Source organism: Hibiscus syriacus, unplaced genomic scaffold, assembly GCF_006381635.1.
Source record: "Hibiscus syriacus cultivar Baekdansim isolate YM2019G1 unplaced genomic scaffold, ASM638163v2 tig00111069_pilon, whole genome shotgun sequence".
NCBI classification, from domain to species: Eukaryota; Viridiplantae; Streptophyta; class Magnoliopsida; order Malvales; family Malvaceae; genus Hibiscus; species Hibiscus syriacus.
The window spans coordinates 784,160-856,248 of record NW_024062970.1 but is presented as its reverse complement, the minus strand read 5'-3'; the positions used below and the strand labels follow the sequence as shown (position 1 = coordinate 856,248).

Genomic DNA, 72,089 nt, shown 5'->3' with positions numbered 1-72,089 from the left:
GATTTTCCACTCAAAGGCCAAAAAAGCTCGAGTTGAATCATTCGCTGCGAATTGTTTCAGGTCGGCGATAAGTCAAGGACACAACGACTGGAGGAAAGGGTAACACTTTCGGGTAACGAACTTCAAAGGCGGTAAGATCCGGCGATCAGCAAGCCTTAGAATTTCCAGTCCATAACCCCTAAAATACAGATTAGGCGGAAGGTGCTTGAAGCTTAGACCTGTTCTAAATTGGGCTTCAATTTGTGCTTCATCTGTTCGCTTAATGATTGGATTTTGGGCACCTCTAAAATCCCAATCCAAATAAAATAAGTGGATTTAACAACCATTAACACTTAATTTTTCTTTTAGGAACTTTTAACAATAATTAGAATTTAATCATTTATTAGTCTTTTTTGGAGTGAACAAAAATATTGTGTAAATTTATTTTGTAAAATTTAGTTAATAAATGAACATACATAGAGTAAACAAATCACTTTAATTTTGTGTTTAAGGCCCCATTGCTTCTTTGCTCCCCAAATTATCTCTAAAATATATTTTTGAAATATTTTATATCTTTAATTATAAATCGTTATCCTATTTACCCTAAATTGTTAACACCGATTAAAAAATTTCGAACCAATCAAAACACGTTACATTACCATTTTAAAAAAATTAAAAAAAATATTTTTTAATAATAAAAAATATGTGAACCGAAACTATAAACCGGTTTACTTTCCAATTATCCGGGAAATGTTTATGTGTGGCAGCCTTAATATACGGCTAAAAAAATACTATCGATTTTATTATTATTTTAAATAATAAAACTGGTAAAAAATGACCGAAAATATTATTATTCTACCGATTTTAATTTTATTATTAATTACCGATATAGTTAAGCGCACTACTAAGTTCACCTAATTAGAACCGGTAGAAATAATAATATTTTTTATTATTTTTTAACGTTATATACAACTTCCCCAATTATCCCCGTTATTTCCCCTTTGTTATCCTACCCAAATCCAAGATAATAAAGGCCAAATCTCTTATGAGTGGCGACGCCGGCCGATTGCCTAAAACCCTACCGGCTCTTCAAGTGCTCTGACGCTCAACTTTGAGTCCTGAACAAGGTTCAAGAGTCGGCAGGCAAAACATTACATAAAAACCCTAATAAACGTTTCTCCTCTACATTGTTTATCGGTAACTAAAAATCTAAGCAACAATGGCAGAGCAAGAAGAAAAGGAATTTTCAATATGGGATTTGCAGATGTTCCAATGGGTTAATTACCACCGCACCTTGAACTTCAACGAACTTGCAACAAGGATGCCCCAGTTCATGTATTTCTCTCTTCCCCTTTCCTTTGTTAAGCTGCTGTTATTTCTTTTACTATCAAGTTCATACCTTCTGATTTGTTTTATAAATACCATCTATTCATATGGCGGGTTGAAATTTAAAACAACTGATGCCCGGTGGTTGTTTAATTTGGGTACCAAAAAGAAAACTGGAGCTTTTTCTTTATCTGGGATCGTCTCCATTAAGTTTGATGAAGTATAAGAATCTGAAATTTGTTGGTGTCTTTGTGTGCTGAAACTAAGTCTTTTACCTTGGGGGTTTTTGTTTGCAGACAGAGAGTATTTCAGTATTCTGGTGCCTATGCATCCATGGTGGTAGATAATATTTTACGACCTGATCATTTCTACAACAACTTTAGAGTTGAAGCGATTCGACTCAATGAAGAATGGGGAAGAATCTAGGGTTTGTGTTCAAAGGATAATAAAGGGGAAGAACGGGGATAAATGGGAAGTAAACCGGTTCATAGTTTCGGTTCACCCATTTTTTATTATTAAAAAAACTTTTATTTTCTTTTATTTTATGTTTTTTTGAAAAAAAAAACTCTGAAAAATGGCGATGTGGCGTGTTTTGATTGGTATGAGAATTTATTTTTAACGGTGTTAACGATTTAGGACAATAAGAATAACGGTTTATATTTAAGAGAATAAAATATCTCGAATAATACTTTAAGAACAACTCGATACGAATGATATAGTCAAGTGTATGGTACATTTAATCCTTGATTTTGTTTAAAACTTATGTAAAAGCATAAAAGGATAATAATAATATTATTATAATAATATTTAGGGTAAAGTATAAAAATGGTCCCTCGATTATAGTATCACGTTTTATTAAGTCTTTTAATTATTAAAAGTTACAAAATGATCTATTGATTATAGGGAGTTACTTTGTTGAGTCCATTGATTATTAGAAATTACAAAATTGTCACTCAATTTTTCATTATGTTTTAAATTTATCATTTTTCATTAAAAATTTAACAATCGCCTGAGTTAGACGTTAACATATTATTTGAGATATGATAGTCATTTGAGATTATAATATCAGATTTTATTATATCTTAGTCAGTAGGTTATTTTACAGCTCAAATTATTGTCAAAATTTTAACGAAAAATAGCGAGTTTTGAACGTAATTAATAATCGAGTGATCATTTTGGAACTTTTAATAGTTAAGGGACTCAACAAAGTAACTTCTTATAATCGGAGACTATTTTATAACTTTTAATAGTTAAGATAAATTAAGGAACCATTTGTGTGCTTTATTATAATATTTATTATTGTATAAAATTATAATCATAAAAAGTAATTCATAGTCAACACATTAGTATAAATCCTTTAAAATACATATCTTTTCGTTAAAAAATTACATTTGATATATTAATATAATTTTATATATTATCAGATACAAATATTTATATCTTCTACCATAATATGCTCTAATTTCGTCCAAATGAAACCATTTTGTAAAGAAAAAGAAGACAAGCAAAGCCGAAAAGAAAGCTAAAGGGAACATGTTGTGGGTCAACTTCATCTTCCTCGGTGAAAGGGAAAGGGAAAGGGAAAACAAGAACGAGCAATTATAGAACGAACCCACCATTAAAGTTTCGACTTTTCAATGTTTGGTTCAACTCCAGTTACAGTTACATAAAGCTTTAACCAACATAAACAACATTAGTACTGTAGTGATTCAGAACGAAGGTCGAGACATGCTTCATTCATACTGAGTCGATGTCTGACTGCAACTCGTACTCACTGCCATTCTCTACGTATGTCAAAACTGTAGTTGATCTCCAAGTAGCACTTGCTGTCATCGTCGGTGAACTGCAAACGTGGGGATTAAATTCAAGAAATCCGAAGAGTATAGGGACTGAATGCATAATTGGGCCTAATTGTTAAGTTGGCGTTGGTTTAATTACTACCTTACTCCTGGCAGAGTAGTTACCTCTAGCGAACATGCCACTGGGAGTTGTTTCTTCACATATTTCATGGGTGTAAGGCTCTGCCTTGGGACTGAAGGTACCCATCATCTCTTTCGAGCTATCGACTGTTACGAGAATTCGTCGATTGTGAAGAACGTAATCTTTCAAATGAGCAAGAGAGAGAGTGTGTTTCGGATTAACGGATTACCTTTGACACCGGTTTTCCACACGGTGTTAGTGTACTTGAGCCCGGATACGAGGTTGTTGCTCACTAGGAATGTGAATTGCAGGCTGTACTTGCTACCTTCTTTTAAGGTGAACCATGAGCCTTTGGGGCTTTCCTTCTCCGGAATCGAAAGTAGTATATCAGGTCGACCGGGCGATTTGATCGCAAGGCTCAGGATCTTAACATCAGGTTCCAGATTTTCTGTACCATTACGAGACAATAGAAGATAATGTCAGGGTACACAAATTGATCCTGCATTCTGTTCTTAGCTATGTTGGGCCTAGAAACAAGGCAGACTGAAACCAGAGGATCTCGTTCGAGGAACGACAAAACATGACGACGACCCGACGCGCACCGATGAACCCCTAGATCCTCAGTTCGATCGCGTCGGGATCAATGTCGGATCAGGGAAAGAAATGAAAGACAAGACAGAAGCTGTATAAGAGAACTCAAACCTCCAATGGACATGAAATCCAGAGTCCCAAGAAGTTGTTCTTTCCACCTCATCAAGCTTTCATCTTCCTGAAAATCCTCGAATTCCACCAGAAACGAGACAACATCAGACATTAGAATGTTTAGAAGAAAAGAGACGACAAACTAAACAAACCTTATCCTTTTCGAGTTGTTCTTTAAGGGTGCGTCGAGGGCCTAACTCGAGCTTCCTCCCTTCACCACCACCGTCATCATCATCATCAACTTCAGTTAGACAGAAAGAACTCTCGGTTCCATTTGTATAGATTTTAGGGTGATGTTCTTCGAGGTAATTACCTTCATTCGAAGCCGTTTTCGACTCGGAAACTTCCCTATCATCTCTCTCTTCCTCGTTAAACCCCATTTTTCCAGGAACCTAAATCATCAACAAACACCAAAGACAAGAAGAAAAGATCAAAGAAAATGGGATTGAAAGATGTTATCGTGGGGTCAAAAGAAATCCCAGAAAAGTAAAAGAGAAACCAGATATCAAGAAAGGTCTTCAAACAAGAAAAGACACCAAGAATCGGGGGTGATGATTGATGCCTTGTTCACCCTCTTATCATCGTTGTAATGATTGAAGATAAGGCAAAAAGAAAAGGGAAAAGACGCTTAGAAGTGGAAGCAATACGCTCTACGAGCAAGCCCTTTGTTTTAAGACTGTTGGATACGCTGACTCTACTGGTGGTTCTTTGAACTGTACTTCGTACTTTGGATTTGCGCACTTGAGGGTTTGCTTTTAGAAGGTGACCCTTAGGAAGGAGACAAGGCTTTCGAGGATAATATGTGAAGATACTAAATTTTTTTACTCATATTATTATTATTATTATTATTATTATTATAAATATTTTTATTATTATTATTATTATTATAAATATTATTATTATTATTATTATTATTAAATATATATATATATATATATAAATAATAAAAAAAAATTATTATTAATTACAAACCAAATTTCCGGCCCAAACCAAACTGAAACCCAAAACATTTAGGGTTTCAGTTAGGGTTTTCTAACCCTAGCCCCATGCACAGCCGCCTCTGCCTCCAGCAGCCTCTGCCTCCAGCCGCCTCAGCCAACGGTCCAGCTTCTAGCCACCTCTGCTGCCAGTGCCACGCCTCCATCGAAGCCTCCAGAAGACCCAAATGGTCACCCACGTTGCTACTCTAGCAGTGAGTCACCACATAGATCGGTGACTCACCGAAGAGCCCTTTTGGGACCGGTCCGATGGCCACACCGGTGATGGCTATAAAGCCATCACCCCATCTGCAAGAAAATAAGATACCAGAGAGAAACAGAGACCAAGAGAACCACGGAGAGAGACAGAAAATAGAGAGAAACAAACCACAACCAACAGCCAAATCGAAACAGAAAAGAAAGAAAAATGAAGAAGAGAAACTTACCGAGGAAGCCCGACCGTCGGATCTCACCAAAACCTTCGAAAAACCGAAGGTATATTTCTTAGATTTGCTCCGATCGGGAGCTGTTTAAAAGAAAAGATCATCGGAACCGCCATTAGGGCGGTCCGATCTACGTTTCAATAAAAAAAAAAAATTCCGGCCACCGAAGACGGTGGCCGGCGGCGGCCGGCCGGAGAGCTTCTCTCTTTTCTAGAGAGAAGCGAGAGAATTTCTTGCTCTCAGAAAAGAGAGAGAGAGGGAAGAGAGGAGAAATGAAGCTGGCCCTTCGGGCCAGCTGATTTTGGGCTTAAATAGCCCTTCCCGAACGACGCCGTTTTTGGGAAGGGCTATTCGTGTAATTAATAATAGTTAAATCCTTTCCGCAGTCCTCCCAATTTGTAAACTTTACATTTTAGTCACTAAATCAAATTTATAATCCTTTTAATTTGGTTCTTTAATTTTAATTTTATTCATTTTAGTCCTTTATATTAAAATAATATATTTAGGATAAATAGCAAATTTAATCCTTTAATTTTAATAAATAATATTTTAATCCTTAGTTTATATTTTTAATTTATTTTATTATAGTATCCGAATTTTAGATAATTTTATTTTAATCACTAAATAAATAAAATAAAGAAATAGCATGTTTAATCCCTAATACTTTGATTAAATTAAGTTTTTAATTTTACTATAATTTAGTCATTTAATTTATAAGTTTTCATTTATTTTATTGCTTTTAAAATATATATTGTTTTAGTGATATTTTTATTGTTTTAATTTTATTTAATTATATTTTTAAATATTTTCATGTATTCATAAATATATATAATAAATCTGGAATAGATTTTTTAATGTTATTTTTAATATCAAAGAAAAGGACAGTCTTAATACAACTGGATGTCCTATTCTGATATTTTTTAAACAATATTATTTAAATTAATATTTATCAATATCAAAGGAAAGAGCTGTCTTAAGGCACCTAGAAGTTTTTTTTGATATTTTAAATAAATAAATATTTTTTTATATATAATTTTGAAATAATAGGATTATAAATTAAATATATTTTTGAATTTTTATAATTTTAATAATAGAGACAATTTATAATTAAAAAGTACCAATTTTGGGCGTTGTAGGGGTGCTAATCCTTCCCTAAACGTAACCGACCACGAATCCCATTTTATTATTAAGAACGAATTTTTGGTTATAAAACGCAGATCAGTTCATTTTTTTTAATTGATGTTTTTTTTAAAACTCTTTTAAAAGAAAAATTTTTAGGTATTCGACCTACCTGATCCAAAAGGTCGATGGCGACTCACAAATTATTTTCAAAATTATTTATTCACATCAATTTCCCCGCCAAATTTAATATTTCGTGCCCGGACGAAAACCGGTTACGACAGCTTGGCGACTCTGCTGGGGACTGGTCAAACTTTTAAAAGTCAATTATAAATTGTCTCTATTAATTAAAAATTAAAAGTTCATATATTTAATTTTTAATTCTTTCTTTTTAAAATTTTTATATATATATTTATTATTTTCATAATATTTATATGTTTTATTTATTTGCAAGTATTTTATTTCATTATTTATTTTTCTGTCGAAGGTTTGAACATTTCTCCTCACACACAACACTTGCATTGCATTACATAAAGCTCTATAATTGAGTTGTCCCTTCTAAGTGGGAGTGAAAGCGACGTCTTCGTGAGAATTTATTCTCCGTGTCAGACCTAGCAAGTAACTTTCGGGGTTCATATGCTCTATGTCTTCGTGAGAATTTATTCTCCGTGTCAGGCATAGAGAAATGTATCCCCTCGAATTGAACTCGATCCACTTTAGTCTGTAATGGACTAGGATTGAGGGTTAGCAGCCTAAGGGGGCACTAACATGGACAATTCGAGTACCTTTACTCCTAGATCTGAAACCCTGCATATAAAAAACCTTAGAAACTCTTCCAATCCGAAGTCATGCCGAAATTTTATCCAGAATAGGTGTACACACAGGAGAAATGAATTATGTCTTTTCTGTTAATTTATTTATTGTTTAAATTACATGTTTATTTAAATTATTTAAATTCAGAAAAGCATGTTTAAATAAAGAATATTTATGTAAATGTTATTATTAAATTTCTTTATTATGTAAACTAATTTATTTTCTTTTTGTGTGTTCTTTATTTTTCTGTTTGCATTGCATCATACAGGATAAAAGACATTGATCCTTGTGTTAATTGTCTCATTGGAAAGCCTTCATTTATGGATAAAAAGTGTTCAAGTCAAGTAATTCTAAACTCAGAAGTAAGGCAGTGGGCTGAGGGCTTACAAAGACAAGAAGGAGACAGTCTGCAGGATGATTATATATCTGATTTGGCCAGCTATGCTCCAGTTTCACTAAAAAAAATGATATGCAAGATTTGCGAAGCATTTGGGAAAGTTGGGATTCAAATAAAAAATTGCAGTTTTATCAGACTTACGGAGACATCCCATATTTGCTCTATGTTAAAGTTAATGATGAATTACTCAGAGCCCTAGTTCAATTCTGGAATCCGGGGTACAATTGCTTCACTCTCAATAAAGAAGATTTGGTCCCTACTATTGAAGAATACACAACTTTGCTACATATAGATGGGGCTTTGGAGAATCGAATCTATTCAAAGTCAATTAAAACTCAACCTTTTCGAGTTAAATTAGCAAAGATTGCCGGGGTACGAGAAGAATGGGTAGCATCCCGTACAAAACAAAAAGGCGAAAGCGAAGGCATTGCTTGGACCAACATCAGAGAACTTATTCAGAGCCATCCAGATATTAAAGTACGATTCGATCTATTTGCTCTGGGTATATATGGTATGGTCATCTTCCCAAAAGTATTGGGATATATTGAAGCTGCAGTGGTAGACTTGTTTGAACAGCTACCGAAGAAGATTAATCATGTTTCTGCAATCCTAGCAGAGACCTTCAGATCGTTAAATGCTTGCAGAAGGCTAGGAGGTGGACGATTCTCAGGGTGTACTCAGTTGTTATATGTTTGGATCCGTAGTCATTTCTGGAGAACAGAAAAGGTTTCATACCGACGCTTTAATACAGATTATTCACCATTAAAAGAATTTCTGGAGCAGGAATGGCCGAAAGAAATTAAGAAAGATATGTGGATTAATGCCTTTCGAAATATGCAAAGCAATGACGTTGTTTGGCGAGCCCCGTGGCAAATACAAAGGGAATTCTTTTACAGGTGTGGTGATTACAACTGGATAATGCTGCTCGGATTATGGGGAGGAATTGGATATGCACCACTTCTGGTTATAAGACAGTATGAAGGTCGTCAATTTGTACCTATCACTGCTGGATTACAGTCATCTGAATTCACATTCCACAGCAAAAATTATAAAAGAAGTATCATGGAAGCCGTTACAGCTTGGAAAACAACTTTTTGTATCCGAGCTAAAGCAGCAAAAGAAATGTTAACTCCTGATTATGAAGAATGGAGATCTGTCAGAAAAAACGAAAATATTCCTCTACCAGATCAAAATGAAGATATTTCTATGGAAGATCGCATTAAGGTGGTTCCATCAGAGATTGAAATCTTGAGAGCTGAGTTTGAAGCAGAAAGAGATGGCTGGTCGAAAGAGTTAGAGCAAATGAGACAAGATAAAGCTATGTTGGGGGTTGACATTGACTTTCATTCATCACAATGTGCAATGTTGAGAAAAGATAAAGAAAAAGGTGAGGATGAGTACAGAGCCTTACAGAAAAATTACCAGGAGTTATATAAATCCCGAAAAGCATCAGGACCCAGCCAATCGACGGTACAGATGACCAGAGAATTGAACATTGAGAAAAGACGAGTTGAAGATCTGAAAGGAAAGAATAGCCGTCTACTCAAAAGTCTGGAGAAAGGAAAGCAAAAAATGGAAGATTTTGAGGTCGACAGAAGAGAGCGAATTATAAAACACAAGGCTGAACACCGCGAGATCATGAATGAAATGCAAAGAGAAAGAGATCGAGCCAAAGAGTTAGAAGAGATGAAGAATGACATCTTTAATAAAGTTGAAGGTGAGAAAAATAGCATGTTCAAGGGATTTGAATCTGAAATGAACCAGTTGATTGCTGAACTTGAAGTCAGAGGCCAAAAGATGGAAGAATCCAATATTGAAAAGGAAAAATGGGAATTAGAAAGAAAAAATTTCAACACCAGAATTGAGGTAGAACAAGAATTGGCTAGCAATTGGATGCAAAGATACAGAAACAAAGATGTTCAAATCCAGAAGCTTAATCAAAGAACGCAAGAAGCACGAACAAAACTGGAAGAAGATCTGGATCAGTCTAGAAACAAAAACTCAGAGTTTAATGCTTACATTTTGCAACTTGAAGAATCATTGTTTCAAGAAAAGGTTCGTATAGGACCTAATGATCTCAAAGAAAGTAATGAAGAAAATGCTTCACTGCGAAGACGCATTAGAGATCTTGAAAAAATTCTGCACAATTGTCAAGTTAGAATTACTGAGTTAGAGCAAACCCTTGAAGGGACGAATGAACAATGGCAAAAGTCAACTGAGTTCTATGTCGAAAGAAGTGAAGAAAGAAGCAATATGGTGTTCGAGGCCATGGTACAAATGAGCGAAGTTGCTAGATATGTTGGGGAACTAGCTGTTGAAGCCAAAATAATTGAGCATCACGTTGATCCAGTTTCTAAGTGCGGAAAGAAGGTGTCATGGTTAATGAAAGAAATTATAGAGCTTAATAGGAAAGCTACGCCTTATCTGTAGTTCTGAACTATTATAAAGAAACTTTTGTATGCCGATGAAAGTTGTTCTATGACAGTTAACTTTTTGGGATCAATGTTTTTTACATACATGCATTTTGCATACATTCATCATTTATTTCATAATTTTCACTATGAATTATTTTATTTATTAAGTTAAAATTCATTAATTAAAATTTGAAAAAATAATATTAAAAGATTTTTCAATCGCAGTTACTCTGGCCAAAAGAGAAATACTACATCACTACGGTACTAGACAAGCTACTAAGAAAATTATGGAGGATAAAATACAGCGTATTGAGGAACAACATCATAAAGAACAAGAAGAAATGAGAATGAAGTTGGAAAAAATTGAAGCCAGTATTGCAAATTCACAAGACAGTATGATGAAGAAAATAGAGGATATGTTTAAAAGGCAGGCTATCAGTGGAAAAATGCATGAAAATCCTGTATCTTTTGACCAAGAACCCATATATCCTCTAGGTTTTCCACCAGAACCAATTTATCATTCTGGTACTACACCTATACAAATCAATGCTCGTACATCTGCATTACAAGAAGTCAAACCACATGAAGATCAACAAGTGGATCCTGCATCTTTAAGCAAAAATCCGCTTATATCCGATGTGAAAATAGGGGATCTTAATACTGAGCATTTGATCCCAGATTTGAATGAGCTGAATGAGAAACAAAAAGTAAATGAAGAACTGACCAGACAGATCAAGAACTTAGAAGAACGAATGAAATCAGTGGAAATAACTGAATCATTCTATGGGTTTGATGCTAGTGAGTTAAGTTTGGTTCCAGACCTAATCCTCCCCATCAAGTTCAAAGCTCCCGAATTTGATAAATATGACGGTACTACATGCCCTTCATCCCACATTACTATGTTTTGTCGAAGAATGGCAGGATATGTGAAGGACGAGAAATTGTTAATTCACTGCTTTCAGGATAGTTTGACAGGACCGGCTTTAAAATGGTATACTCAATTGACCAAAGCCAACATTAGATCCTGGAAAGATTTGGCTAAAGCATTTTTAGAGCAGTATCGCCATGTGACAGACATGGTCCCTGATAGATGGACTCTCCAAAACTTGGAGAAAAAGAATAATGAAACATTCAGACAGTATGCCCAGAGATGGCGTGACACTGCGGCCCAAGTTCAACCACCTTTGTTAGAAAAAGAGGCCACAGTAATGTTTGTCCATACATTGAAGGCTCCTTATTTAAACCATCTAATGGGGAATGCAACCAGAAATTTTGCAGATTTGGTCATTTCTGGAGAATTAATTGAAAATGTCTTGAAAAGCGGCAAGATTGAATCAAATGATGGGTCTAGTTCCAAAAGACCTACATACCGGAAAAAGGAGAATGAGGTCAACAATGCAAATTCTTACAGCAAGGATTCATCGAAAAGTGTTACAATAACCCAGCCAAGGGTTAAGAAAGAGGAAACAAACACTAATCGAGCAGATTCCAGAGGATCTCGAAAGGAAAATGAAAGGTTGTCTTTTACACCTTTACCAGTACCATATGCAGAGATCTATGATTCGCTATTAAAAGCAGATGTTATACGGCCTTATCCTTTGGTTCCCATGCAACCACCATTCCCTCCTTGGTATGATACAAAGGCACACTGTGTTTACCATGAAGGAATTACGGGTCATTCCATTGAAAACTGTTTAGCGTTTAAAAGGGTGGTTCAAAATTTGATCAACACTGGGAAGTTGGAATTCAATACACCATCTGCATCAAATCATCCATTGCCAAATCATGGAGATAAAAACGTAAATGCAATTCAGGAAGAGAACAGAAGGAAAGCAAAGACTGACATTTCTGAAATTAAATCTCCGTTTGTTTGGATATTCCAACAACTTTCTTTAGCCGGTATAATTCCACAACAATTCAGGCCAAAGCAGAATGAAGGCAAGAATTATTGTGAATATCATCAGGAGCAAGGGCATAAAATTCAACTATGTCCTGAGTTTAGGGATTTGGTGCAAAAATTGATGAACAACAGGGAAATAGAATTCTTTGAAGAAGAACCCGGGAAAAAAGAAGATGATGTTTGCTCATCAGAGGATTCTAAACCAAGTCAAAGAATAAATGATCCTGTGATCATTAATGTGAAATCATCTACGGCGATTCATGCACCAATAAAGCCAAAAGTAGTTATTACCACTCCTCTACCATTTCCATACAAAGATACCCGCAGGGTACCTTGGAATTATACTACCAATGTTTCAATGGTAGGAGGATCTGTTTCTCTAGATAAAACAGAAGAGAAAATACAGAGTTTGGGTACCACATCGACGTCTGAAGCAGTGAGCGAGGTCGGTTTCTTTACAAGAAGTGGGAGATGTTACTCTCCCGAAACATCCAATGCTTCAGAACAAATGAAAGCAAAAGGAAAAGCCATGGCAATACCTCAGAAGGTATTTGAAGATGAATCCCTTCCAGCATTCAATGAGCCTGTGACAGAAAAACAAGCTCAAGAATTTTTGAAATTCCTAAAACATAGTGAGTATAGTGTGGTTGAACAACTACACAAACAACAAGCGAGAATTTCTATTCTTGATCTATTGATGAATTCAGAAGCGCATAGGAATGCTTTGATGAAAATTCTCAATCAAACATTTATCCCCGAAGATATCCCTCAATAAACTTGACAGAATTGTGGGACATATAGCCGCTGACAATTACATAACGTTCACAGATGATGAAATACCAGAAGGCGGAATGGGGTCAGTAAAAGCTTTGAACATCACGACACATTGTCATGGTCATGTGTTGCCAGGAGTATTGATTGACAATGGATCTGCTCTCAACTTGATGCCTCTAGTTACACTTCAAAGAATGCCTCTGGATCAATCACACATGAAGAGTTATCAGAATGTGGTACGAGCATTTGATGGTACTCAAAAAGAAGTGCTTGGGAAAATGGAAATACCGTTGCTAATCGGCCCAGTCGTGTACAATATTGACTTTGTGGTGATGGACATCCACCCCACATATAATTGTCTATTAGGGAGGCCATGGATTCATTCAGCAGGAGCCGTTCCTTCTTCATTACATCAGAAATTGAAATTTGTTGTTAATGGACAACTAATATGCGTCAGTGCTGAAGAAGAAATCATTGCGTCTGTAACAAGCGATGTTCCATATATCGACACCAATGATGAGGCTCTTGAATGCTCTTTTCGAGCTCTTGAATTTGTAAATGCAACCTTTATTGCAGAAGGAAGCCAAATTCCATATCCCAGATTGTCTGATTGCACCAAGATGACGGTACAACAAACTTTAGGCATCGGAGCTAAAGCTGGGAGAGGTCTAGGAAAGAATCTTCAAGGGATTTCAGTTCCTATCAGTATAAAGATGAAAAAAGACCGTTTTGGGCTGGGGTTTAAGCCCAATCTTCAGCAAAAGAACAAAGAAATGAAAAGAAGATGTGAAGACAGAAAGGCAAAATTGAAAGGTGGAGAAATCCTTTGGAAACACATGTCATTCCCACAGTTGAAGACCATATTCAGATCAGGGGGAACAATTAATGTAGAACAGCAGCTTGTTGAAGCCTTTAAAGAAGAAAAGTTGACGAAAGATCAAGACATAGTTGAAAAAGCTATGAAAAGATTATTTGTCAACATGATCATGAATGACAACAAGACTGGCAAGTACTTGGATAGGATTCACCCATGTTTTCCTGGAGAAACACTCACCAATTGGACCGCTGAAGATCTTCCTATAGTTTTTAATATTAATGCAGAGTAATATTCAGAACTAATCTTTATGTTTAGCTCAAAAATATGAAAACTTTTTGTTATCTTGTAAAAGAAATTATGTTAAATATAAGGAACTTTCTTTAAAATTTTCAGATGGCAATCATTCTTTACATTTTTTTTTACATTTTTACATTTATTTATTTCATAAATTTACTATATTCTTTCGGAAATATGTCCGACTTAAATTTGCAGGTGTCACCATGTTAATAGCATGTTTATTCCTAAATTTAATCCAGTGATAAATTTAGAGCAGCCCATATGTCTGGAAGAAATCAATGGTTGTGAGGATGAACTGGAATGTGATATTCCTACTGAACTATTAAGATTGGTGGAAAAAGAGGACAAACAAATTCTACCTCACAAAGAAGAGATTGAGACTGTGAATTTGGGAACAGATGAAGAAATAAAAGAGGTAAAAATTGGTACTACTCTGACAATCCAGATAAAACAAGAATTGATAAATCTCCTTCAAGAGTTCAAAGATATATTTGCCTGGTCCTATCAAGATATGCCTGGTTTAAGCACAGATATAGTGATACACAAGCTTCCAATCAATCCAGAATATAAACCGGTTCAACAAAAGCTCAGAAGAATGAGGCCAGAAATGTTGTTGCAAATCAAGGAAGAAGTAATGAAACAGATCAATGCAGGTTTCCTACAGGCATCTAAATACCCAGAATGGGTATCCAACATTGTTCCCGTACCAAAGAAAAATGGAAAAGTTCGAATGTGTGTGGATTACAGAGATCTCAATAAAGCTAGTCCGAAAGATAGCTTTCCCTTACCCCACATAGACACATTGGTGGACAATACTGCAGGGCATGCATGGTTTTCATTTATGGATGGCTTTTCAGGATATAATCAGATAAAAATGAATCCTGAAGACATGGAAAAGACGACATTTATAACCATGTGGGGCACATTCTGTTATAAAGTGATGCCATTTGGATTGAAAAATGCAGGGGCAACATATCAGAGAGCCATGGTAACTTTGTTTCATGACATGATGCACAAAGAGATTGAAGTATATGTAGATGACATGATTGCCAAATCCAGAACAGAAGAAGAACATATTCAAAATCTGAGAAAGCTTTTCCAGAGATTGAGGAGATATCAATTAAAGCTTAACCCCGCTAAATGCACTTTTGGGGTAACCTCTGGAAAACTTTTGGGATTTGTGGTCAGCAAAAAAGGAATTGAAATTGATCCAGATAAAGTCAAAGCAATTCAAGATCTTCCACCACCCAATACAAAAAAAAAAGTTCGAGGCTTTTTGGGAAGATTAAATTATATATCTCGGTTCATTTCTCAATTAACTGACAAATGTGATCCAGTGTTCAAATTACTTCGAAAGAACAATCCTGAAGTCTGGAATGAAGAATGTCAAGAAACTTTGGATATTATTAAGAAATACTTATCCAATGCCCCAATTTTAGTATCACCAATGCCTGATAGACCATTAATTCTCTACTTGACGGTCTTCGAAAATTCGATGGGATGTGTATTAGGACAGCATGATGAATCTGGAAGAAAAGAAAAAGCTATCTATTATCTGAGCAAGAAATTTACTGATTGTGAAGTTCGATATCCACCAATACAAAAATTATGTTGTGCTTTGGTGTGGGCTACTCGAAGACTCAGACAATATATGTTATACCATACTACTTGGTTGATATCCAAACTTGATCCTTTAAAGTTATTAATGGAATCACCAGCTTTGACAGGCAGAATGGCTAGATGGCAGATGTTATTATCTGAGTTTGATATTGTATATGTCAACCAAAAAGCGATAAAAGGAAGTGTCATAGCTGATTTTCTGGCCAGTCGTGTATCAAATGATTATCAGCCTTTGAACTTTAATTTTCCCGATGAAGATCTGTTGTGCATATCCATGAATGAAGAAGTCAGAACAAATGATGAATTTGCAATTTGGAAGCTTTATTTTGATGGAGCATCTAATGCTTTGGGACGAGGAATTGGGGCAGTGTTAATTTCTCCAGAAAATGTTTATTATCCCTTTACAAGTAGACTGGAGTTCTTTTGCACCAATAACATGGCAGAATATGAAGCTTGTGTCATGGGATTGAAAGCAGCTATAGAAAGAAAAATCAAATTTCTCAAGATATATGGAGATTCATCTTTGGTGGTATATCAATTGCGAGGAGAATGGGAAACAAAAGATCCCAAATTGTTGGAATACAGAAATTTTACCCTTGAATTAGTGAAGGAATTTGAGAGAATTACCTTCAATTATCTCCCTCGAGAAGAAAATCAAATGGCAGATGCTTTGGCTACATTAGCGGCTATGTTTCAAGCAACTAAGAAAGTTGATATGATGCCAATCAAAATGCAAGTTTATGAAATTCCTGCACATTGTTATAGTGTGGAAGAAGAGGTAGATGGTAAACCATGGTATCATGATATTCTGCAATATATCAAAAATCAAAGTTATCCACCAAATGCATCGGAAATTGATAAAAGAACCTTGAGAAGAATGGTTGCTGGGTATTTTCTTGATGGCGAGATTATGTATAGAAGAAGCAATGATCAAATGCTATTGAGATGTTTAAATACCAGCGAAGCTCGAAATGTCATTGAAGAAGTACACAGTGGAATATGTGGAACACATGCAAATGGTCTTTCCATGGCCAGAAAAATAATGAGATATGGATACTATTGGGCTACTATGTACACAGATTGCATTGATTATGCAAGAAAATGTCATAAATGCCAGATATATGCAGACAAGATTCATGTACCCCTATCTCCTCTACATGTAATGACAGCACCCTGGCCATTTTCTATGTGGGGAATAGATGTCATTGGGGCAATCACACCAAAAGCATCGAATGGACATTGCTTCATCCTTGTGGCAATTGATTATTTTACCAAATGGGTTGAAGCTGCTTCATACACTAATATTAAGAGGTCCACAGTCTGTAAATTCATAAAGAAAGAGATAGTTTGCCGATATGGCCTACCAGAGAGGATCATTACAGACAATGCTTTGAACCTGAACAACAAAATGATGACCGAACTTTGTGCACAGTTTAAGATCAAACATGCAAATTCAATGGCATATCGTCCAAAGATGAATGGGGCAGTTGAAGCAGCAAACAAGAACATCAAAAGAATCATTACAAAGACCACTGAAACTTACAAAGATTGGCACGAGAAGTTATATTTTGCTCTATATGCATACCGAACTACTGTTCGAACATCTACTGGGGCAACGCCTTTTTCTTTAGTCTACGGGATGGAAGCAGTCTTACCAATTGAAGTTGAGATTCCATCGCTCCGAATATTGAGAGAAATAAAATTGGATGAATCTGAATGGATCCAAGCTAGATTTGATCAATTGAACCTTATTGAGGAGAAAAGATTGAAAGCTATTTGCCATGGACAGATGTATCAAAAACGGATGATGAAGTCTCATGACAAAAAAGTACATCCAAGAGAATTCCAAGAGGGTGATCTAGTACTAAAAAAGTCTTGCCTATACATAAAGATTTCCGTGGGAAATGGATGCCTAATTGGGAAGGGCCATACGTTGTGAAAAAGGCCTTTTCCGGAGGAGCGTTGATCTTGGCAGAAATGGATGGAAAAATTCTGAAAAATCCAATAAACTCAGATTCTGTCAAGAAATATTATTCTTGAAGAAAAAGAAAGAAAAAAAAGAAAAAAAAGAGAAAAGAAAAAAAAGAAAAAAAGAAAAAGGGGGTCAAGGTGAAAACCCGCAAAGGGCATCTTGTAACCAAAGGAAGGATTTGAGTTGAAAACCTGAAAAGGCAGATCAAATGCAGGTTGATATTAGGCATCTGGCAATTGAACCCTCTTAAGATTTTGACAGTTTGGGAGAAACTTCACATCTACAAGCATTTTGACAACGTTTGAGATCTTCCAGACAAAAGCTTACATCATTACTCTAAATTGTATCAACTTGATTAATTTAGAAATACTTATGCTTATAATTTGTTGAGACATTTGAATTTTTATTTTTATGCTTGCCATAACTTTGAATACAATTATATCTATTTCAATTTCAATTTATTTGAGATTCAATTTATTTTTGGAAATTCAATTTATTCTTTTCTATTGAATTAACATAATTTTGAAATAATTTAAAGATTTCTGAATATCACTTTATGTTAATACTTTTGAATACATGGAATACAAAGTAAGCAAATCATCACTAGCTTAAAGCCATGAACATCAAGATTATTACACGGAATCCTACCGACAACAAAATCGAATCCGCCAAATCTACTCATCAATTGCTCCAACCGATCACCATTCAGTTCTTGCACATTTGTTTTCAAAAATATACTAAGACAATAGAAGGTGATCTTTGCAGCACTGATTCCAACAAAAGGAAACAAGACATTGGTATCACTGGGAAATATGTCTCTATACAGATCCTTGTGTATAGTTTTTAAAGAAAACTAGAAGCATTTCCACCTCATCAGGTTCAAGTGGAGCAACTTTATTCCTTCCAACCCATACTAGATTCCATTTTCAGCATTCATCAAGAAAATACTTCTGGACACTCAAAGGAAGGCCATCATTTCTTTGTCAATGGAAAAGCATCAGCACATGGAGGAAGCAGAATAAAGAGAAAATCTGTTCTTAATTGGCAGAATTATGAATATAGCCCTTTTCAGTGTAGTAGCATGGAAATGCTTCGAATCTACAAATTCTGGCTCTACATCGAATAAGCATTGTGATATCCTAGTCCAAACATTAAATGAAAGATGAATTTGCCAATAGCATCTTCTGGAAGTGTTCTTTGAGTTATCTGATCTGGTTTGGCAGAACCAATCATTGAATTGGGAAGATGAATATGCTCATAGCATCTTCTGGAAGTGTTCTTTGAGTTATCTGATCTGGTTTGGCAGAACCAATCATTGAATTGGGAAGATGAATATGCTCATAGCATCTTCTGGAAGTGTTCTTTGAGTTATCTGATCTGGTTTGGCAGAACCAATCATTGAATTTGGAAGATGAATTTGCTAATAGCATCTTCTGGAAGTGTTCTTTGAGTTATCTGATCTGGTTGGACAGAACCAATCATTGAATTTAGAAGATGAATTTGCCAATAGCATCTTCTGGAAGTGTTCTTTGAGTTATCTGATCTGGTTTGACAGAACCAATCATTGAATTTGGAAGATGAATTTGCTAATAGCATCTTCTGGAAGTGTTCTTTGAGTTATCTGATCTGGTTTGACAGAACCAATCATTGAATTTGGAAGATGAATTTGCTAATAGCATCTTCTGGAAGTGTTCTTTGAGTTATCTGATCTGGTTTGGTAAGAACTACAGAACCAATCATTGGAATTAAAAGATGAACTGTATGATTAAGAAGCTTCTTTTCAAGCTTCCTCTGCTTCTTCCTTTTCAAAAATCATAGCCCGAGTTTTGCCTTTGCTTGTAATTGGGATCATTGCATAATGACTTCCTATTTTTTACCAGAAGAAGTGCATCAGCAGCCTTAGTCATTTGAGCGGCACATATAAAATTTGCCAATTCTGCAATTGATGAATCTGGACCACATTTCTCCAGGGCTATTGAAGTTTCAGCCCATGATAATCCCATTTTTGTCAAGTATAACAGTTTATTCTCCTCATCAGAATCAGAAGTCAAGATTTCTCGGTATTAGAAGAACTATCGATATCTGTGAAATCATCTTGAAAGGTCACTTCATAATCAGATGAATTGTTATCAGAATCAACATGTTGCCTGAATGCAAGCTTTTCAAGAGCCTATACTATTGAGTTTTATTCTCAAGAGGTTTTGTGACATTATATCTACATCTACATTTGTCAAAGATGATAGATTCTTTGTTTTGAAGAAGAAAGATCTATTGGGTTTTTACAATTGAAGAAATACTCAATTCACCAATCTGAAATCAAATAACTTAACATTCATGCATCATATTTTAGGGGTTTACAAAAATAGGTGCATTTTCATTCATTTTTATTCTTGTTGAATTTTTAACAGGAATTTCAAAGATTTTAGCAAAGATTCAAATCTATCATTTGAAAGATTAGCTTTTCCAGAGAAAGTTCATAATGAGAAGAACTCATCTGAAGAAGGAAGAAGAAGTTCATAATGAGAAGAATTTGTTCAATCTTTTACCCGAATCCATCATTTGATGAATCAGTCTTTTCCAGAGAAAGTTCATAATGAGAAGAACTTATCTGAAGAAGGAAGAAGAAGTTCATAATGAGAAGAATTTGTTCAACCTTTTTTCTGAATTCATCAAGTTGATGGATTATCTTTGCCAGGTAGAGTTCATAATGAGAAGAACTCGTCATCTGAAGAAGGAAGAAGAAGTTCATAATGAGAAGAATTTGTTCAATCTTTTGCTTGAATTCATCAAATTGATGGATTAGCTTTGCCAGAGAAGTTCATAATGAGAAGAACTCATCATCTGAAGGAGGAAGAAGAAGTTCATAATGAGAAGAATTTGTTCAACCTTTTATCTGAATTCATCACTTGATGGATTATTTTTGCCAGAGAAGTTCATAATGAGAATAATTCATCTGAAGAAGGAAGAAGAAGTTCATAATGAGAAGAATTTGTTCAACCTTTTGTCTGAATTCATCACTTGATGGATTATTTTTGCCAGAGAAGTTCATAATGAGAAGAACTCATCTGAAGAAGGAAGAAGAAGTTCATAATGAGAAGAATTTGTTCAACCTTTTGTCTGAATTCATCACTTGATGGATTATTTTTGCCAGAGAAAGTTCATAATGACAAGAACTCATCTGAAGAAGGAAGAAGAAGTTCATAATGAGAAGAATTTGTTCAACCTTTTATTTGAATTCATCAAATTGATGGATTAGCTTTTCCAGAGAAGGTTCATAATGAGAAGAACTCATCATCTGAAGAAGGAAGAAGAAGTTCATAATGAGAAGAATTTGTTCAACCTTTTGTCTGAATTCATCACTTGATGGATTATTTTTGCCAGAGAAAGTTCATAATGAGAAGAACTCATCTGAAGAAGGAAGAAGAAGTTCATAATGAGAAGAATTTGTTCAACCTTTTTGCTCAAATCTATTACTTGATGGGTTATTTTTTTCAGAGAAAGTTCATAATGAGAAGAACTCATCTGAAGAAAGAAGAGAAAGTTCATAATGAGAAGAATTCATCAAAAGCTTATTCAACCTTTTGAATGACTCTATCACAGAAAAAAAGGAGGTCATCATCATCCCCAGCAGAAAGTTCATAATGAGAAGAACTCATCTGGAGAGAGAGAAGATTTTATTCAATATCTTCATTATGATCAAGTGAGGCCAAATGGATAAAAAAAATTTATTATCTTTTCATCTTTGCCCTATTCTTGTTAACACAAGAATGAGCAAAGAGGGGCAGCTGAAGATACTAAATTTTTTTACTCATATTATTATTATTATTATTATTATTATTATTATTATTATTATTATTATTATTATTATTATTATTATTATTATTATTATTATTATATATATATATATATATATATAATAATAAAAAATTATTATTAATTACAAACCAAATTTCCGGCCCAAACCAAACTGAAACCCAAAACATTTAGGGTTTCAGTTAGGGTTTTCTAACCCTAGCCCCATGCACAGCCGCCTCTGCCTCCAGCAGTCTCTGCCTCCAGCCGCCTCAGCCAACGGTCCAGCTTCTAGCCACCTCTGCTGCCAGTGCCACGCCTCCATCGAAGCCTCCAGAAGACCCAAATGGTCACCCACGTTGCTACTCTAGCAGTGAGTCACCACATAGATCGGTGACTCACGAAGAGCCCTTTTGGGACCGGTCCGATGGCCACACCGGTGATGGCTATAAAGCCATCACCCCATCTGCAAGAAAATAAGATACCGGAGAGAAACAGAGACCAAGAGAACCACGGAGAGAGACAGAAAATAGAGAGAAACAAACCACAACCAACAGCCAAATCGAAACAGAAAAGAAAGAAAAATGAAGAAGAGAAACTTACCGAGGAAGCCCGACCGTCGGATCTCACCAAAACCTTAGAAAAAAACAAGAAGGTATATTTCTTAGATTTGCTCCGATCGGGAGCTGTTTAAAAGAAAAGATCATCGGAACCGCCATTAGGGCGGTCCGATCTACGTTTCAATAAAAAAAAAAATTTCGGCCACCGTCTTCGGTGGCCGGCGGCGGGATCCACGCCGGCAAGCGGCGGTCGGCCGGAGAGCTTCTCTCTTTTCTAGAGAGAAGCGAGAGAATTTCTTTCTCTCAGAAAAGAGAGAGAGAGGGAAGAGAGGAGAAATGAAGCTGGCCCTTCGGGCCAGCTGATTTTGGGCTTAAATAGCCCTTCCCGAACGACGCCGTTTTGGGAAGGGCTATTCGTGTAATTAATAATAGTTAAATCCTTTCCGTAGTCCTCCCAATTTGTAAACTTTACATTTTAGTCACTAAATCAAATTTATAATCCTTTTAATTTGGTTCTTTAATTTTAATTTTATTCATTTTAGTCCTTTATATTAAAATAATATATTTAGGATAAATAGCAAATTTAATCCTTTAATTTTAATAAATAATATTTTAATCCTTAGTTTATATTTTTAATTTATTTTATTATAGTATCCGAATTTTAGATAATTTTATTTTAATCACTAAATAAATAAAATAAAGAAATAGCATGTTTAATCCCTAATACTTTGATTAAATTAAGTTTTTAATTTTACTATAATTTAGTCATTTAATTTATAAGTTTTCATTTATTTTATTGCTTTTAAAATATATTGTTTTAGTGATATTTTTATTGTTTTAATTTTATTTAATTATATTTTTAAATATTTTCATGTATTCATAAATATATATAATAAATCTGGAATAGATTTTTTAATGTTTATTTTTAATATCAAAGAAAAGGACAGTCTTAATACAACTGGATGTCCTATTCTGATATTTTTTAAACAATATTATTTAAATTAATATTTATCAATATCAAAGGAAAGAGCTGTCTTAAGGCACCTAGAAGTTTTTTTTGATATTTTAAATAAATAAATATTTTTATATATAATTTGAAATAATAGGATTATAAATTAAATATATTTTTGAATTTTTATAATTTTAATAATAGAGACAATTTATAATTAAAAAGTACCAATTTTGGGCGTTGTAGGGGTGCTAATCCTTCCCTAAACGTAACCGACCACGAATCCCATTTTATTATTAAGAACGAATTTTTGGTTATAAAACGCAGATCAGTTCATTTTTTTTAATTGATGTTTTTTTTAAAACTCTTTTAAAAGAAAAATTTTTAGGTATTCGACCTACCTGATCCAAAAGGTCGATGGCGACTCACAAATTATTTTCAAAATTATTTATTCACATCAATTTCCCCGCCAAATTTAATATTTCGTGCCCGGACGAAAACCGGTTACGACAATATGAATTCCGTATATACATCGTTCAGAACATTTATTTATTTATTTATCTATTATAAGATAGTACGTTTTCAATAACATTCTTAATGTCGATAATATATATACATCCTACAAATGTAACTATTAAAACTTAAATCTTAAAAAAAAAAATATTTCTTTACCGTTTAAGTGACTTATCATTTCATGAAAATAATACCCCAAAGTAGTTATACTTGTTTTTTCTTTTAAAATATCACGAATTACAATGATAGATTTACGATCAAAATCGTAAATTAAGCTTATATTAGGACATTTTCCTAAAATCATTGATACAAAATTAACAATTTAAGATCACATAAGGACCATATAAGGAAAGAATAAAAAACCTAACTAGAACTCGAACAATGATAGATATAAATAGATCTGATCGCATCGGCAACCGAATCGCAAAAAGAGATCAAGCTATTGAAAGATTACCGATAAAACCGCAAATCAGAGTTGAGTGATGTGAAAAAACTATCCACGAACGCAAATAAGGTATCCAAATTTAGTCTAAAATAGGGAAGGTCAACATGATAACAAATAAGTGTCATATTGATCAATCATGGTAATGTTGAATTAACCCTTAAAAATGAAAAATGAATAACAACCATCAAACGACCGAAAACTTGCCAAAAGACATAGAAAAATGTGTCATAAAGATACATAAAAACGTGTCACAAAACGTACTTACCGAAAATTAAAAACAAGAGAAAAATAAAGATATGATATAAAAAATAAAATGTCGACAGTCGAAAATCAATGTCAAGATTAATGTCACTGTCGATTAATAAAGATGAAAAAAATATGAATAACACACCACAAATGAGAGAAAAGAGGGTGATTTGAGTCACTCCATTTACTCTATACAAATGTTATAGTGTAAAATAGCGGCTAAACTCACGATATAATGCTTTCAAAATAAATAATTCACGAGATAATGCACTCCCCATATTATTTGCTGAAATAGGGTGAAATCCACAGTGTGGCCGTAGGTCGCCATGGCTTCCCGGCGAGCTGCACAGAGATAATAGACGTCTGCATGTGCCATGCACGTCCCCAACACTCAACACATGTCTCCATGCACTCCCCAACACCCCAACACAGGCCGCCATGCACTCCTAGCGACCTACAAGGTCGCCATGCACTCCCAGCGACCTACAAGGTCGCCATGCACTCCCAGCGACCTTGTAGGTCGCCAAGCAGTCCCGGCGACCAAGCTTGGTTGTTTTCATGCTGATCCTCGTCATATTGCTTGCATGCTTGGTTGTTTTCATCTATGTGGTCACCATGAAAGGCTCGGGCCACCTCGAACCGAGTCGGGCTTACTTGAAATATCGTCTTGAAGATTTTTCGGGTTGGCTTCAACGGAGAGTTCGGAGTTCTTACAAATGGGCTGAATTCAGTAATGGCCATAGGTCGCCGGGACTGCTTGGCGACCTACAAGGTCGCTGGGAGTGCATGGCGACCTTGTAGGTCGTTGGGAGGCATGGCGACCTGTGTTGGGTGTTGGGGACGTGCATGGCACATGCAGACGTCCATTATCTCTGTGCAGCTCGCCGGGAAGCCATGACGACGTAGTAAGTCGCCCGGAAGGCATGGCGACCTACGGTCACACTGTGGATTTCACTCTATTTCAGCAAATAATATGGGGAGTGCATTATCTCGTGAATTATTTATTTTGAAAGCATTATATCGTGAGTTTAGCCGTAAAATAACAATAGTTGATTAATAAAAAAATAGCTATAGCTATAATTGTTCGATGAACTCGTTGCCGAAAATGGTCACCTTTGGACTTACCACCACTACCACCAACATATTCTCTTGACCATTTGATTATTAATATTATTTGGTTCGCCTTTCATAAATGTTTGCATTATGAGAAAGTTGACGAATAGAGAGACCACATGCATAAAGGAAAAAATATCATATGCGGCGGTCTTAATATACGGTTAAAAAAAGATGTTATTGATTTTGTTATTATTTAAATAATAAAATGATAAAAGTTATTGGAAACATTATTATTTCTTCAGGATTTGTTATTATTGGACGATTTAGTTATTTTTTCTACCGATTTTGTTATTGTTAGGCACTTTACCGGAAATGTTAAAAAATATTGTTGTTTTAGGTAGAAAATAATAATATTTTATGTAATTTTTACCGATTTTTTATTTAAATAATAACAAAACCGATAACATATTTTTTTTAGTTGTATATTAAAGGTGTCGCACTGTAGAACTTCCTACACAAAGGAGTCATATCTTAAAAGGAGCTTTCATTTTCATAGTTTGCACGAGTTAAAAATTTTAAATTTTTATATATTTTAGATATTTTTTTCGAAAATCTATTTTCGTTATACTACAATTTTATAAGTTTATCTCCTCTTAAAATTTTATAAATGCATCCATCTTAACGTTAAATCTTTCATTTATCCTTGATTGTGTGTCATACTTGGTATAATCATTATTATCATTTATAATAACTATGTAGGATTTGGGATGATTGTTTTCTTGTTTTTGTTTTTAAGGTAAATTATATATTTAGTATCTAAACTATCAATTTTGATTCGTTTTTGTATCTAAATTTTTAATTTTTTTCAAAATCATACCTAACATTTAGTTTTTATTTAATTTTAGTACCCCGCCATTAAAAACTTAACGTGTTTAATACCTAAACTATCAGTTTTATTCTGTTTTAGTACCTAAACTTCAATTTTTTTAAACATAATGATAAATTTTGAACATAGTACTAAAATGAAATAAAAATTAAATTTTAGGTATGATTTTAAAACAATTGAAATTTTAAATTCTGAGACGGGCTAAAACTAATAGTTTAACGTGTAATTTATCCTTTCTTTCATTGGGGGTTTGATAGTGGTGTCAACCATTCCGTATACATTGACATGCTAGAGAAGAAACTATTGGTATTACATATTAAGTGGTATGGATGTACGTGTTGTTTTGGTTCCAAGAGAGTTAAGACGATGAGCATCTTCATATTTGCATAAGTGCATAAAAAGGATATACTATACTCGACTCGATTTATAATTTCGAATTGAATCTCCAAACTTTACATGTTATATGTACATCACATATGAAAAATATAAAGAAATATATATACGTACATTGTATATTATTATAGAAAGTTGCTTAAATTCGAATTAATTAACATTATAACATTATAAACATTTGCAATTAGAAACAAAGTCTTGAGACATGCAAAGACACTATTAGAGGATTTCTACAGTCTAGATGTCATTGCATAGCTGTGTAATTACACGAAAGCTGATACCAAAACAGGTCCATGGAAGAAAGCAATCCTTCCAATCTTGCCCCCCCCCCCCCCCCCGGCCTTATTCATGCAATGCTATGAACCTACACAAAACAGTTGTTCCAACGACAGCAGAAGCAATGACATCTCATGAAGGAATGACAATTTAACTACTTCACCTTCTTACACAGTCTAATGACAAAGCAGATGACAATTATCCTATGAACATGTACAAAGCTTAGTACCAATTTTTCTGTATGTCAAACCCCCCTTTTTTACACCCCCAAATGCAAATGTAGTTCATGTTTCCACTACCAGTTACCGAAGCTGCAGCCGATGTGTTCCTGAGTAATAACACGAAGTCGCTTTTGCATTTCAGCCTTGGAGGGATACGGCGGGAAACACAACCGGTAAAAGCAGGTATGAGAAGAAGGGAGACGCTCGTGGGGCTCCGAGGACTTGTAAACATAGATCTGAGAGGCTAAACCACGGAAACCTTCGACCGGAAGATGCTTCAATGAGGTCCAGAAGAAAAGAAGTACCTTTCTTTGCTCCGCTGACATTTCGCTAACAATCTGCAATATTGTTGAAAGACGAGAAACTGAATTATCAGGTGGAAATCCTAAAGGCATATAGGTTGACTATAGCCCAAATAATCTGATACAACTAATTAATTATGCATTCTCCAAGCAGACAAAAGCTAAATACTAAAACAACCAAACGATTATTTCATCACCGTCAGGAACACTTCTCATGGCACACGAATCATGCACCATCTACTTCTTGAGGTTCGGCTCATAAACATTGCGAACATTGCAGTTTTGCAATCACAATTCTAGATAAGTTCAGAGTTTTATAGACAAGATATAAGAATCTACTGGCAGTAAGCAAACCCAGATTGTGATTTGCCACAAATCAAGCCGGTCAAAAGGCAGTGCAGAAGTGATGGGTGGGGATGCAATTTCCAACTAGTAGTAGTACCATTACTGACAATGTGTGTTTAATTTAAAATATATTCACCCTAGTTCCACAGAATCCCTGTTTTTAAAACAAGACTACAAATATGTGATAAGGAGCATATATATAGACCTTAGCATGATTTAAATACAATCATGCGTGCTCTTCTCTTTCCTTTTTTATTGAAAAAAAAGAATATCAAGACCTTAGAATGATTTAAATAACATCCGGTCCCCCATACCTCCCAGAACCAGGTTTTGAGGATCATTTTCTGTGTAGCCGTTGTACTCGGTATGTGCCTTCCAGTCTTCAACACAGATAGGACTTTCGCTTCCATAGAGCATCCAATCAAGGTCCTCGAGCTCTAAACTTTGGAAAAAGAACTTCTGGAGGCTTGAGTTAGAAAGAATATGGCCAAAACCTTGGGCAAAATGGTCTACCTGTTTAGAAATAGATGTTACAAAGCAATCCGAATAAGAAGATTAACATATTCCTGCCTATTCTTGCTATTTACAACAAGGTTTTTCCCACCATCACAAAGCTCAACAACTCTCCTGGATCCCAACTCCTCAACTTCTCTGACAAATGTAAGTCCTAAAACATCCGAATCGATAAAATCAGCATCCATCTCTAGAATCTGCTTGCAGCTGCTATACAAGCATGGATCTGCCTCTCGTATATCTTCCACTGATAAATGCATTCCAGCCAGTTGTCGCAAAAATACACGATCAAAGACAACACCTACTTGCACTTTATGCATCAATGCTAATGCAATCACACGGCCAGCAAATTTGAAATACTCGAGGTACAAAGGATCCACCCTCGATGCTGCATAAAGAAGAAAACACATAAGCAACATATACCCCAGTATGAGTACAAAAATAAGGAAATCCACATAACTCGTAAGGTATAACACAATTTCTGCTCCTTATAATGTTCTTTCTAATTTCTCCTTGCATGTCTGCAAGGGTGGTGGAACATATCACAAGGCTTTTATAATAATAATGATGATGATTATTCACGACCATTTGAAACGGAATCTTGTTATATAAATATTCTCAAACAAGAAAGAAGCAACAAGCAGAACTAGGTTTCAAGCTGAGATGGAGTAACATGTAAGGTGCTTTGAATCACATTGAAACCTGCACACCAAGTACAACCAGTACTAGATACAAAGGCAGCCCTTGAGAGATTCCATTTCTACTGCCTGCATTCATGTTTGTAAGAGTTAATTGCACAAAATATCCTCAAACGATGACCCTCATTCTAAATTGATCCCCAAGCTTTAAAAGTTCCAATTTCATCCCAAGCTCCCAAAGTAAATCAATCAGTTCCCTCCATTAATAAACCCGTTAATACAACTGTTATGGCACGTCATTGTTGATATCTATTATTTAAATACTCAAAAAAAAAAGGAAATTTAAGGGAAAACTAAAAGTGGCAGACACTTTTATACTTGTTGAGATGAGAAGTTAAAATAAACAAAGCAAAACCTGCAAAGTTTAAAAGTGGCAGCAACATTTCTGTGAAGTTATAAAAAGACAAATTGATGGCATAAAAAAGGATCAGATAACCTTTCTGCAAAGGCTCAAAAAACGCAAAACAGCTTGAAATCATTGATTTGATATATACTTGAAAAGAAAAGGAAAAGAAAAAAATATTGCCACTCAACAGTTTGCTAAATAAATGAATTCCATAGAACGGAGTCTTTGTGTTTGGGCTTTTGAATTAATAAACAATAACTGATTTGATGATATAATGATTTAGTTTAACGAAAATATGTCCAGGCCAGATCAAACTAATTTAGTGTAAAAAATTAAAATTTAGACCTTACATTTGTAATCTTAGATTACCAATATCACAATATTTTCTTATGAAGTAGTTAAGTAATGCTAAACAAGAAATTAAACAATTCAAGCCCAAGGATGAGAAGCTATGTTTTCCCGTTGATAATAAAAGGGCATTGCAAATGAGGCGACTTAAGTTGAAATTTAGAGGCAATAAGCATATTGAGACACAAGTCTCATGGAACACGTATAACTTATAATTTATAAGAAGTTATGGATGGTTAAGATTATAAGATAGCATAGGGTTTCAATCTAAGGGTAGGACTATTATTTATCCTTTAGGTTTAAATCTAGGGCTAGGACTATAACTTTATTAGTAACCCTAGTACAAATAAGCTGTAAAATATTTTCCTGAACTAATAGAAATAAACTAGAAGTTACTATAAACCTACGTTTTCTAAAGTTCCATCTTCTTTCTTACTCATTTGCTCAGCGCTAATTCTATTGATTAACCATTGTTTTCCCCCCTTAAACCACATCTACTTCACTTAGGCTAGTCCTATTTTTGTGCCTTGCACCTAAGGCGATAGAAGAGTTCTAGAGCCTAAAGTGCACCTTGCAACCTTGACAATACTGTTTACATCAAACGGTTAAAAAACACAAATTTTAAACAAATGACAAATCTAACAACTGCATTTTTATTATTAATTCTTACTTGTAATTATTTCATCTTTCACAGTAAGCTTTGGAGAAAAAAACCATCTCTCTTGCTCAACAAGGACAAAGAAATAAATTAACTTGAGGCAGGAAGGCAAGTAAAAGAAATTTAGAGGAATCCTACCAGGATTAGGAAAAAATCTTCTACGATCACTTGAGCAAGGCACAAAAAGGGCATTCGCTGGATTAAATATAGCCTGGCATACCAAGAAAAACCACTCCCTCAGTACACCAGGGCCAGTAGCTTCTTCATTTTTAAATTCCATGAATAGACCAGCATGCAGTGATTCAGGGTCAGCACGAGCAATGTACTCAAATGATTCTGACAATAATTGAGACCTGTCAATGAGCATCTCATGCAATTCCTCGTAATCTTCTTTTACTTCAGGAAACATCATCATGGCCAAATGCCTCCTGGATTCAAAATCAGTAACATCCTTGTGCTCAAGTAGCCACAGGTTATCATCATTTCTCTTTGCAAACCTAATAATTAAGGCACACAACGAAGATTTACTATTCCCCAAACCATCCAAAACTGCTCTTCAGCACCCGGATAAAGTTTTGAGATGCCATTCAGTTCCTTTAAAATGGCAAGATACTGAGACCACCACTCTGAATGAAGAAATTCACCTTCACTGCTTCCACTTGCAGCAAGGCTTTCCACCACTCTGATAAGACATCTTTCCATTTTAGCCAACAAATCACTAAATACAGCATGAAGAAATTCCATTGCCTCCCCATAGGGAGGATTGCTGAGATCCTCCTTTTGCCACTCAACTGACACGGGAATCCGGTACCCCACTCGCTCAAAAATAGTTGACCGCAAAGGGTTCAAAAACGCTGTGAAATCCCTCACGTCACTCGACAATGGTCCCCCACTAGAGTGCACACTAGATTCCAAGTCCCTAGATAGCTTATAAGCCAACTCACTAACAAAGGGGATGATGTCCTGCAAGGCAATCAACCCTTTAATCTCTGGCAGCATTAAACCCCTGGAAGTACCAACGCTTTCCAACAACACCCCAAGTGCACCCCGGCACGACTCATACAAATTATCCTCATTAACGAACTTCCTTAGTAACTTGCAGAACTCTAACAATATGGGTGCACAATAAGAATGCAAATGCTTTGATAATGCACTCCTACATGAAGTTAAGAAATGTCTTATTGAAGCATCAGCACACTGCTTATTACTATTTATCGGAGACATATAAAGCATTACCAATGCAGCAGGAGCCGAAGAAGCCATAAATATCTGCAAGTGAGCGGAAGCCGAGTCGTTATTGTCCTTTGGAGTGATAGTAAAAAAGTTGATCAAGCAGTCTTCGATACGTTTCGCCGAGGAAGGGACTACTTCTCCTCGGCAAAGGCGGCAAATCAGGGAGATCATATCGTCCATGACCTGCCAGGTTTGCGGGTGATCAGTCGACCGCATACGACCGACCAGTTGTAGTCCGGCGTCATTTTGGATCGCGCAATCAGCTAGGGATTGTTCCCACTGGAGCTGTTTCCCGCCATAAATTAACCTCTGCTCGATTACCGGAATTCCCGTCATAACCTGAATCATCTGGTGAAGGGATTCCACCGTGTCCTCCGAATTGGCCTGGACGACGATGGTTTTACCCTCTGAGATCATCCGGACGAAGAATTGCAGTCGGGAGGAGGAACAAGCGGTGGACGAAGAAGAGGCAACATCGGAGGAGGAAGAAGGTCGGGAATCGACGACGGAGGCGGAGGAAGAAGCCGGCGCTTTAGACGAGTGATGAACGGCCGTGATTGGGTGCGCGCCTTGATGGGTAAGATCGTCCTTCCGCATCCTGACGGGGACTAAAGTACCCTCTCCATCGTCTTCCTGGTCGTCATCGAAAGCAAAGGCGTAATCGTCGAATTTACGTTTAGAAGAAAGGCGGTGGGTTTCGTAGCCGTTGGGGAGTTCATCAACGGCGGCGAATTGCAAAAGAGACATTGGACGGTGGAAGCCCCCAGCCTGCTAAGGTGGGGGAGAACACATAAAGTAAAAAAATAAAATTAAAAATCAAAACTGTTCTAACCAAAAGAGATGGAAAAATGTAAAATTGAAAAACCCTTAATATCTTTGTGAAGAAAGTGAAAGGAGGAGATTAAAAAGGAAAGGAATTGAAAGCCGATGGTCGTCTCCTTCGTCTCGCCTATAATTGCACACATACAGCCGTCATCGCTTAAGCTGCAGAGCTGTAACTTTACGCTATCGTTATTATTTTTAATCTAAATTCATTTTTTTATCTGAAATTACCAAAATGGTATTGCTGGGAGTTATCCGATGCCGGCGGTCGCACCACGTTCATGGTATGGTGATGGACCTGGTGGTAACTCGTGTGTGTGTATGGTCCAATTTTGAATAAACAAAATTAACTAACATGGCGTTTGGTTGGATGGAATCCCTTGAAATTGGTAGGAATTGGAATCCCTTGGAATTGGTGGAAATTGGAATCCAATTCTATCGTTTTTCCATGTTTGGTTCAAGTTTTTCAAGTGAATTGGAATCCCTGATAGAATTCAATTCCATCAAATGAGAGAAAGTGAAATTCAATTCTCTTGTTGGAGGGAATTGAAATTTAACCATACTACCTTCATCCTTTGGTAACTTATTCATATATCGAATAAAAATATTTTTTTATTATTTCGGGTCAGGTCAGGTTTCTAATTCATATATTTGGGTCGGGTCGGGTTCGGGTTTAGGGTGAAAAAAATCGGACCGACCCGAAAATATATATAATTCAGGTCGGATTAAGTCACTGTTTTTATTAAATAAAAATAATTTTTTATTATTTCGGGTCGGGTCGGATTGAATTTCTAATTCATATATTCGGGTCGGGTTGGATGAAACTTTATTTTGTTCGGGTATGGTCGGGTCGGGTTTTTTAAGTGTGATATTCGGGTCGGGTCGGGTTCGGGTTTAGGGTGAAAAAAATCGGATCGACCCGAAAATATATATAATTCGGGTCGGGTCGGAATAAGTCACTATTTTTCTTAAATAAAAATATTTTTTTATTATTTCGGGTCGAGTCAGGTCGGATTTCTAATTCATATATTCGGGTCGGGTCGGATGAAACTTTATTTTGTTCGGGTCGGGTTCAGGTTTAGGGTGAAAAAAACCGGACCGACCCGAAAATATATATAAATCGGGTCGGGTCGGATTAAGTCACTGTTTTTATTAAATAAAAATAATTTTTTATTATTTCGAGTCGGGTCGGGTTGAATTTCTAATTTATATATTCGGGTCGGGTCGGATGAAACTTTATTTTGTTCGGGTCGGGTCGGGTTTTTTAAGTGTGATATTCGGGTCGTGTCGGGTCGGGCTTTTTTAAGTGTAATATTCGGGTCGGGTCGGGTTTAGGGTGAAAAAAATCAGATCGACCCGAAAATATATATAATTCGGGTCGGGTCGGATTAAGTCACTGTTTTTCTTAAATAAAAATATTTTTTTTATTATTTCGGGTCGGGTCGGGTCGGATTTCTAATTCATATATTCGGGTCGGGTCGGATGAAACTTTATTTTGTTCGGGTAGGGTCGGGTTTTTTAAGTGTGATATTCGGGTCGAGTCGGGTCGGGTTTTTTAAGTGTGATATTCGTGTCGGGTCAGGTCGGGTCGGGTTTAGGGTGAAAAAATCGGACCGACCCGAAAATATATATAATTCGGGTCGGGTCGGATTAAGTCACTGTTTTATTAAATAAAATTTTTTTATTATTTCAAGTCGGATCGAATTTCTAATTCATATATTCGGGTCGGGTCGGATGAAACTTTATTTTGTTCAGGTCGGGTCGGGTTTTTTAAGTGTGATATTCGGGTCGGGTTTTTTTAAGTGTGATATTCGGGTCAGGTCGGGTTCCGGTTTAGGGTGAAAAAAACGGGACCGACCCGAAAAAAATATATAATTTTACCTTATATATTTAGGAATAATTACAATAATAACACTCTATATATAATTTTTTTAATTAAATCAATGTTTTTATTGAATAAATTTTTTTATTATTATTTTGAGTCGTGTCGGGTGGAGTTTCTAATTCATATATTAAATAAAAATAGTTTTTGGTATATTTTTTGTAACTAATTAACATACTTCGATTGGAATGTATCGAAATATTGCTTTATCTTTTGGTAACTTATTAACATATTTTAATTGCGATAATTTTAACTTATAATGTTTATTAGCATGATTTTTATAATTTATTGAAATGAATAATCAATCAATAAAATAAATTTTTAATATTTTTTAATTTTTTATAATATATTACTACATGTAAGTTGTAAAATAAACGAAAATAAAGCAAAAAAAAGGGCAATTCTGTCATTTTATATTACTGAAATCAAATTCATCTAACATGTCTGTGAACCAAACAGAATATAGAATTGGATTCTAATTCCATTTCCTGCCAACCAAACAAAATATGGAATTGGATTCCAATTCCTATAGATTACAATTCCTTCACAGATTCCAATTCCCTCATAAACATTCCAGCGAACCAAACGCCACTTAAATATATATTAATTTTATTTTTTTCTTAATCAGTGTATAATGATTTACATATACAATTTCATATATGAAATATTTATTAATTATTAATATTTTTTAAAAGTTGATAAACTTATTATTTATTATATTTTTAAATAAAATTAAGAAAAATAACATGTGTATTGAATTTACTATTATTTTTGAAAAATAATTTTTAAAAGTGTTGTAAAAAAGAATTTGCAAAAACGATTTTTAGAAGTACGGTTTAAAATTTAATTGTCTGAATTATTGTTAAAAAGTGAATTTAAAAAACCAAAATATATATTACAAACGTTATGTTATAAATTTAAAATATAAAATTTAAATTATATTTACACTTATTAATACTATGATATATAAAATATATGGACTTAAACTAAAATAAAAATATATTTTATAATAACTCACTATTCATAATTTATTTACTTTTAAGTAGTTAAAATAAATTATTAAGTAATAAATTATTTTTTAAGGATGTTAATAATAAATTATTAAAATAAAATGTAAATACATAATTGAGTTGAGTCAATGCATTAGTATGTGTAAAATTATAATTTGTTTTTAAACGTAAAATTAAAAATGAAAAAGCTAAAAAATCTAACTTTTGCGATTAGTTTGAAATCATTGTTTCCACCGCATTTTTTCTCTTCATTTTTTATCTGTTTGACATTAATTTTACGGTTAAAACATATTTTTTTAACTGAAAGTACTTATAGAAGCTTTACCAAATGGGCCCTTAATTGATTTGAAGGACTACGAAAGTGAATAAAATTTAGGATGGATTATAAGGTAATTTATAATATGTAGAGGTTATTAACATTTTCATTATTAATCTAGGATGAATTATAAGATAAAATTTGTTCTAAAGATTTTTAATAGTTTAACAATGAAAACTCAACACTCTTGCGGGTGCTAGAATTTGAGACTTACAAAAATATTAATCATTCTTTTAACAACTTAAATAACTTGATTCATACCATTATTACCCTTTTTTAATATTTAAGAGGGCGAAATCTTTTAAATAATGCATTAAAAAAGTTAGGTAATGTGAAGTGCATAAAAAATATATATAATTTTTTACAAAAAGTTTAGATTAGGGATGACACCCTCAGTCCAAAGTCAATGTATACTTAAGATTTATTTGAGATTTATATAGGAATTTACTAATTGTCTATCAAAAATGACGGTGATAGGATTCAAACTTAACCTAACAAGTTCAAATTCCTGAATTCTAATCTCTTTTGTCAACCCTCGTCGACAGACAGTGTGTTATAATATTTGATAGAAAACGTTTGAATCACACAATAATCGAAAACGCCGTTTGAATCACACAATAATCGAAAACGCTTAGATCACCTAATAATTTTTAAAAATTGTGTAAATTATAGTGTTTCCCCCCCCCCCGAAACTTTACATGCACAATAACCGGTAATGCTCCAGAAATCACCGAATAACCTAAACGTCTTTAAGGGGGTGTTTGGATGGGGAATGTGAGATTCTCATGGGATTGGAATCCACATTTCCCCGTTTGGTTAGCCCGGTAATCCCATTCTCGGTAATGTAAGATTACTAATAGTAGATTTTTTTGGGGTATATTACCGGGAATGTCATTACCTCCATTTCCTTAGGTATTGTTTTATTACCGGCATTTTGGACTAAAATGCCCTTAAATATTTTTCTTTAAAAAACATTATTATTCTGTCATTAAATAATAAAAATTCTACGAAGATTAAATTACAAATTTATCCTTAAACTATTTTAGATTTACAAAAAAATATATATATATAATTAAAATTTTATATGAAGTTCATGGATTAAAATAAAATTTTACCATTTCATTAAACATTTTTATATTTCCAATTTTGTAAAAAAATTATATAAAATTTATGAATTTAAATTTTTTTAAAGAAAATATATAAATATTTTTCAACTTGTTAAAAAAAACAAATACATAATAAGGACAATTTGGTCAAATATACATTCCAATAATCTTTTATTCTTTTAACCAAACACGGTAATCTTACATTCCTGCTAAGTCAACCAAACACAAAATACAACATTCACAGTAATCCTATTCCCTGATAATCTTACATTCCCACTGATAATCTTACATTACGTGAACCAAACGCACCCTAAGAACTTACCGCATGTTCCAAACGACTTCCAAAATAATCCATGCAATTTCCACCTAACAAACACTTTAATTAAAAAATAATTTTTCATACACTTTGTATAGTTATGTAATATTGTATACAAATACACGTGTGTGTATATATATATATTTGTCAAGGTCTATAGTTTCTCAAACACCAATACTTCTGTTGTAAACAACAGTAATTCACCGAAAATAACCAGCAACACAACTATGTTTTAATAACATGCAGTTGATGGTATAATTAGGCAATTCATATAAAATGTTTACATCCATCAGATTTGTAACATATCTCAAAATAAAATGAAACAATGAAAGAGAACGACGAGCGACAGAAGCTTAAACGTCTCTCATCAATCAAAAATCCAATCGGTCATGGGAAACATCATTTGGCAACGAGGAGAAAATTCAAAGGAGGAAGCTGGGGTCCCCCGACTGAAATGACGCGCAAGGCCCAAATCGGTGTACAAAATCGGAGGGAGAGCAATCGCGATGGTTCAAGGAAATGACGATTTGATGTAGTGAGATTAAGAACCCTAAGCGGCGCGTCCCAAATCTGGTCCTCGTCACTTCCGAGTCCCTCCGCCGCCATTGCATGAGTCGTCATCCTGTCATTTCTAGGGATGAAACTGAATCGACTAACGATGAAATCTTTCCAGACGTCCGAGGTACAGTCGAATTTCTGAAAAGTATATTCTTCTTCATATTTAAGCTTTGCTTTCTAGATGAACAAATTGGAACACCAGATCACGAGCAAACAGGAGACCTTAATTTTTAGAATGGTGTTAGTATAAACTAATCCTAAGTAAGAATATGTCATGTGATGAGCGCCTATATCATTAGAAGGGTTTTCTTTTTTCTTTAAACAATTTCTACTTAAAAAGAGAGAGAGAATGAGAATTTAATGAACCCATTCTATCGAAGAAGAAAGATGGCAACCGAGAATTTTTAACCTTTACAAGATAAAAATGTTTAAATTATGAACATTACAAGATCATATTTAAAAAGAAAATTCTATAAACTCGATTCATATAAAACGAAAAAAATAATTTATTAAGAAGTTTCCGTAGTTAAAGGGAATGTTGATATTGTTCTTTAAAGCTTCTGAATTTGAGTAGCTATGTATGCAAGTTGTATTGTTAATAATTAAAAAATATTTTGAATATATATTATCTTGTAATCATCTCAAACTATTTTAAAAAAATAAAATAAATAAATAATATGTATTTATAATTTAAATTTCAAAAAATTACTAAAAATCTTATATTTAAAATCTACTTTACTATTCAGTGATTTTCATATATTCATTTACAAGGAAATCAATTACTTTCCTATTTTCCGGTACAATTTTACACATGCAAAGTTTATTATAGAATATTTTCAAAGTGTAAAAAAGGAAGGCCTATCTTATGGCAAAGATAATATTTCAGTGAGATTATTACCCAGGTTTGGAAACCACGATTGTCGGTTTCATGTTTATCCCATTGGGGGTTTCCTTACCTGCGACGTTTCTCTTTAAATGTGCATACTGTATGAATGAATTCGTTTTTTGTTCTTAGTTTTTGTTGAGAGAGAGAAGAATGGTGGAAGGTGGTATATTGTGAAACCAGACAGGATAGAGTTCAACGACTGCTGGAAAACAACATGGGAGACACCTTATATTATGCGCCTGGCACTTTTGGCTGGGATTGGAGGGCTGCTCTTTGGTTACAATACAGGTAAATATTTAGACTCGGATCAGATCAAGTCGGACCCATAAATGAGAGGAAGTGTTTTTTTTTTCCGATCCACAAAACTAAAACTCGAGATTTTTCTTAAGAACATCGAGTAAGATATTAAAAATTATTGTATTTGTTGGGTGCACTGCTTTATATCCGTGAGGATTTCCAAGAAGTTGAAAAGAAAACATGGCTACAGGTTTTGAATTTTTGACCCTTTTTTGTGTGATGCATTGCTTTGATTATGGTTTCTTTGTTTCGTTAATATGACGAAGTGATGTTTTTTTTCTCTCTAGGAAGTCATAGTGAGTATGGCTGTAACAGGTGCCATTTTCGGTGCTGCAATAGGAGGATGGATGAACAATAGGTTTGGGCGAAAGCTATCAGTTTTGGTTGCAGATGTTCTCTTCTTTGTAGGTGTCATAGTCATGGCTTTGGCCCCAGCTCCATGGATGATCATTGTTGGAAGAGTTTTTGTTGGTTTAGGAGTCGGGATGGCCTCAATGACTGCACCTCTTTATATCTCTGAAGCTTCACCAGCTAGAAATCGTGGCGCACTTGTTAGCACCAATGGTTTGCTTATTACAGGGGGGCAATTCTTTTCTTACCTAATCAACCTGGCTTTTACCCATGTAAGTAATGATAATCACTGCAATTGAGGCTTTCAAGTGCAGATATTGCAACTGCAATCGATTGTTCTCGTCATTGTGTTTCAGGCTTCTGGAACTTGGCGTTGGATGCTTGGAGTTGCAGGACTGCCCGCCATGGTTCAGTTTTTCTTTATGTTGTCGCTTCCCGAGTCTCCTAGGTGGCTATACAGACGGGTTAGTGTCTTATACAAATAAGTGACAAAGTTCAGTGACATATATAGTGTATCCTAGAGAAGATTTATCCGGCAGATGAAGTCAAAGCTGAACTAACCGCCTTGAAAAACTCCATTGAAGCCGAAAAAGCCGACGAGAAAGCCATCGGATACAACTTGATAGCAAAGTTGAAAGGTGCATTAGGCAACGTTGTTGTCCGGAGGGGCCTATATGCCGGGGTAACAGTTCAAGTTGCCCAACAGTTTTCAGGCATCAACACGGTTATGTACTACAGTCCAACAATAGTTCAGTTAGCTGGATTCGCTTCCAACAAGACAGCATTGGCGCTTTCTTTGATTACATCTGGCCTCAACGCAGCCGGTTCCATTGTTAGTATGGCTTTTGTCGACAGATATGGCAGGAGGAGAATGATGATTATCTCCATGTTTGGTATCATTACTTGCCTTGTGATTTTATCAGCTGTGTTCTTCCAAGCTGCCAGCCATGCTCCCAAAATTAGCCAATTCGAGTCTACTCATTTCGCTGCAAATGGTACATGTCCGGGTTACGTTTCCGGCCCTAATCCGACTTCATGGAACTGCATGTCTTGCTTGAACGCCGATTGCGGGTTTTGTTCTAATGAAGCAAATGAAGTAAGTCATTTGCTAACTGCATGAAATGATGAATCCAACTATAGTGATGATAATCATCTAAGATCTAATCAGATCGATTTGTTCTTCTTATTCAGTATTCTCCAGGAGCATGCTTGGTAAAAACGAGACCTGGAAAACTCATGCCACAGACAATATCGTACTTGGTTCAAGTAAGGTTGCCCGAGCAGAATCGGTTTTTTAGCTGTCATCTTCCTCGGACTGTACATCATTTCATTCTCCCCTGGTATGGAAACTGTCCCGTGGATCGTCAACTCTGAGATTTACCCATTGAAATACAGAGGACTCGGTGGAGGCATCGCAGCAGTGTGTAATTGGACGAGCAATCTCATTGTTAGCCTCACCTCTTTAACACTTACGAAGGCTCTCGGTTCCTCCGGCACATTCCTCCTCTTTGCTGGCTATTGTGTCATCGGACTCATATTCATTTACTGGTTTGTTCCTGAAACCAAAGGGTTGCACTTTGAGGAAGTCGAGATGATACTTAGGTCTGGTTTCAAGCCATCGGCATTCAAGAGCAAGTCAAAGAATTATAGCCAATCAACTTAAGCTCGATTTGAAGCCGAATTCGTTATTTAAACTTATTTAGTAAAATGAATACATTTACAACAAACAAGTAGCTTGATACTTTTAGCATGTTTGATCACTAGCTCAACCTTGTATTTAATCTGGTTCATTGATAATCTGGGTTCTTTCAAGAGTGAAGAAGACTTCTGATCGTTCTCGAAGGAATTGTCTCTTTCTCAGCTGTTTGAAAAATGGATCCGATGGTACACTTTTTGATCTGCTCCGGCTCTAAATATAAACCCCATTAAGTCCAGATGCAGGAATCAAAATAACAAATAAGCACGTCGTTGAGATTTCTAAATGTCCCACACAATAAAAGCTACCAAGATTAATACATGTACCCAAGTTGAACATTCTATAAACTAAATAACAAAAACATGTTGATGGAATGTTTCAAAACATAGCATCATTAGAAAGTTCGAGAATTGTCCAAGCTTTTTTCTGCCAAATAGAAACGCCCAGTTCATATGTCAATTGTATTTGACTTCCCAGGTCAACCTTTTGGGAGATCCGCAGTGAGAGAAGGATAAGAAGATACAAAGCTTCAAGGGTTGTCCAAAACAAATTTAAGTCAATTTCTAATAAAAAAATCATCAACAACCAGTTAATTATCTAGTAGGATAAGACACTAGATTCCTTAAGAAAGGTTAGGGGTTCGAATCTTGATGTTTACGAATGGAGTAAACTAAGTTGGGAAGGTCACCATCACCTCTACAATACCCGATCTAGATTAGTCGATCAATAGATGAGATAAAATTGAACATATAAAACTCATCCTCAATGAAAACATTAAATGAAGCAAACTGAGCTGGTTACCTTCACAGATAAGACGCCATTTAACTTTGCTCATACTGTATATTTTCTTCATTTTGATTATAAGACCAATTTGAATCCTTTTGAAAGGAAATCATCCCTGCAAAAAACACAGAACCTTTATTAGGCATTACCTCAGAGGACATTGAATGGTTCAATGCACTCGAATCCATATTTTCCAAGTTACTCAAACAGAAAATGTGTCAAGTGAACTAAGGGATTGGTTACAAAAGACAATCTTAAGAAGTGCTTCAAACAAGTTGGAGTTCCACCAGTTTTTTACCTCTTCTTACAACTTTCGTCCATCAGTTTCTCTAGTTCATTTCGCTTCTCCATTTGCATTCTTTTCGGGTCATCGATTTGAATGAGGCTTCCTATATAAACCTCAGCACCAAATCTACCCGGACTACCACCGATCTTCACACTCCGCATCTTCTTCTTTTGTAGATCAAACCAGACAAACTTTCGGCTATTAATCTCGAACAGAACCTTATCAAGATCCTTGGAATAAGCTAATGGTTTTAGAAACGCTAGGGTGTTAATGGTTCTACTTCTTTGAACAGAAAGCAACAGAGTCCAAGATTCTTTCACCCCATATTCCTTCATAACCCAAACATCAATCTTCTCTTGGTCATAATTACAAACAGCACATAGGTGTCCCTCCAAGACACCCACATCCAACAGATAGCTCTTATCAACACAATCAGGTTGAGGCACTTCGATGAACTCTTCGGTTCCGAGATCGAAACCCACAATCGTATTCCTCATTCCGAATTCGATCCTCGGAGGCATCACCCAATGTAAAACCCCACCGGCCAGCACACCATAGCCTCGTCTATGCAAGAGATGGTAGAAAAATTGGAACATAAACCGAAGATAAAAAGGAAGCTTAGTGATTTTCCTCCAACAGTCCTTCTTTAAACTATAAACCTTGACCTCGTAATCGAAATAGTAACTTTCGTTCTCTTCATCGTCAGTTTTATTGAACGTCGCCATTCTCACGACCTTGTAATCGTTAGTTTTAACATCCAGTCCGAACCCATAAAAAATATACCCAGATTTACACGATTCACCTGACGGAGGATCGATTTCCGAAACGGGCAGTCGACGGAACTGCCGCGTGGACGGATTATAGAAGGCGAGATTTTTATCGCTGAGACGGAATGCGAGGATTCCGTTACACGACCCAAACACTTCAGTCCTAGCTCCGCTACTCAAAGGGTAATCGAGTGGAACGGCGTTATCCAGGGAATCGAATTCCACGGAATAGAGATGCAAACCTCTGAGGATGATGTTGAGATTGGATCTGGTCTTGATGGAACGGCTCAGATGATCCTTGATGAAATCAGGGTCGTCGATTAGAGAGCAGCATGACTTTGACAAGGTCTTGAAACGCACCAGGGACTTAACCGGTAGACGATTGAAGATATCGGTGATTACATCCATGTGAAGCTTAGTCGATTGATAGGTTTAGGGTTTAGAGGTGTTTTCTTTGGGATTTTTGGGGTTTGTTTGAGGGGGAAAAAGAGAATCGATAATGTCAAGAAGCGAATAGAGTGGGGCGACAGAGGTTGGGCAAGTGGTTGAAGAAGGTAATGACAACAATGGGTAATCTGCTTTATGTGTGAACACGCGTCGAACTCTTATCCCTTACCTTACGAATAAATAAGATGTTGTTTTATTGGACGTTTTTACTCAAAAATCATCTTAATATTATAATATTACTATTCATGCCCCGATTCTTCAAATTTTACTAATATAATATCCTTTCTGACTGAAAGAATATCAAGAATCGCGTCTTTGGTGGGTTTTGTCTGAGATGATACCACTATGAGAAGACGTATTAATGGAGATGCGTCTTCGTGGAAAATTCGAACTCATGGAAGACGTATTACAAGTGTCACGTCTTTCATTATTACTTTTCTATTATTACCTGTCTATTAGCCTTAAATCCCGCTCAATCACCCCTCCTCTATCCCCTGAATCCGAATATGAAACCCTACCAAAATTATTTTTACATTTTTTCTTTTATCAAACTAAATATATTTTGTCATAATTTTTAGAAGGTAAAATTATTTCTTTTATTATATTATATTTATTTAATATTTAATTATTGATTTTTTAAATATTCAATTATTTTATCAAAATTTATTATACCAATTATTTTTATTACTTTTTGCAATTGTAAAATAGATGGTGGGATGTTATGATAGAACGAAGATCACATATCGAGACATTTTGTCGATATAATAATAATATTAAATTATATTATTTAAATTATTGTGAATATATTTTTAACTTTTTTAGTATTATTTTATATTTTTAATTAGTATACTATTTATTTAATTAGGGGAGTGATCGTATAGTAGAAACATTTATTCGTTTTTGTTGATATACGACTCAACACTAAAAATTTTATCTACTACATCTCTCAAACTTCTCAAACCGTCTAACTCTCAATCTTTGAAACTCTCAAACTCTCAAAATGATGTGTATTTTAGCTATTGTTTACTATGATAGAGAAATTCAAGAAGATGAAACCAACGTTGTCTTCGTATCAAATCATTATATCACCTTATCCTTCAAGAGAAACATCTCTCTTGAGAAGCTAATCACAAAAATTTCAAGGAATGTTCATGTTGGAAGTAATAGAAAATTGTCATAATTTCAGTACAGATTTCCGATTGAACTATTTCCATTAACTTATACAGCGTTCAATCTATCCAATGATGACGATGTTGCTATAATGGTTGATGCTTATAATCAAAATTCAAATGATGTTACATATATGTATGCCACATTTGTTGAAGTGTCTGCAGTTCGTGGTATGTCATTATGCTCCAACTATGGGTTGGCTCAACAAGCTGATCAAGTTGACAACCCAACTCAAGTAATGTGTAATGATTTTACCTCGTTAATGGCAAATCTACATCCTAGTACCATTCCATCAAGTTTATTTGGGAGACATTCATCAGTAACTAGTTATAGTCTCTACCGAAGTGACTCCACAAACAATCTGTATGTCAACATCCCTTCCAATTTAAGGGGAAGACATTCATCTGCCAATTTTTTTGACCTAAATATGGATATGCCTTCGATACATCAATTTGTTCAATACCCATTTGACACGATGTCTTCATGTTCTAGGGGCATTTAACTGCGAGCTTCTTCTACCTCAATATGGAGATATATTCGACACAATATTCAGTTTGTGGCCCGTATGATACGATGCCTTCAAATTCAAGGGGAAGACATTCAACTATTAGCTTATTCGACATAAATATCAGTATACAAAAGAATCCTCATATCTACCAGAAAAACATCTTCGTGTGCCAGGTGCAGATAGTATTGAGGCTGGACTATTCGTTGAGCCCAAATCACTACAATTCAACATGGAATCCAATTATGATGTAAATGAAGTTCTCACAAATATGGTACAAATCGAACCTTAATGCAATGTATGGGCTATAATTTTCGGATATGCCTAATGTTGGTGACTACGGATTTAACTCACCAGTCAATGACGGTGACTTATATATCAGAATGGAGTTTTCATCCAAAGATGAAGTGATGATTGCAATTAAGAATTACAATATTCGTAATTATGTTCACTCTAGAGTCGACTGATCCACAACCGAAAAGTATGTCTGCCACTATGTCTAATATAATAACGGATGCAACTGGATGGTTCGTGTATCAAAGAGGAAGATGAAAAACAACATATGAGAACTAACGATATATAAAGGTCCTCATACATGTTGTACTAGAGGGATAAACCAAGACCATCCCAACTTGGACTCCAACATTATTTGCCATACCATCATGCTCATAATCAAAGCAAGCTCCCACATAGCTATTGTGGTGTTGATTTCATCTATACGATCTCAATATGGGTACATTGTCTCCTACAAGAAATCATAGAAGGCAAAGCAGAATATCATTAAAAAATTACACGGTGAGTGAGATTCATCTTACAACGAACTACCAAGTTAGTTTAACATAGTGTACAAACTAATTATGGACAATAGACGATTTCAAAACTTGTCATGCATACCGTAATGATCGAGTGCTTCGTGATCGATACCAATTCTACCAACTTTTCTAGACATACACACAGTGTATTAATGATGTGAAATACTGCAAGCCCGTGGTCCAAATTGATGAGACAATCTTGTATGGAAAATACAAGAAAATTTTACTATTGAAAGTTGTCTAAGATGGTAATTGCAACATTCTGTCAGTTGCTTTTGCCCTTGTTGAAGGAGAATATACAAATTCTTAGGCTTTTTTCTCAAAAACTTACGCTTACATGTTGTCAAGAGGGAAAAAATCTACATCATTTCAGATGTGGGGCTGGGATCAAAGCAACAATGGACTCTTTGGGTCCAATGTGGCCACCACCCCATATCCAACATCGGTATTGTATTTGACATAAAGTTGTAAACGTCATGAGAAATTTAAGAAGGATGATGAACGCCAATAACTTGTGCGCATGAGTATGTCACGATGCCTAATTTTATTTCTCAATCATTTTTATTTTTTATGTGAACTTTACAGTAAATAATACATATGATGCTTAGATTACGAACTATTACCTCAAACGTTTGAGTCCATGCTTAAAAATTTAAGAGGAAAAAACGAGCAATGATACTATTATATCGATGATTATATGTCATTGGATCTCTAAGTTGAGAGTTGGATCTCTAAGTTGAGAGTTGGATCTCTAAATTTATCGATTTTGATTGATTGATTACTAGATCAATTATCGATTATTACATCAAAATTAATTTAATTCAATTTGAATTAATATAAATTTTAATATTTTAAACAAGTTCCAAAAATTAAAAGTCATTGGATAAAGTTATAATTCATTTAAATTAATAACATGAAGTAAAACAAATTTTTATTTAATCTCACAATTCAAACACTTTATTTGATTATATGTCAATTTTTACATGTATTTTTTTATCAAAATTGAATTAATGATATATAGATATATAACTGTTATATATATATATATATATATATATATATATATAATTATCTCCGATATAAACAAAAAGAATTTATCAAATAAATTTAAATTTGATTTTGTTAAATTTAAAATTTTATTATATTCAAATTTAAATAATTTTTTAAAAAACCGATCATTTCTAATCAGGTATAAAAAAACCAGTATTTTTTTGGGTAAACTATGTATTAGTATAGTATATTTTAGTATCTAAACTTTTATTTTTTTAAAATCATACCTAACGTTTAGTTTTTGTTTCATTTTAATATCCCACCGATAAAAAGTTAACTTGTTTAGTACCTAAACTATCGGTTTTGGTCTGTTTTAATACCTAAACTTTCAGTTTTTTTAAAACTTAACGTTAATTTTTTAACGGAGCACAAACCAAGCGACCTCGGTGATAAAGGAATCGTTGTTGTTCCTTGATGTACCGGGTTTGAGTATCATAGATGGAAGAAGTGTGAGCGTTCAATGTCAAATAATTAAGAGTTATTTGTATATAAATATTACCTTGTACTTACCTCAGATTAATAAAAAAATGAACGAAGTACTAAAATAAAGAAAAAATTAAACTTTAGTACGATTTTAAAAAAATTAAAAATTTAGATATTAAAACTATTTAAAATTAATAGTTTAAATATTAAACGTGTAATTTATCTTATTATTTAATCCCTACGTCTACGTGTTGCAGCTGAATTATTAGAAATTAGAATCACGGTTTGGCCTATCTCATCCACCACGAAATCCACACGCGTCTCCCTTTCACAGGCTTCTCATTTTTTCATTGGATAAATTACAAAATTTCATTACTTAAACTTTATTTCATTATTATTTTGTTCAATAAATTTGAAATATTTCAATTTACTCATTAAATTTGTTTTAATCACTCGGATATTAAATTAAAAAGGGAAGAGTAACATGAAAGTCACATGTGCTTATATGGATTGAATATTTTTTGACATGGCATCCACGTCATTTTATTGCTTTTGTATTTGTTTTTCTTCCACAAATGAAAGCTTTATAATTTTATCCCCGTGACATTGAAATCACCATTCTCCAGTATTTTTTTCGACCACTGAAGACACCGATGAACACGCCTCATTGTCTCAAACCACACCATGGAATTCAACTCAAATCTCAAAAATCACGAAACTCTAAATCACTATAATATACAATATCCACCATCCAATCCAGTCAATATGAAATCAATATATATAGTTTATTTTCTTTAATCTATATTTCTCTACCCTCAGGGTTTGAAAAAATGTTAAACAATTAAGAAATCAAAGAGAATATGAAATCATGGAGTTTTCATACAAAAAATAAATAATGTTTTGAGATTATTTCTGTAACAATCTCTGAATGGGACATGTGATTGTTTAGGTTTGAGTCTAACGTTCATGTCAGGTCTAGGGGTTACAATTTCATGATTTTTAAAATAAAAATATCTAGGTATAACGTCGATAAATATTTAACGATGGAATAAACAAAAACAAAATTAAAGCAAAAGTTTAATAAATAAATTAAAAATATTTAAACTTTTTATTATTATTTTTTGAAAAAAAAATAATTTACAATTTATCTATTTTCTTCTTCTAGAAACTCTTCTTCATTGAAGATGACCCTGTTGGAACCTTCCCTCCCTCTGGCTACTTTCCCCCCATTCCTGCCCCTGATATCTTCTCTTTTGACATCCTGTCTGACCCTTCTGAGATTAAGGCCGCCTGGTTCTCTCCGTCTCCTCTTAAATATCCTAGAGCTGATGGCCTCCACACCCACTTCTTCCAAAATCACTGGGACTTAGTGGGCCCTTCCATTTGCTCTATGATATATTCTGTTTTCTCTGGCTCTGGCATCGACCCTAAGCTCAACAAAACATCCTCATTCTTATTCCTAAAACTTCTAGGCCTTCTAGCTTCAGCTATTTTTAGCCGATTAGCCTTTGTTGGTGGTCTATAAACTCATTACCAAGATTGTGGTTCAGAGATTGAAACCTATCCTTCCTAACCTCATTGCTCCTAACCAAACCAGTTTCATCTCTGGTAGGAGTATTTTTGAAAACGTGATTATCAATCAGGAAGTCATGCACTCCATGAAATCCAAAAAAAAGGAAATTAGGTTGGATGGCTGTCAAAATCGACCTTGAGAAGGTTTTCGATCTTCTCTGTTGGAAATTTATTTCGGATACCCTTAAAGAGATCGGCCTCTTCCCCGCCATCTCTCACCTGATCATGAACTGCATCACTATCGCCTCTTTCCAAGTCCAAATCAATGGGACCCTTACCTTTCCTTTTCGCCAAGGTGACCCTCTCTCTCCGTACCTTTTTGTTCTCACTATGGAAAGACTTGATCATAGCATCTCGAAAGCTGTTAATGATGGCTTGTGGAAACCTTTCTATCTCGTTAGAGGTGGCCTCCCGATTTCTATCTCCTTTTTGCTGATGATCTTATTCTTTTCGCTCGTGCCACCACTGATCAGGCTAGAATCTTGAGTAAAATCCTTGATGATTTTGGCCATTACTCGGGCCATAAGGTCAACAAAGCCAAATCCCAAGTTTTTTTCTCCGATAACACGTACCCTAAGCAGGCCCATACTGTTAGTACTTGCCTCGAAATCCAACAAGTCTCCAATCTGGGTACTTACCTTGGGACCGCGGTTATTCATAAGCGTATCACTAGTGATTTCTTTAGCTTCGTCCTCGACAAGATCCGTAATAAGTACGAGGGATGGTCGACAAATCATCTCTCCTTAGCTGGTAGGGTCGCTCTTTCAAATGCTGTCCTCTCTGCCATCCAGACTTATTTCATGCAAACTTGTAAACTTATCTGAAACTTCATTTGGGGATCGAATGACAAAAGCAAAGGCATCCCTCTTGTTCGTTGGTACACCATCACTCAACCTCGTTCTAGAGGTGGGCTCGGTCTTTCGTAATGTTCACACCCAAAACTCGGATTTCTTCATGAAGCTTTGCTACACTTTAGTTGCCTGCCCGGACAGCTATGGATTACCATTCTCCGCCAGAAATACAAGATGTTAGATCCGTGCCCGAACTCCATCTCTCGCCTTAATTGTTCCCACCTTTGGCGTTCCCTCGGTAGGTTTGGGAGAGCTTTCCAAGTTTCATCTCTTGGTCTATAGGAGATGGCAGCACCGTTTGTTTCTGGCACGATATTTGGATCTCGCATCATGCTCCCCTGTCTAATTGGTGCACTAACTTAGATGTGGTCAATGATAGTCTCCTGGTTTATGACGTGGTGGACACGTATGGCTCCTGGAACTGGTCCCTCATCTCCCATCTCATTACTCTTGAAGCTCTTAACCATATCCGCAAACATCCACCACCAGGATTCTCAGTCGGGTCGTGACCGTTGCTTTTGGAACCTTAGCAAAAACGGGACCTTTTCCATCAAATCGGCTAATCATAGCCTCTCCTCCCCAAATTGGAACGCTTGTGACCCTCTGTGGAGCTTAATTTGCAAATCCCATATTCCCGAGCGCATTGAGTACTTCCTTTGGCTTTCAATGAAAGATAAACTCCTCACCAACCTGAGTAGATGGCATCGCCGACTCTCCGATGACCCTTCCTGTCAAGTTTGCGGAGCCACTGAGGAATCTTCTATCCACGTCCCTAGGGACTGCAAGATTACTAAGGATCTTTGGATTTCTCTCCTCCATGGCCATCAAGAATTAGATTTGGATACCTGATTTACGTTCGTAAATAACTTTTCACATCTCTCGAGTGTGATTTATGATTTGTCAGTAATCTTTAAATAGTTTGATTTTTCAACAAACATAATTATTATATCATTTGATAATGGAGTTAAAAGCAAAGAGCAATTTGTTTTCTTGAATCAACTAAATGTTTGGCCGACTTTTTATCATTTTTATGCCAATTGAAAATTCACAGCATGTTCCCAATTACTTGGGGAATTTTCATTTACACGATACGTCAAATTATGATCTTAATCCCTTTACTATGCATGTCATGCTCACAAGCTAAGGTAACTTGTGGAATATAAGTATCCACGTGGCTTGGTTGATGATTATTGCTTGATTTATTGGTCATATCCACCCGCTGCTTGTTGTTGGTGTATATAAAATAATTTTATTTGTATTATTATTAAAATATATAAAATATTTATTACTCAATATCTAATAGGTACATGTGCCAGACATAAAACGAATGGAAAACGCAAATTTGCTCACAGTTATCCTCTTCCCAAGTTTCAGATCTAAAAGCAAGCCTTGTCTAAGCCTCCATTTTCCACCACTGTTAGATTCATATCCATATGGCCGGCGAAATGTCCGCCGGCGATCGAAATTCCGATGATCCCAGAACCCCACTCCTGCATGTTGACGGTCCGGTCGAACCGTCATCGAGCTCACCCTTTTCTCTCAAATCCTTGGTCACACTTAAAGCATTCTATGTCCTGTTAGGACCAATATTGTGTGCCATCGTCTGTCTTTTTGTCAAGTTCGATGGCCCGGTTACTAGCCGGAACATGCTGGCGGTTCTAGCCTGGGTGTTTTCGTGGTGGCTCACCGAGGCCGTGCCGATGCCGATCACCTCGATGGCGCCTCTGTTCTTGTTCCCTCTCTTCGGAATATCGTCTGCAGATGGTGTTGCACATTCTTATATGGACGATGTGATTACCCTGGTTCTGGGTAGCTTCATACTTGTTCTCGCCGTTGAACGTTACAATATTCATCGAAGATTGGCCTTAAATGTAAGTTTTTTTTCCCCGATTCGATATTTAAATTATTTTTTATTCGAATTACATCAGTGATGCCAATAATGTTGTTGTCGGGGTCTGGGTGAATTATTGTACGAATGGATAACATGGCTCATCAAATAATGGTTGCGCGTGGGTCACGCAGATCACATCACGATTCTGCGGGGAACCGGTTAATCCGCCTCTGCTCCTACTCGGCATTTGCGCCACCACATTCTTCGTCAGCATGTGGATGCACAACGTGGCATGCGCCGTCATGATGATGCCGGTGGCCACCGGGATTTTACAGCGGCTCCCGATTAGTTCTACTCGATCAAACCATATCCAAAACTTTTGTCGGGCTGTCATCCTCGGCGTCACGTACGCAGCCCCCATCGGCGGGATGAGCACGCTCACCGGAACGGGTGTCACCTTGATATTGGTGGCCATGTACAAGGGGTCCTATCCGGATGCCGATCCCATAGGTTACAACACGTGGTTCTTCTTCGGTTTCCCATTGGCCGTATTGATTTTCATAGCCTTGTGGGCGATTCTCTGTCTGCTGTATCTACGAAGGGGCTCTAGCCAGGCCCTCGCCCCATACTTGGACCGAGCCCACCTCAAGAGAGAACTCGACCAATTAGGTACATTTTACGACTTTTCCTCTATAAATTTAATGATCTCGAACGTAAATTACGATAATTCGACTTCTTTATTTGATATAAACAGGTCCGATGGCTTTTGCTGAGAAGATGGTTTTAGCTGTATTTGGGGTTAGTACATTAATAATGTATTTAAACTATAAGTCATTATTTTGAATATTGTTTTCGAATCGAGTGTATGAAATAATTTTTCGAACCAAGGTAAAATGACCAAATATGCAGATGATGGTAGCTTTGTGGATGACCAGAAGCATAACAGAAGACATTCCGGGATGGGGAGCTCTATTCTCTGGCCGTGCAGGCGATGGAACAGTCAGTGTGATATAAACTTTGGGTTTAATCCCTCTACTATTCTTAAATTCAAGATTTAGTCCATACAAATCTTAACCATGTAGGTTCTCATGGCTACACTTTTGTTCGTAATCCCGAACAAGAAGCAAAAGGGAGAGGCATTGATGGACTGGAACGAATGCAAGAAGCTACCATGGAACATTATTTTGTTGTTAGGAGCCGGTTTCGCTATAGCCGATGGCGTCCAGTCCAGTGGACTTGCCGATGTCTTATCGGGAACTCTAGATTTCCTCGAAGCGGTTCCGTATTTAGCTATTGCCCCCGCAGTGTGTGCGATCTGCGCCGTAATCACCGAGTTCATAACGTCGAACGATGCGACCGCGACCCTCGTGCTTCCACTCCTGATTCAAATGGCCAAAACCATGCATGTCCATCCGTTGCTCCTTATGATTCCTGGCGCAGTCGGGTCACAGTTCGCTTTCATGCTTCCGACTGCAACTCCATCGAACGTCGTCGGATTCACCACGGGGCATATAGACATTCCAAATATGGTCAAGACGGGAATACCACTCAAGATTGTCGGCACTGTAATTTTATCGATATTAATGCCTACGCTCGGTAAATTGGTCCTTCTTTCTTCTGTCACGTTAGCTCCGTAACGAATTTGAGCAACAAATTTTGGTGGGTGTTATTAATTAGTCCATTTTTTGTGATCGCAGGAGCTTTTGTTTTTGGGACAAACCGAGGAGTCCGATAGGTGCAATGGAAAGCATGATATGTATATAGGTTCATCACAAGCTGTATATCAACGTGAGAATGATGTTGCAACAAAGTCATTAGCTATGCCAAGAGGTGTGAGAGGATAATTCCCTTTGCCCTCTCATCTTGTTGTATATGTAATTCATTTGTATTTAAAAATTTTAGAGGGATCGTAGTAGAAAAAGCTGCTGTTTTTTTTTTAGAGATCTTGAATCCGACTTATTACGTTGTATATATATATATGCATTACTAGATATCAATGGTTAAAATATCACGAAAATTTTTAGTATAAATAGATAATAATACATAATATATCCATACCTTATAAATTCTTAACCCTAACAAGTTGGGATGGGCATGGGTCGTGTTGGGTCGGATTTTTGATCCACCCGATCCAATTCGAGAACAAGGGAGTCTCACCCGACCTGACCCGACTAAAATAAGGTTTCATCCGACCCGAATATATGACTTAGAAACCCGATATGAGCTGACTCGAAATAATAATAAAAATTATTTTTATTCAATAAAAATAGTGATTTAATTGAAAAAAATTATATATAGAGGGATATTATTATAAATATTCCTAAATATATAAGGTAAAATTATATTTATTTTGGTTGGGTTGGGTTGGGTCGGATATTTTTCACCCTAAACTCGAACTCAATCCGAATATCAAATTTAAAAAAAATCCAACTCAAACTCGTATTTTTTTAAAAAAATCCGATATGATCGGGTCAAGTCAGAACTCGTCGAATTCGGATTGAGTGCTCATCCCTACTAACAAGTGAGACGTCCATTCCTTGACACAACTCTAGATGAGAATTGCAAATCAATTATTAAAAAAAACCAATACAAAAAAAAATAGAACAAACATAAAAAAAACAAGAAAATGGGTAAATAATCAACCCAATATTAACCTAACATAATGTCTAATTTATTTTATCATAGATCGAATTAAATTTAAATCAAAACTAATTAACCTTAATAAAAAATAATCTAGACTCGATATCGAAACAATTCTAGATGAAAATTACGAATCAACCATTCAAAACAAAAAAACACAATAAAAAAACCAATAGAACAAACATCAAAAACTAAAAAATGGGTAGTAAATAGATTGTTTTGAAAACAATAGACTGTTATGATATTGATCTAACTCGAAAATAAATGATTTAATATTTGACATGATTTGAAAATTGATACGACCTGATATTAATATGATATAATATCGGATCTAACTTATTATATACTCGAACTTAATCCGAATTAATTAAATATTTGGTATAAATAGAAAGCAATTGAAACAATCAAACCGCAGGAAAATTCGGAAAATAAGCCAAATCGACCTAAACTCACACCAATTTTTAAAACATATTCCAAAACAACTGGAGAAAAAAGGTTAGTGAAAATTTTGTGGAATTTTTTTTGTTGGGTGTGAAACGATAGGAATTTGTGTGAGTAAGCCGAGCGGTGCGACGAGCAGTGCCTCCGTCGCACAGAGGCTCAGGCAACCGGCAGCACAACGTGATCGTGGTACCACTTCTACTTCTACATCGAACCACTTGGATAATTCACCGTCTATCAGGATGAAGGGGCTTTTCAAATCAAAGCCGCGAACTCCAGCCGATATTGTGCGGCAAACGCGTGGTCTCCTCGGCTACGCATCCCGCACCACCGATGGCAATGATTCCAAGCGGGAAGAGAAGGTTCGTCACTGAAATATACCTTTGATCTGGATTCGTCGGCATGTGATTAGTTGCAATTGGAATTAAATATGTATGATTTTTGTTGTGCCTGAGGAGTTATTTGATTTAAACGAAAGTCGCGTATTTTGATCTTAGTTCTTTTGATACAGATGGAAGAATTATTTAAAAATTTAAGGGAGTTGAAATCCATTCTCTATGGAAATAGTGAATCTGAGCCAGTCTCTGAAGCTTGTGCGCAACTGACTGAAGAGTTCTTCAGGGAGAACACGCTGCGGCTCTTGATCACTTGTCTTCCTAAATTGAACTTGGAGGTAAATGGGTTGACTTACTAGACAATGTTTAGATGTGGAATTTTCCTTTGCAAGAGTAGTAGTTGTTGCGGCCCTATAAGTTTATCCTGTTGTTGCTTGTATGATAATTGACAAGTGGGTTCTTTTGCAGGCGAGGAAAGATGCCACTCAAGTTGTTGCCAATTTGCAAAGGCAACAGTGCATTCGCGGTTGATTGCTTCTGATTACTTGGAGGCGAACTTAGATCTTTTGGATATTTTATTTGCAGGGTAAGTGGTAATCTTACAAGATTTATTACTTTCTTATTAATAGGTTGGTCTTCAATTTGAATTTATTTGTTTCTGGATCTTTGTATCTGTGTTATCTAGTTGGAGTTTGGATGACTTAATGCTAGAGCTAAGATGATAGTTACTGTTAGTTTTCAGTTTTTGTTTTATTCTTTTGAATAAGCAAAAGAGATTGTGGAAGCACTTCTGTTACTGGTTTCTTCTTATTGATCGACTCACATGTGTGCTAAGCATTTGCCCTGTTTACAATGGAGCTATAATCCTAATTTATGGATGATTTCTGGTTTATGCAACTCTTTGGTTAGATTGCCAAATTGAGGTTTATGGCGTGTCCATAATTTAATCACCAGGTTCTGATTCTTAAATGTTGTTTATTCAGTTATGAGAACACAGACATGGCTTTACATTATGGTGCAATGTTGAGAGAGTGCATAAGGCATCAGATTGTTGCAAGGTGAGAGTATTCTACCTAGTTAATTTATTCCTTTATAACTTGGTTTCTCTTCCTTTAAGTGAATAAATGAATATCCGATTTTTTTCTAATTCTTCTTTCTAATAAGCTATTTTCCCATCATGGTTGCACTCGAGACAATCCAATATTTACCTTAAGATTTTTCTTTTATAATATATCTTTTAAATTTGAAAGAGAACTTTATCTCCTAAAATTTGCAGTAAAAAGTTTCAAATTAATTGAAGATTTTCAGATATGTTATTAGCTCTATTTGACATGTTCTGTTTGAAGTACAGGTATGTTTTGGAGTCGGAGCACATGAAGAAGTTTTTTGACTATATACAACTTCCAAATTTTGACATTGCTGCTGATGCTGCTGCAACTTTTAAGGTTATGTATTGCTACTCTAATGATTTTGTTTTTCTCCCATTTTCTTCCTGCCTCTTACTACTGCACTTTTGACTCTGTGTTTGTTATTGAAATCTAGTTTAAGAAAACACCTGTTGTTTTGTTTGTTGTAATTTTTTAAGTAGGGCTTGTTTGCCTTTCTATTTTATTTTGATGAAACGAAGATGTTTTCTGATTTCAATACATCAATCAAGGTTTTTGTTTGATGTTGAGTAATCCTCTATGAATTTCCTCATCTTCCTTCCTTTCTTTCTTTAAGGGTTTTGTATTGTGCATCTGACTTTTGATGCCATGTCACATTTTGTTTTCTTATAGGAGCTCTTGACAAGGCATAAGTCCACTGTAGCTGAATTTCTTTCCAAGAACTATGATTGGGTAAGTATTGCTCCTCAATTACTTTCATCTATTAAAACGTGGTCTTTTGATGTTAACATATGAGCAGGGTACTTAGAAAATCTCATCTGTTCATAATACATTTTCGCTCTCCATTATTGTCAGCTTGAAAAGTGCTTCCATTAGAATCACTTTATTTGCTCTTTCATATTTGACTACATATTTTATTCACATGGTTATACATTGCAATGATGCTAGGATCAACTACATTAAGATTCTGTTGAGTTCTTCATAGTGCTTTTTTTTTCTCCTTGCTGGTGATGGTGGTGTTGAAATTTTTTACCAGTTAGATACTTAGAGCTCAATGAAATTAAGTGCGTTTGTTATTTCAGTTTTTTGTTAGATACATAGAGCTCAATGAAATTAAGTGCGTTGTTATTTCAGTTTTTTGCAGAATATAACTCAAAGTTGCTGGAATCTAGCAACTACATTACGAGACGACAAGCTATCAAGGTTCGACCCTTACAAAAAAAGGCAACTATTTTAGCATTTCTTTTTCAATCAAAACAAAAGCTTGCTTGAATTCACATCAGTATTTGTTATGGGTTCATTTTCTAATTTAAAACTGAAAATGGGATGTTTGAGGAGTGGAAAGATTCTCTTACCTGCCTGGGGTCTGAAACATCTATAGTTAGTCAATTGATGGGTGTCAAAATCTGTTGCTTACTTTTTGGCAACTCAATGCAAGTGAATTTCTGCTTTTAAACTGTCAGAATCTTAGTAGTATGAAGATCATGTTATTTTTTTGTGCGGTCGCAATTGCAGGTCCACTTTAAGTTGCTAGGGAGACCTTTTCTATTATTTTTCATTTTTTTTCTTTATGTTATAGTTGCTGGGAGATATTCTGTTGGACCGCTCAAATTCAGCCGTCATGACGAAATTTGTGAGCTCAAGGGATAACTTAAGGATTCTTATGAATCTTCTAAGGGTACTTCGCTTCTGCCAATTTCTTGCTTTCATGTTTTGTCTATCCGACATCGTTTATCATGGTTTAATGTTATTTTTTTGCTGGTAATAAACTCCATCTTAAATGTAGCTATGAATATGATCATCTCGGTAGATGCAATTACTTGAGATTTTCAATACTCAAACGTTAATGACCAACGATGACGTTTTTAAATTTGGTGTTATCATATGGAGTAAACTTGAAGCACCAACTATAGATCCCTTAATTGCAGGAATCAAGCAAGAGCATTCAAATAGAAGCTTTTCATGTTTTCAAGGTGCCATGTTAAATTTCTTCTCCTCTGATGTTCAAACTCGATAATTTGATACGTTAAATTGCACACAATGTCCTCTTCTTACTTGCATCTTTTGATCTATGTTTCTACAGTTGTTTGCCGCAAAACAGAATAAGCCTCCAGACATCGTTAGCATACTTGTTGCTAATAAAAGCAAGCTTCTACGATTGTTTGCGGATTTGAAGACTAATAAAGGTGCAACAAGAGAAAAGAAAAAAAACACACATGGTAACATTATTTTTCCTTGAAATGTGTGGTTTAGCACTTCATTCATAGTTCCCTGTTTGATGTCATGCAGAGGATGAACGGTTTGAGGCTGATAAGGCTCAGGTCGTCAAAGAAATCGCAGCCCTTGAGCTTAGAGATTGCCTATAGTGAACTCTAGTCTACTGTAATCTCTCTTTTCCTCTTATATTTTCCTCTTGTTTGAATAACTACACAAATTGACTGCATCATATAGTGATTTGTCGTCCTGTGGGAAGGACTGTAATTTGTTAAAAGGAAAGAAAGGGTTCTTCATTTGTGATCCCTTTCCTTGGAAGTCCTGCTGATCTTATATAATTTTTTCTAATCTTTAAATTAGTTTTGGTTAAGAGTTATGTGTTCCGAATTGGATATATGCATTACATTTAAACTTCGTTATATTGAAAAAAGTAAATGAAAAATTATGCATTTGTGTAAAAAATCTTCGTTAGAGATTCACCCATTAAAATTAAGTTTGCGATCTGAGTCGATCTAGATTAATCAATACGAAATCTTAAAACTAAAGGGTAACAAAAAAAAAATCAACTATACAATTACATAAATATGAGAGTAATGATAGATACACACGATCTAACACAGCTAGGGATGGCATTGGGTGGGTTGGTCGGGTTTTTGTCACCCGACCCAGAAGAAATGATCTCCACCTGACCCGACTCGACCCGACGAAATAAGGTTTCACTCGACCTGACCCCAAATATGATTTAGAAAGCCGACCCAACCCAACCGAATAATAAAAAAAATATATTTTTATTCAATAAAAATTAACTTATTTAAAAAATATATATAAGGGTAATATTGTAATTACCTAAATATAAGGTAAAATTATATATTTTTCGGTCGTCGAGTCGGATTTTTTCATCTTCCGACCCGAACCTGATTTTTTTATAAAAATCTAATCCGATCGGAACCCTCGATTCGGGTTGCCATCCCTAATTACACAAATTTAAAATTAACAGTTAGACTTATTTAATCTGTTAACCACGCATTCATAATTATCTATATTTGAAACCATCAATTAGAGTTATTGCAAAGTACCTATGAGACACGAGTGAAAAAAGGGATTCTCTCTCTCTCCTCCTCTTTCATCTCCATCGACTCATTTTTATCTACCTTCATTTTCTCTTCTCGCTGGAATTCTCCACCAACTCATGCTTGTATCGGCGTTAACATCGATTCTTCGCTCAAATTAAAAAAGGGTGAATTGTAATGACCGATACAACCTTTTAATAGTATCAATAGAATTAATATTTAAAATAAATAATAAATCAATATTGAGCAAAAATAATAATTAAATATTGAAAACTTTCACGATGTTTAAAATTAACTTTAATTATAAAATAATTGGCCAGCCCTATTTATGCAAAATGCAACTTTATTCGTCAAATACGCGTAATGATGGTATCACACTTTGCTTAGCACCACAAGAAGGATACATCATCATGTCGTTATTATTATTAATATTCCGTATTATACTTTAATTTATAAAATAAATAAATTTTAATTAAACCCAAATTTCATATTTCTAGAGGATTTGTTTCCATTTTGGAAATCAAATTTGTGCATCGAATTCGATTCTATCAGAACATTAAAAACATTGAATCTTTAGACGTTTTTATCGATTTTAAGTATAATTTAAATATTTATTTTTATTAAGTTTTTTAATTGAATATAGAATATTTTGCTTAAATGTACCATTGCTCCCTAAAATATAATTTTCTACCGAGTTCTTTAAAATATTTTGAAATGTTTTTCCTTAAACTTTAAATCGCTATCATTTATCTTAAAACGTTAATCAGTAAAAAAAAACTTCAGTGGTCAATCAAAACATGACGTGCCACTTCTTAAATTTTATTTTATTTACCCGAATAAATTAAAACAATTAAAAAGAAAAATAATAAAAAATACCCTCAAATAAAATCCAAAATCATACTATGTTTATGAAATATGAACAGAGCTTGCGAGAAGCGGTGCACCAGCCAGCGTACGAATCGTGGAGGTACAGCCAGTCGGAGGACGAGCAATACAAGAAATGGTGAAGCCAAAGGGAAAAGGACTTGCTCTTGTTCCTCGCGCCGTAGCATATCGACCGCGTCTTCCAATATCTTTCTGAGCTCGGGTCTTTCGGTTATGTTCAGCACCGGCATGTCGGTGCTGTTGCTAGCTCGGCATAGCAATGGCAGCCATGATGTTAGCATCCACAGCGTTGTTAGATAAGGAAGGAGAAGGAGACAGTAAAGAAAGTGTTAGAGAAGATGATTGTCTGCCATTGAAGCAAATTATCGAGCAGGTTTCACGACGCTGAGGGTTACGAATCTTCAAGTCAAAAACTAACTTATATGTTGTTTTTCTAACCCAAAATCAAGCTCGTCCCCCTTATCAATCTTATATATTTTTCAATTTATATATTTTTATTAATTTAAATTTATAAATTTATATAATTTTTTACAAAATTTAAAAGATAAATCAGTGGAGTAAAAGAGTAAATATATATATTCTTTTAATTTTAATTAATATTTAAAAAGTGATAATAAAAATTAAAAATAGCAAATTTGATAGCAAACAAGGAAAAATATAGCTGGTTTGGGAAAATAAATTTTAACAAATTGTGAAAATAAAAATACTATAAATTTTGAAATAAGGTAAGGGTATTTTTGAAATAAGTCTTTTGTTTCAATGGCATTTTAGTCCAAGTCGAAGAATAAAAAATAAATACATAAGCTTTGGATGGGACTAATTTCCTGGTAAAAGGCCATAACATTTTTGTTGGGAATAGTTTATTACTGGTGGGAATATTGCAATTCAAACAGAATATTAAATTTAAAAAAATATCCCCCAAAAATCTTATCCTCCATCCAAACAGCCCTAAGGTGTGTTTGGTTCGTAGAATCTTACATTACCAATGAGCTTTTTTTTTGAATTATATTCTCACGTTTGGTTACGAATCTTACATCATTGGAATACTCTTTTCCCAATAGTAGCGTTTTTGGTTAAAATGGAATGTCTTTACCTTCAAATTCTTTGGTAATCTTACATTCCCCAACTTTAGATAAAAATAATATTGGACTAATAAATTCTTTTTATAATATCTTTCTAAATTTTTATTTTTATACTTTACTCAAAACTATAAAAATAATAATATACAAAGAGTTTGATTTACTAAAATATTAATAATTTTGAGAATTTAAAATATTTTCTATTTTTAATTTTACTATTTATAATTTTATGGGATGAAAAAATAGTATTATTGTAAAAATATAATTATTTAAAAATAATATTTACTACCATAATATTTTTTAATATTATATTATATTTTAGATAAATAATATGATAATTATGAACATTATTTAAAAATATAAATTTAATATATAATTTATTAATTATATATTAAATGTAATTTCTGCTAAAAAGTTAAATAATATAACGATTAAAATATTTTTATGAATTTTCATTCAATATATAAATTAGTATTAAACGTTTAACTTTAAAAAATATATCACAAGGATAATTTGGCTAAAATATGCATCTAAGTAATCTTATATTCCTCCAACCAAACACTATAATCTTACATTACTGTTAAACAAACCAAACAAGTAATACAATATTCCTATAGTAATGTTACATTCCAGTAATGTTATTCCCAAAGGTAATCTATATTTCATGAACCAAACGCCCCCCATGGTGCATTTAAGCCAATTTTTTAATTGGCATTGGCAAGAGACATGGTAGTTCTGTTGTACTGCGCCTTAATATACGATTAAGAAAATGTGCTATCGAAAATATTAATATTTTAAACATTTTCAATAAAACGCTACTTAATATATTTTTTATCGAAAATTAATTTCACTACCTAATTTTAATAGAAAAAACATTTTAATAACACTCAATAATTTTTCGATAAAAAATAAAATTTTAGAATAGCGCTTTCGAAATGTTAAACATTTTAGGAATTGAATTCATTAAAATAAAGAACTTCCTAAAAGGCGACGAAATACACATGGCTGTGACCACCATATCACCACTTTAATCACCACCGTAGACTTTTCAAACAAACAACCATCAACCTCACACACAGTGGACCCAATGGAAATGACCTGACAAGACCACCTTCTTTTTATTATTCCGTCGATGGTTTCTTATTCACCGTCCGTAACTTCACCCAGAGCATATACGAGAGAGGGTTAAACTTTGATTGATCCCTTTATTATGCTTGTGTTGATATTTAATCATTATACTTAATTTAGAGGTTAAACCTTGAAATTAGTTCTTTAAAATACTCTTTGGCTCCTTGATTTTAATTTGTTGGATGGGATTTTTTTTTTTAAAATCATATAAAATTTCAGGGTAGAGTATACTTTAATTAATTACCAAATTATAGATATGAATGACCAAATCTAATGATTTTTTTTAATTATTAGCCAGAAATATTAATTTTACATAGTTCAGTGTCCTCTAGTGTATTTTATCTAATATTTAATCCAAGTAGTTAATAGGATTAACAAATTGGACTAAATAATGATATAATTAAAGACTGGAGATTAAAACCGGAATTAAACCGAGGGACCAAAATTAAAGTTCAGTGGCTTCTAGTGTATTTTATCTGAATTAGCTGGTGTTATTTATTGAGTGCTTAAAATTCGTTTCTTGTTTGCTAAAGAGATGGTTTCGTTGGAAGATTCTCACTCCAATTCGAGCCGGTTCCTCTGGGTCGAAACTTGTATACTCCGGTTCACCATCCGCCGCCAGAATCCACAGACACGCCGGCCGTTCCATGCGTACGGTTCGCTCCAATTTCTACCAAAGCGCCGATAACAGCAGCTGTTCTTTCACCAGTGCGGTTCCGAACGGTCTGGTTTTGTCTCCGAGAATCTCAATCAGTTATCGACATGCGGCTCGGCGAACTGGTTTCCAAAGCTAAATCGGTTAAGTCCGAGTCAGAAAACGAGGAGTTTTTGGACATTTCTCAGGCATTCAGTGATTTTTCCGCTTGTAGCAGCGATATCTCCGGTGAGTTGCAGCGACTTGCGAGCTTGCCGTCGCCGGAAAACATCTTGAAAGAGAGCAACAGTGGAGCCGAAGTCGAACCGGAACCGTGTCACGGGTTTCTGCAGAGAGAGAACTTCTCGACGGAAATCATCGAAAGTATCTCGCCGGAGGATCTTCAACCGACTGTCAAGATCTGCATCGACGGCTTACAATCATCGTCCGTTGCGGTGAAGCGGTCGGCTGCTGCTAAGCTAAGGTTACTAGCGAAGAACCGCGTGGATAACCGTGCGTTAATCGGAGAGTCTGGCGCTGTCCCTGCTCTGATTCCGCTCTTACGAAACAGCGACCCTTGGACTCAAGAGCACGCCGTGACTGCGTTACTGAATCTGTCTCTTTTCGAAGCTAACAAAACCCTAATCATAAATGCCGGAGCTATAAAATCATTAGTGTATGTTCTCAAGACAGGCACCAAAACTTCAAAGCAAAACGCGGCGTGCGCGCTTCTGAGTTTAGCTTTGGTTGACGAAAACAAGACTTCGATCGGAGCATGTGGTGCGATCCCGCCGCTGGTATCTCTTCTGATGACCGGATCCAACAGAGGCAAGAAAGATGCACTGACAACTCTTTATAAGCTCTGTTCAGCCAGGCAGAACAAAGAGAGGGCTGTGAGTGCTGGTGCAGTTAGGCCTTTGGTGGGGATGGTGGGTGAGCAAGGGACTGGCATGTCGGAGAAGGCAATGGTTGTTCTCAGTAGCTTGGCGGGAATCAAGGAAGGAAGGGAAGCTATTGTAGAAGAAGCTGGGATTGCAGCACTTGTGGAGGCGATCGAAGATGGTTCCGTCAAGGGGAAGGAGTTCGCCGTGTGGACACTGTTGCAGCTGTGTGCTGATAACGTTAGGAATCGTGGTTTGCTTGTTAGGGAAGGTGGGATACCCCCTCTCGTGGCGCTTTCTCAGACTGGGAGTGTCAGGGCTAAGCATAAGGTAATTGCAGTTGAAAGCTTCATAAATTACTCTATAGTTTAAGCTTGAAACTTTGATTCTCTAATGACAGTGCAGTTTATAGTTTATTGAATTGCTTGATTGGTTAAGTATCTTAGCTTGGATGATCAGAACCGTGCATTTCTTAGAGTAGATGAGTATTGTAGTGCATCCATGCATGTATATGTTCAAATATTCGATATGCCTCACGTCTTAATTTTGCAGGCGGAAACACTTCTTGGGTATCTAAGAGAACCAAGGCAAGATGCTTCATCATCTAGTCCTTAGACAAGGGAAATTTAATTACTCGTAGAGGAAATCATACCTTGGTAAAAAAAATTCCTTTTTTCCCCCCTTGTTTATAGGGAGTGTTTTGATGGGTTGTACAGTGTGGTTGAGAAATGATCGAGCAAGTAAAAAGAAGAAGAAAAATTAGGGGAGGCTCAAGAGACTGACATTTAGATCTATGATTTTGAGTAGGTTTTGGGGTTGTTTCCCCTCTTGTTTAATTGTTCTGAAGGGTGGAATACTTGCTTGGCATGTGGGTTTCGGATTAATTAGATTTGGGTTATTCTCCTTGTGTTTTGTTTAGGCGACCCAAATTCTATTTGCATAGTTTGTATCGACCGATTACTAGTTGTCGGTTTTCTACATAGTGAAAATGGACAGTCTTGTGGATGATACGCTCTAAAATCTTGTAGCTTCAACTTTATGCAATGGAAACAACAGTTAGGTTTCGTGTGTAAGTTATCACATATCATATACCGTTTTCCTTTTATACATTTTCATGATAATCGCTGTGCTCTTGCTGGATATTCGAGCAATGTATCGGTGCCTGGTATTTCTCTTTGTTTCCCTCAAGTTTTCCCGGATGGGGAATGGGGAATTTATGAGAGATGCATTATCGTTGGAAGCATTGAATATAGAGCATAAGGTGGATGGATATGGTGGCCATGGGTAGGGCCCTGGATGTGCACATATTTGGTGTTAAATAATATGCTTTTGTGCCACCATCGCCCATTTGTCCATCCTACTAGCATATATGTGTTCAAACCCCACCACAGATTTATGTGTAGATTATCATAACTTGGCCTCTCTCTTTTCTTTTCTTCTTTCTTTCTTTCGTTATTACTCATGCATCAGCTGGCAGAGCAGAGCCTTGGTGTCCTACTATGGTGGTGAAGGATTGCTATCCCCATGATGAAAATCTATGAGCAGTTCACATGGAATTGTTCTCTTCTGTGTTGCCATTTCAATTTTCCAATGATGGCCAAAATTTAACTTTTAATGGCACGAAAATTTAATTTTATGTACCTACCCTAATTTTTTTCCTTTTCTTGGATCTGTCATTGTATATGCCTTTTCTTTCTTGTGACCATCTATTTATTTACCCCGATGCTGTCACCCAATCAAACAATATCAATGTTGTCCTGTCGGCAGTAGGCACATACTTCAAACTTGCTTAACCGTGCAAGTGGCCAAGGCTCTTTCACCTCAGTATGCTTCAGCAGCTAAATTGTATGCTTCAGCAGCTAAATTCATGGTTTTCAGAACCGGACCGGTTAGTAAATTGGTCATGTTATCCGGTCGAACTGCGACGTTATACTTATTTAAAAATTAAATAAAAATATCAAAAATATATAATAAAAAATAATTTTTTATATCACAAGTCATATTCAAAGCAAGTCATAACATATATAAGTTAAAAACCATAAAATCAAGTGAAACAAAATGATTCAAATTAACTACAACATAATATTTAAGGTAAAACATATTAAATAATAAATATAATTATATAATTATAATTAAAAAATAAATTTGGGGTTAAAAAATCATAACAAAATGTTATTGTTTGGTTTAATTTTTTTTAAAAACAATTCCAGAAACATAGAAGAGAATTCCAAAAGTCTAAAGAGTAAAAATATGAGAACAAAACAATATCACATTGCTAAGAAACATACAAGCGCATCACAACTAACTTCTATAAATAATAGAGGTAATTTGACATTCAAAATCATGGAGCCTTTTGGTGAGCATTGAGTGAACTATTCTTTCACTTCAATCAAGCTCAAATTTTAGGCTTCAATCGAGCTTTTAATTTTTTTTTGAGTTCGCCTTTTTGAGTTCAAGTTTCAATATTATGTTTTGAGTTTGAGTTGAACTTGATAATTTTTAGCTTGTGAGTTTGAGTTGAGTTGAGCTTACTTTTTAAAGTTTTTAAGTTCGAGTCGAGCTCAGCAATACTCGAGTTCGACTTGGCTCGTTTAACAAACGACGTTGTTTGGTTTAATTTTTTTTTAAAAAAACAAAAATCCCGGTTTTTCCCGGGTTTTTTTTTCCGATTTTTTCTGGTTTTTAGCCGGTCCGGTTCGAACGGTTCAGCGGTTCTGGCCGGTTCACTAATAGCGGTTCAACCGATTTAGATTGAACCGGACTAAGCAACGGTTCCCGGTTGAACCGGCCGGGTCCGATCCAGTTTTCAAAACAGAGGCTAAATTATAAAAATGATCGCTTTCGTTTGAGCTAAATTATAAAAATGATCTTTTGAGTTTTATAAGTTTTTTCTTACTGAATTTAAAAAACATAAGATATATTTAGTTACTTTCACTTCATTTTAATTAAGATCTGGTCACTTTTATTTCGTTTTAATTAATATGTGATAACTGAAGGTTAATAACCGTTAAATCTTTAAAGGTTTGCTAATGTGACACGATAAATATATAAAATTAAAATTACATCATTTCCAAGTAGATAATATGTAGATTAAGTTTTGGTCACTTATGTTACCGTTTTATTTTGTTTCGGCCACTTGAATGTTTAATGTCGTTAGTTTGATGACTTAAAATAACATCTCACAAGTGAACACAAGAACCCACCTAATTTGACTTCAAATAATTACAACTAATAATTAGAAACAAGAAGACTATTGCAATGTAGCATAGATGTCTGATGAAGAAGCGGAGAGAAGATGAGTAATATTAGGGTTTGGGGAGAAAAATATTAAAAAATGGGTAAACTAAAATGTTGTCCCTAAACTAATTTAAATTTATAAAAAGACTCATAATCAGTAATTTGTCTAAAGTTTAGGGGTTAAAAATAAAACTTAAACCATTTTACTAATGAGCTACGTCATCAAAATAACGACATTCAACGTCCAAGTGACCACAACTTAATAAATCGACAATGTAAATGATCAAAACTTAATAAAACAATAATGTAAGCAGCCACTTTTTTTTAATTTGATGAGCAATTGTTTATAAATATGAAAAGAAAATGACCAAAATTTAATCCATGTATTATCTATGTGAAAATGATGTAATTTTAAGTTGTTATATTTATCGTGCCATGTCAGCAAACCGTTAAAAGTTTAACGTTCATTAATCTTTGGTGACCATATCTTAATTAAAACGAAATGAAAATGATCAAATCTTATGTTTTTTGACTTCAGTGAGAAAAATTTTTCATAAAATTCAAATGAAAGTGACTATTTTTGTGGTTTACTCTTTATAAAATTACGACTCCAATCAAATCTATTTTTTAACTTCAAATCAAATTTCATTTTTAAAGTCGAGTTTTGTTCACTCCTACTCATAAGCAGCTCATAAGTTTGTTTCGTGGACCCAGTTAATGGACCTGATTCATGGTCTAATTGATTGGGCTATGGTCTTTTACATTCCTAAGAGAAATTAGAGCTCTCATACCTCAAAAGTTAACCTAGGAGAAACGTAACATAAATTATGCTAATTTATTTAATATCGATCATAAGAAAGAGAGAGCACAAATCGGGATTTGGGAGACTTATTTTGTAACATCCCCGGACTATTACGGGTTACTTGATCTGATCTGATGTGTCACATTATGACCACTAGAGCGACCCACAATAAAAATAACAGAAAAATTTAATTTTTTTTATTAAAACATATAAAAATACAAGTGTAGAAATCTTTCAAATCGTAAAACAGAATTCGTTCACACCTCCCATCATAAAAGTTTCAGACACAATATAAAAATCAAATGTGACCTACATTCCCCCTAATTACACTTGTACCATACTCTATAAGCAAAGCCGAAGGAACTCCCATTACTGAAGTCTATATATGCACTGGATTGATCTTTTTACCTAAAATGGTGAATAACATAGTGAGCTTTGGGAAGCTCAATAATACAGAACTATATTAGGTGATGATGAAGGACATGCAGATAAATAACAAGCATAAATATTTTCTTATTGATTCAAGCATATACATGTTTTCATGATAAGTTGAGGTTCCACTGATATTTCTTCAAGTAACAGACAAGTAGCTATAGCTCAGAGGAAACATTCAGAAAACCAGGTTCAGAGATTGAAACAGACGTCTAGTGTGTTCCTTCAAAAAGCATAACAGAAAGGATTTACCCAGCTAGCTGAACCTCAGAGACTCCAGACACCTACCCAGACAATATCCCAATAAAACAGTTTTAGATAAAACCAGTAATATCAGAAAACATAAATAAGAAGTTGGGTTTTTATTTAAAATACAAAGTTTTCCTCCAACCGTACACCAAATGCAGTACCCTAGAACAAGCATTAATAAGGACTTACCCTAGACCCCTAGGATCTAGGTGTCCAATATGAATTATTAGAACATAAAGGATTTACCAGCTAGCTGAACCTCAGAGTATCCAGACACCTACCCAGACAGTACCCCAATAAAACAGACCAGATAGTAGACAATAATATCAGAAATCATGAGCTAATTGTACCATGTGTCAGAAACCAGAAACTAGATATCAGAAACTATACTTTATATAAATCAGAGAAAACATTTTTGTCAATGGGGAACACACTAGAGGATCCATATATTTTCCGAAGGCCCTTGGAAATTATCAGGAATAGAAAATATGAACTTACACAAAATTGATCAGATTTCAGGATTAAGGTCCCTATTAAAAGGGTTTAATTGCTAACGGATCTAAATATACATTCAGAGATTGATGCTTCAGGACCATTTAGGATTTCAGGTGTATCAGAAAAGTATTTAGGACACTTTGATTTCTAATGGATTCTTAGCAACTTAATCCAATAAGGGTGAAACGATGATTTACGGTATTCAAGATTCATGTCGATTTATCAGGATATTAGGTCAACTCGAACTGAACAAACCAACACTATGATACTTGTCAACCACTCAAATCGATGCACTTCAAGAATATTCACACTTTAATACTGACAACACTAGTCGAATTGATCATCTTCATAACCATATTTGAACGGATCTTGAGGAACTGTACATATTCTGATGATATTTGTTTTATTTATGTATTGCAACAGTCTCCAAGATGACAAACATACTTGAGTCGTACTCCATAACCTTTAGGGACGATATAATACTTAGGTTTTCTCGGTGTTTCCAGAATTATCCAATAACATTCACTTATTTCTAGGTCATGAGGGTAGTCGGCTCATTTTTGTACTCAAGATTGCTTCAGTTATCTTAGAGTTCAAGGTATTCTGGTCCTTTTAAAATTCAGGGGTATTTTGGTTATCAATATTTGAGGTTATTTTTGTCATTTCTAAGCACAAAGTTATTCAAATCATTTTCTTTGATTTGATCATATATATATTATTTCCAATAATTTAATCATCGGGTGGTTTTTTCAAAATCAGAAATTCTAAATCTTTTACCGCATCGAGAATTAAAATCGGTAATCAATATATTTCTGAACAAACCAAGTATTTATCAAGTGAATAAGTAGTCTATTAGATCAAGGATGACTTTTTAGGGTTATTTTAGTAATTATTGATCTTGAGGATTAGGAACCAATTTTCAGGTCTTTCAATCGATTTACAGGTCTTCCAAACAAGTTAGGAGTTCAGTCGATGGATCTATAGTTCTATCAGGTCAAGAATGAATTATCAGGTTAATTCCACTATTCGGGTCAATTCCATTTTCTTTTTACTTCATAAGGTATTTTTGTAATTTCCTTTCCAAACATTTTCGACATCAAAACATTTAATGATAATATTCAAAGTTTAAGGTTTCTAAGATTAATTCCTTTGTCGATTAATCACTAATCTTAAATTTATTTCTTATAAATCTTCCAATTCCTTTGTGCAATTCAATCGAGTCTTAACCAATTTATCACTTAAATCGTATTCGGTTCGAGTCCATCCATAACCAAACATGCATAATAGACCAATCATATACATCCATGCATTTATCTAGTATCAACATGTTCGATAAAGCATGCAAAGAGGTAGTAAAATATTACCTCAATTTTTGTATATATCGATTGACCAATTAAACTTCATTCGATCGTCCTCACACTTGATTTCGACATCCCATAATATATCAGATTCATAACAATATAAATTACATTAAAAACAGATCTTAAACTGGAAAAACAAATCGAATCAGAAGATAAAATGCTGAAAAACAACTTACTGTGTTCGAATTTGGCTAAATATACCCCAAAAGCAGACTTAGGACTTCGAAAAACATCATGATAGGTTGTCCAAAAAAAGTCAACGCCTGGTCAACAATCGGTCAACGCCGGTCAGCTCAGTCAACAGCTTGATCGGCTTGGTCAAGCGACTCGATTAGCTCGATCGTGGCTCGATCGACTCGGTCGGATGTCTCGGTCAGCTCGATTGGGCGGCTTGGTCAGGCAGTCTAGATCGGCTCAGGTGGTCTGGACCGATCTAGATCGGTTCTGGAAACTCCCTAAGCTACAGACGAAGTCCACGCCCGTGGGGCGCGTACGACGTCTCCGGTGGTCAGATGGCGACCAAATTTTCCAGATCTGTAGCTCGTCAACTTGGGATTCTCGTGCAAGCTACCTTTTGCGACGATGAGCGGCGGAGAACGATGAAAAACAATCTTTAGAAACGATCAAACTTCACTTTTCTCACATTCTTCAACGGTGACGGCGATGACGACACCACGACCATCGGTCGACTCCTTTCAATGTCAGGAAAATATTGGCGTCGACGGTGTCATCAACGAACGACTGATCAACGATGAAATATCAATGAAATTCTCTTGAAGAGAGAGAAAAATAAAAGTGAAAAGGGGGAAGAAGAGAGAAAAAACTTACCATTTTCATAATTCTCCTGAAATGGTGTAGTTTTAAACTCTCCGATATAGAAAAATGGTAAAATTATGCTCTTTCACCCCAAATTTTTCCTTATTATTACTTTAATTCAATACTTTAAATTAATAACATTTAACCCTTTAAATTGGGGTGTGACATATTTCATGTTCATGAACTTATTATCACTAGCTAAATCCATAAAGAACTAATCATTTGCTATCTGCAACAAAAGGAGAGACTCATTTGAGACTAATCTGCCACATGGAATGGAACCACTGGAACTGGTTGCAACCCTGAAGGAGCCGTAACATGGCCTGCAAAGGCTCTTTGGCCGATGCAAGGCGGGCTTCTGCGGCCGGGAATGTGGGTGCAGCCATTGTGTCCAGAAGGAGGGGTAGGTACTCCCTTGGCTTTTTGGACAGCCTGCAACATAAGATCGTTTTTGTTCAGAATCCGGCCGGAAACGTCTTCCAAGCGGTTGCTGACAAGAAAAATCACAGCTGCTATGACGAGGAAATGATGTAGGATCTTCATTGTAATGTGTACGATACAAAACTAACTAGAAAATATATTTTAGATAGCCACGATCGATCTGGTCCTAAAATTGAAGATAATTAGGCTGCAAGCTAGGCATATTTATATGTGATCTAGCCCTGGCAACTTGAATGACTTCAACAAGTGGGCCTTGACTTAGAAGAAAAAAAATAACCATGGGTTTTACGAATTGAATCATAAGATTAAAAGGTAAAAAATGGGGTGTGGGTGGCCTCGTGATGAGACTATAAAATGAGAAACAAAGACTCTCCAAGAAGCAACAATATTGATCTAAAGAAACAAAGACTTTAAACAGCACACATAAAGTGGGTTTGGATGAAGATTTTGTTTGAATGAGCCACGTGATATCTGTTCCATAAATGCTTACAGGCTTAATTCTTTGAACATGTCTGCATTTTGCGTCACATGTTTCCTGTGGCAAGCTTTCAGATTACGTGAGATTTGCTGGGGAAAATGAAAATTCAGTCGGGGTCACTAAAGCTTGAAGCTTTCAACAATGGGAATAGAAGACGAGACCCGTTCCAAATGACTCAAGTCTTCAACATGGGGTTTGGCGTCTTTAGACTGAATGAATTATCCTTGTTTTAGTCGTAATTTCTCTTTAAAAAAAAGGGATGCAGGAGGCCTCGTCTCGTGCCGTGACTATGAAATGAGAAAAATCATGTTTAATTAAAGCAGTTTGATGCATGGCCCATGAAGCTTTCAATCAAACGAGAACTTTGAATCTCTGGGG

At 35.2% G+C, this 72,089-nt stretch overlaps 3 protein-coding genes and 5 pseudogenes across 3 annotated transcripts; 4 read left to right on the top strand and 4 right to left on the bottom strand.

Annotated features, from left to right (window-relative positions):
• Positions 1 to 96, bottom strand: part of LOC120151728 — a 3,186-nt pseudogene extending 3,090 nt beyond the window's left edge.
• Positions 97 to 3,076: 2,980 nt separating this feature from the next.
• On the bottom strand, positions 3,077 to 4,486 carry LOC120151835 (rho GDP-dissociation inhibitor 1-like). The gene is made up of 6 exons (XM_039164172.1): positions 4,464 to 4,486; positions 4,080 to 4,319; positions 3,928 to 3,994; positions 3,455 to 3,673; positions 3,247 to 3,371; positions 3,077 to 3,148 (listed from the first exon to the last, which is right to left on the bottom strand). Exons 2-6 carry the CDS (start codon positions 4,305 to 4,307, stop codon positions 3,077 to 3,079), a joined length of 711 nt encoding a protein of 236 aa, XP_039020103.1. The 5' UTR covers positions 4,308 to 4,319; positions 4,464 to 4,486.
• A 22,043-nt stretch (positions 4,487 to 26,529) lies between these two features.
• On the bottom strand, positions 26,530 to 32,206 carry LOC120151858 (annotated as a pseudogene).
• Positions 32,207 to 38,296: 6,090 nt separating this feature from the next.
• Positions 38,297 to 40,457, top strand: LOC120151833 (annotated as a pseudogene).
• A 460-nt stretch (positions 40,458 to 40,917) lies between these two features.
• LOC120151860 (F-box protein CPR1-like) lies at positions 40,918 to 42,873 on the bottom strand. The gene is made up of 3 exons (XM_039164184.1): positions 41,572 to 42,873; positions 41,292 to 41,388; positions 40,918 to 41,030 (listed from the first exon to the last, which is right to left on the bottom strand). The coding sequence occupies exons 1-2, from the start codon at positions 42,732 to 42,734 to the stop codon at positions 41,349 to 41,351; spliced, it is 1,203 nt and encodes a 400-aa protein (XP_039020115.1). The 5' UTR covers positions 42,735 to 42,873; the 3' UTR covers positions 40,918 to 41,030; positions 41,292 to 41,348.
• Positions 42,874 to 50,484: 7,611 nt separating this feature from the next.
• LOC120151859 (tonoplast dicarboxylate transporter-like) lies at positions 50,485 to 52,928 on the top strand. The gene is made up of 6 exons (XM_039164182.1): positions 50,485 to 51,027; positions 51,179 to 51,656; positions 51,742 to 51,785; positions 51,897 to 51,992; positions 52,070 to 52,583; positions 52,685 to 52,928. Exons 1-6 carry the CDS (start codon positions 50,590 to 50,592, stop codon positions 52,720 to 52,722), a joined length of 1,608 nt encoding a protein of 535 aa, XP_039020113.1. The 5' UTR covers positions 50,485 to 50,589; the 3' UTR covers positions 52,723 to 52,928.
• A 1,127-nt stretch (positions 52,929 to 54,055) lies between these two features.
• On the top strand, positions 54,056 to 58,041 carry LOC120151722 (annotated as a pseudogene).
• A 4,338-nt stretch (positions 58,042 to 62,379) lies between these two features.
• LOC120151850 lies at positions 62,380 to 64,483 on the top strand (annotated as a pseudogene).
• Positions 64,484 to 72,089: the final 7,606 nt, after the last annotated feature.

Excerpts from the sequence above, each read along its gene's own strand:
- LOC120151859 (XM_039164182.1), top strand. The coding sequence starts at position 50,590 with ATGGCCGGCGAAATGTCCGCCGGCGATCGAAATTCCGATGATCCCAGA. Across the intron at positions 51,028-51,178 it reads ATCGAAGATTGGCCTTAAAT|ATCACATCACGATTCTGCGG; the intron begins GTAAGTTTTTTT and ends TGGGTCACGCAG. Across the intron at positions 51,657-51,741 it reads GAGAGAACTCGACCAATTAG|GTCCGATGGCTTTTGCTGAG; the intron begins GTACATTTTACG and ends TGATATAAACAG.
- LOC120151835 (XM_039164172.1), bottom strand. The coding sequence starts at position 4,307 with ATGGGGTTTAACGAGGAAGAGAGAGATGATAGGGAAGTTTCCGAGTCG. Across the intron at positions 3,674-3,927 it reads GGATTTCATGTCCATTGGAG|AAAATCTGGAACCTGATGTT; the intron begins GTTTGAGTTCTC and ends GTAATGGTACAG. Across the intron at positions 3,149-3,246 it reads ACTACTCTGCCAGGAGTAAG|TTCACCGACGATGACAGCAA; the intron begins GTAGTAATTAAA and ends CCACGTTTGCAG.
- LOC120151860 (XM_039164184.1), bottom strand. The coding sequence starts at position 42,734 with ATGGATGTAATCACCGATATCTTCAATCGTCTACCGGTTAAGTCCCTG. Across the intron at positions 41,389-41,571 it reads GACGAAAGTTGTAAGAAGAG|GGATGATTTCCTTTCAAAAG; the intron begins GTAAAAAACTGG and ends TGTTTTTTGCAG.